Genomic DNA, 60948 nt, shown 5'->3' with positions numbered 1-60948 from the left:
AGCCTCAAGCAATGACAAAAGCACTGGTTTGAACCATCGATCCTGGTGCTTTAATTCCCCACGCTGTACCGACACACTATGCTGGAATGCTAGCTTGGCTTGTCGCTCTGTGACTACGTCACACTAAATAGCCGGCTGAGCAATGACGCGCTCTGAGGTGGTGTCTACTGGGTCCTAATGTCCTACCTCTTACACATGGATCCTCAAGACTTGAATGCGAGCATAAAAAGGGAGCACTACCAGATTCCCAAACGTGAGGAGATCACGAGTGAAATGACTGGTGCACAGTATTTCAGCAAGTTGGACGCTTCACAGGGATTCTGGCAATTGAAGCTTCATGAAGACAGTACCAAGTACTGCACGCTCAATACTACATTTGGACGGTATTCATTTCTTCGTCTACCCTTCGGCATAATTTCAGCCTCAGAAATCTTTCATCGTGCCATGGAGCATATCATAGAAGGACTGGAGGGAGTTTGTTCATATGTCGATGACATAGTCGTTTGGGGATCCTCTTTGCAGGAACACAATCAGAGACTTTTCCAGCTACTTCAGAGAGTTCGGAAATATGGCCTCAAGTTAAACAGAGCTAAATGTCTGTTCGGTGTCACTGAAATGACCTTTCTAGGTGACAAGTTGTCTGGATGTGGTGTTGAACCTGACAAAAACAAAATTCAGGCAATTCTGGACATGCCGAGTCCTGTGGACAAAAAAGGTGTGCTAAGGATAATGGGAATGGTAAATGTCATTGGCAAATTCATACCAAACCTCTCCGCAAAAACTGCGAACCTCAGGGAACTGTTGAATCATAAAACTGATTTCAAGTGGACAAGTAAGCATGAGCAAGAATGGAAAATGCTCAAGTCAACCTTGACAAAAGCACCGGTTCTCACGTACTTTGATTCCTCTAAGAGTATCAAAATCTCCACGGACGCATCAAAGGATGGTCTAGGTGCAGTCTTGCTCCAAGCAGATGTTGATGGCTGGAAACCGATAGCCTATGCCTCTAGGACAATGACACAATCTGAGTGCAGATATGCTCAGATCGAAAAAGAATGTCTCGGACTCGTCTTTGGATTTGAGAAATTTCATGACTATGTCTATGGCTTATCGTCATTCACAGCAGAGACGGACCACAAGCCTTTAATTGCAATCATCAGAAAAAATCTGAATCAGATGTCTCCACGCATTCAGCGTCTAATGATGAGACTGCAACGGTATGATTTCGAATTAGTCTACACACCAGGGAAATACATAATCCTATCTGATGCGCTGTCCCGTGCACCATTAACATGCACATCCTCAGATGCGAGTTCCACCAAAGATGATGTGAACACACATGTGAATCTTGTTGTTGAATCTCTTCCCGTGTCTGATCAGAAACTCAAGCAAATAGCCGAGGAGACAGCAAAAGATCCAGTTCTCCTGTCACATGCCTGTCCTGTCTTGTTATGCACATGGGTGTTTTGTTATTTTGGGCCATGTGCTCGTGTCTATTGTCTAGCCCTTCCCATCTTGTTATCTGATTATTGGTTAATTTGTCCCACCTGTGTATCTCGTTACCCTCCTTTGTTTGTTCCCCTATTTAGTCTCCTTGTGTTTGTAGTCTTGTGCTGGTTCGTTGTCCTTGTTGCGTGTTCCTGGAGCTCTGTGTTTTTTGAGTTTGTTACCCTGTCTGCATTTCATCAATAAATTCCTCTGCATTTGAATCCTCGTCTCATATTCATCCGTTACGTGACAGAAGGACTCCGTCACATCTTGATCCACCGGTATGTATTCAACGTGACATAACGAACCAGCACAAGACTACAAACACAAGGAGACTAAATAGGGGAACAAACAAAGGAGGGTAACGAGATACACAGGTGGGACAAATTAACCAATAATCAGATAACAAGATGGGAAGGGCTAGACAATAGACACGAGCACATGGCCCAAAATAACAAAACACCCATGTGCATAACAAGACAGGACAGGCATGTGACATCTCCAGGCTGTAATTGAAAATCTGAACAATGTCTAGGTCAAAAGTTCCTGCTTGCAATTCTACAATGTTAGAGCTGAGCTCAGTGTGGCAGATGGCATTCTTCTGAGACGGGACAGAATAGTTGTTCCACAAGCGCTGAGAAAAGAGATGCTTTCCAGGATACACGAGGGACATCTTGGAATGGAAAAATGCAAAAGGAGATCCAGGGATTCAGTCTATTGGCCTGGAATAAATTCTGACATTGAAAAAATGGTCAGTACTTGTGAAGTTTGTCTGAAGCATCAAAACAAGCAAGCAAGAGAACCAATGATCACAACAGACTTACCTCAGCATCCTTGGCAGAAAGTAGGTACTGATCTGTTTCATTTCCATGGTAAAGAGTATTTGCTGGTAGTGGATTATTTTTCAAATTTTCCAGAAATAGCCCTGCTGTCTAACTCCTCAAGTGCATGTGTGATACAGCAGATGAAGTCGATTTTTGCCAGGCATGGCATTCCTCTGGTTGTAGTGAGTGACAACGGCCCATGTTACAATTCAAAGTAATTTCAGGACTTTGCTGCTCACTATGATTTCAGACACGTGACCTCAACTCCCCATCATGCTCAGTCTAATGGGAAGGCAGAAAAAGGAGTACATATTGTAAAGCAATTGTTGAAGAAAGCATCTGAAGGAAGGTCAGATCCATATCTAGCTCTTCTGAGTTATCGAGCAACCCCTCTGGAACATGGTGCATCTCCTGCAGAGCTCTTAATGAATCGCAAGATAAGAACAACACTTCCCTGCCGGATTGACACAAAACGAGACATGATGAATAGTGCAGCAATAAAGCAGAAACAGAAAACTAACTATGACAAGCAAACCAAAATGCTGAAAGTGTTATCAAAGAATGACATTGTGAGAGTGGAAGATACCAACTGCTGGGACAAGAAAGCTGTTGTTTTGGAAGAGGTGAATCCGAGATCATATGTTGTCAGAACAGAGAATGGACAGGTGCTTCGGAGAAATCGCAGAAGTCTTCTTAAGACGCAAGAAACGAGCCAGACACTGACTGACATTAAAGGAGAAGAAGTTCTGGTCTCACCTGAAGATGTAACACCACCCAGCATGCAGTCTTCTTCATCTTCTTCCATTCCCCTGACAATGGTCATTCTGCAGAAACAAATGACTCTCCTATAAATAAGAAGATCATCACGCATAATAAAGAAACATGATCGACTTAATTTGTAAATAACTCTGCTCAGTTACATTTGAAATGTGATAAACAAATGTGTTGTTTTGAAATTTCTGTTTAGTGTCAAATTGATAATTGTGTTATATTATTTCTATTGTTTTATGCATTTCAGTTTATATTTTTCTTCTAAAGGAAAGTGGATGTGGTGATTAGGTTTCCTATGATGGTCCTCTAGATGGCAGTAATACCTAAGAGAGGGGACAAATACCTAAAGGGTCATAAAAAGAAGTGACAGAGAGCTAAGCTCATGTTAGAATTGTATGTTCTGAGAATAAAGAGGCTACACGCCAGTTCAAACAATTTATTTGTTCATAGTGTTTGATCAATAAACACTACATCATGTAGTTAGTGTTAGTTAGGAAGCAAATTATTTTGTTCCTGGATTGGTATTTCTGACTCTTGTCAGACTGACTCAGTGTCCTCTGTCTTATAAGTAAAAAGGGAAAGACATGACAACAAGAGTTTAAGAAATAAGAAGCACTATTGATAAAATACTATATCGTAATGAAGCTGAATGAAGCTGTTTTCAGACTCACATCGGCTCCTCCTGTCTGTCGGCTGTGGGGTTGTGTGTTTGTTTGGTTTGTTATCCTGACTGGAAGTACCAAACATGCATTAAAAAGTTAGTCAGGATGCTAAAAGTTCTCAGGAATGACCTAACTGAGACTCAGATGATAATCAGGATGGAAATGACGTCTCTCAAGGTTCATTATTGTGTGATCTAGGCTGAAATCTTCCTTCCTTCATCTGTCTCTTCCTGACTTTCTGAGAAAAAAAGGCTGTTGTGTCTGTGCAGATTATTTCAGTGTAAATGTCTGTAGAACAGTGTGTGTGTGTGTGTCCAGTGTTTGATCAATAGGTTAGATGTTAATGTTGCACAATCCACACACCTGACCAGGGGCGGAGTGGCAATCGGGAGAGTCGGGACTTTTCCCGGTGGGCCGGTAGTGTTTTGAGGCCGCGGAGGGCCGGTCTGATAATAGTTATACATTGCGAGTTATTTTAGCAACACCGTCTGGCGGCCTGATGTGCGGCCGCTTCTCGCTGGTCAAACTGTGCAGCCTCTCTGCTCAACACAGTAGCCTATATAAAGTGCTCAACCCGTTCGGCAGGTCCAACCATGTCTATAGGATTTTCAAAAACATAGGGGGATCAGTGAGCGGCCCCTCCCAAAATCGGGTCGGCCTTTGATGTAAAAAGCCGCCGAACACCTCTTTTTCCTCGTCACGTCTTGGAAGTCTAACGTCCGTGAGAGTGAGTTAAATGATGGAAAGGCAAAAAAGAAAACTGAAAGGTGGCGCTGAGCATGGGCGGCTCTAGGGAGGGGCTAGCAGGTGCTTCAGCACCCCCAAGAAAGACCAAAGCACCCCCAAAAATAATTTCTGGAAGCAATTAGGCTATATTCAGGCTGTAGGCTATTCTATGGAAGCCCTGAACCGCATTTTGAAGCAAAAAGAAAAGAAAACTTATCTTGTTATTTCGAAGACGTTATTTCAACATAATATCTCGTTATTTCGACATAATAAGTCGTTATTTCGACATAATAAGGGGGCATTCTAATCTGCATTAAGCTACATTAAGCGTTCTTAGGCCTAATGGTTTTCTATGGGAGGAAATTGCTTAACGTGTAATTAAACGTTGCGTTCATATTCTGGGCTCATCTGATTTTTAGTAGCCTACATAGCATTTTTATGATTTTAGTATCATGATGATTAATAAATGCACGCACAATTATCCGTGAACTTGATTTGAACAAACGCCTTTCCACTTGTGCAAAATTCAGAATTAAATGAATGTGCAGCAATTTGCACAAATAGAGAGTCTGTAGGCCTATTGTAGCCATTAAATAAGCGCATTTAGTTTCATATTTGTTAAAATATTATAATGTCATTTCTTTTCCATTTATGTTTATTTATGAAAAGTGAACAGCACAAGTAAGATATGATGCGCTATATATCGAGAGACTTGGAGTGGGTGGGTCAGACAGACATGATTTTGACCATTTCATTCAGTTTTGTTTTGTAGAAAACCTTTCATTAAAGTGAATTTCGTTTTGTATAAATTGTATCTTAATTTTAATCATTTTTTTATCAACCAATTGCCTGGATTTAATAATAAGCAAATATAACAAACAGACAATATAGCCTAATCATGGAGGCGCTCGCGCGGTCAATTGCATTGCACGTTAACTGAGCGCATCTCATCCGAACTAAGTTAACGAAACTCAGTGTATGCCTCACACAGACATGAGAAACACATCAAATACACAAAGCTTGAAATATCTTTAAACGAAATAATTCAAAACGAAAAGAAAAAGGCTACTCTCTGATTACGTAATCATGCATTTCTCTCTATAGGCGCGTTCACTATATATGGCGATCGTCAACTTCATCTTTGCAGCCGACACCCGACACTGTCAGAAAACACTAATTTATTACTAAAAATCAATGCACGCGTTACCGGATTTACAAATGCACATCTTGCTTGTTGCACGCACATAAATGTCGAAATAACGAAATATTATGTTGAAATAACCTTATTAGTAGGCTAATAATAGCCTACATCTTTTAGAATATTTGATTGAATGCTGAATGTTGCGCTTGTTCAATTTAATAAAATTAAAACTTTAATTGTGATCATTAAAATAATTGAATATTAAATATTTAGTGGCCAAGTTTTGCTCAATTATTATTTGTATAACTGCGCAGCTCCCCCGTCAATGATCTAGCACCCCTCAGCACAAGCGTTAAAAAATCTGGCGCTGAGAAGTTCAGACTCAAAAGGAAAAAAATTATGGAGGAGGAGGCAGTGAAATGCTCCAAAATAACAGACATGTTCCGGGCATCAACAAGCAAAGATACTACAGGTGAAATAAACTGAAGCACATGTTGTCAAAGCTAGGCACAGATGGGAAATAGCACCAGCTATGCAGCCAGCCAGCCAAAAGCTTGTGTAATTTGAAAGTAGCTGTGGTAAATATGAGACAAATAAAAAGTTTACTATTGAGTGACTATCTACTAGTGGCAGATTTCCTAGTTTTAAAACGAGTAACTTCCCTTGGCTGCGGCTGCTATATTAAGTGTATACAGATTATGTTAACACTAGCATAAGCTAACTAGCAAGGTGTCGTGTCACCGTGAAAATGCCATGGACCCTTTTCAACAGGGTGATGATGACACGTTTTAACGGTCATCATCCGCATAAATCCTGGAAAGTTTTTTTAATATTTTCTATTTAAAAAAATATGTATTTACATTTATAACACTATTTTATATTATATTAAAATTACAAAAAACGAGTTAATGCTGCTGTGAGGGTTTCTAATGCTGCGTCTGTGGGAGTGATGACAAATTGACATATATTTCTCTCTTCTGAGTTCTTCTGACTGCCGTTATCCATCTCTCGCAATTTTTTTACTCTTTTAGAAAGTTGTGAAAAAACTATAGAGGAACAAAAAAAATCTATTTAATATTCTCTCATTCACCGCTATATTTTTTAGCAAACGTTTTTTTGTTGTTGTTGTTGTTTTTGTTGTTGTTGTTTTTTACCACCGAGGGCCGGTGGTCTACGAAATTTCCCGGTAGATTTTTTGGTCCCACTCCGCCCCTGCACCTGACTGTTTCCTCTTGAGCAGGACGGACTCGCCGGGTCTGTCGTAACGAGGCTGTTAATGCTTCACATCAGCACATGCTTTAATGTTCACTGAATCGCACTTCACACAGTGAATAATGAGGGGGAGTTAGACCAGATGCTGCTAAACAAGAATGATTACTATTTAATGGTGTGGTTTGGACAAAACAAGTTAGGAATGGTCACTAATCAGTGTGTGTGTGTGTGTGTGTGTGTGTGTGTGTGTGTGTGTGTACATAAAGTAAGCTTTTGTAGAAAATAGAGAATCTAATTTCGCATTACACACATCTGGCCCTAACCACCTTTCCCGCCTTTTTTCCCTTTAAACATACCAGCAACCCAACTGCTCGCCACACACCATTTAAAGGTTTATTTATATTTTTTTAAATTGTCTTTTTTTTTTTGTTGTTGACATTTTCATTTACTTTTTTTTTTTTTTTTTTTTTTACATTGTTATGTGATTAAAACATAATTATGTCATTAAAAAGATTATTATAACATTATTGTAACTTCCTTATGTGTAATTTAAATGTGAAGGCTATACAAATCAGTTAATTTGAACCTTTAATATTATAATGATTTACCAACTGTCTTTGTATAGTTTAGAAATGCCAGAGAGAGTCAAGTGGTCAAAAAAACACAGGACTAAATTTTTTAGATGAATAATAAGAATGATATAGAGCAGAATAATAAAATAAGAAAAGAAAAAAAAAGCATTGTTAGTTCATGTTAGTAAACACATTAACTAATGTTAACTGATTAACCTTAATGTAACCTTGTATCATTCTAATACACTGATTTGGTGCTCAGTTATTATGTTATTATTTAAGCTTTAAATATAAATATTTTGTAACACTGTCTTTACTCTCACATTTGATTATTAATGCCTCCTTACTGAATAAAATATAAATCCAAACTTTTGAATGTAGCATCACAATTTCCACATGGAAAACTGTACAGATATAATTTTTGGCCAAACTGTCATACAAGTTACACTGAAGACTGGGGTAACGATGCTGAAAATTCAGCTTTCATCACAGGAATAAATAAATTACAGCTTACAATATATTACAATAGAAAACCATTATTTATAATGTAAGAATATTTACTGTTTTTGCAGCTTTTTTAATATATAAATGCAGCCTCCTGAGTATACAAATCTTTTTTTTAAGATAGTGTATGTGTTGTTCCTACATTGTCATCAGTCACTCATTTAGTCATATGTGACTGCACTTATGTAGAATACAATTATTTCTATAAAACTAAAGTGTCTATAGAGTTATTCCATGTGATGAACTGTTTTAATGTAAGTATCACTTGGTGCATCTTAAACAAAGCGGGTTTGTCTGATTGGCTCAAATCAAGCTGACAGTAGAAGCGCGCGCCTGTGAGCAGATTGTGCACTTCCGGGTGTCACGCGCCAGCGGAGCAACGGCCATTGATGAATGAGCTCAGACTCTCCAGATAGGCTATTATTATTATAGACTGCGAGAGGAAAGTGGGAGTAACGGTAACTGTGTATGATTTACAGTAGTTTAAACACTCTGCTATAGGCTACTAATGATCCGACAGTAACGTTAGTTATGACAGCTCTGGTAAAGCCAGTGAGTGCTATCTGATTCTCGTGGTTTCTCCGCTAAAATATCTGTTTATGGCGGCAGTATATGTGCTGAATATAGGCTACTAACGTTATATAGAAAGTGCCAAATACTGAACCGTGCTGTCTGATATCAGAATGGTTATTTTCAGCATAAATAAAGTCACGAGAATACAATACTGAGTTTAGAAATAAGATTTCGGGCGATTCGATCATTTAAAATTCATTCAGTCATTGTATTTGTTCTTTAAAGGTAATATATAGATCTTTGTTATTATTAATTCCAAGGACAAATTTGTGTAACGCTGACAATAATGGAAATCAAGAGAGAAACATGACATTGCAGTGATAGTAGATGATTTTTTATAGGATATGTTTGTATAACTTAGAGATGAATCATAAAAAACGCGAGAAGAGTTTTATCATTCATATACAAAACTAAAAATACTGAATATGTAACCACATGTTATAATAGAAACACTGCAAGTCTTATGGCATCAGTGCTTTGAACAGCTTTCTAAAGGTTTTCACAGAAACACATAAGAGAAAAGGTTCAGTGTTATTTCACACAGTCAGCTGTGAGTTTATGGTTCATATCCTCTCACGTCACACACCTTTTTAATGTTCATGAGGGACATGTGACCATCGTATGATGAGTTCAGCGCTAAATACTAATAATGATGTTCTGCTCCAACAGTTTCCAGGTGTAAAAGAAGAACGAGTGACAGGATTGTAAAGATGGAGATTATTAAAGAGGAGAGTGAAGACACGAGCGATGCAGAAACATGCCGAGAGAAAGATGAAGAAACTGAGGAACAGAGAGGTCGGTGATCATTCTTCACTCTTCATTAATGACTGTTTCATGAAAATCACTGGAGCATTTTTCTTTCAATTACTAATAATCACATTTGTGTTTGTCTTTAAAAACCCTCACAATGAATACAATGTTTTTTAGCATCTCGTGTCGCTCTTTCAGAATTATCTCTTTGCATCTTGTTGTTTTCTGGTGCTTAAACAAACGGCATATCTTTATTTAAAGCAGATGATCATTATAAAATGAGCCCAGAAATGATGTATCACGCGCACATTTGATTTTTATGTTGCACACAAGAAGTGTACTTTGGAAAACTTAAAGAAATTGTTAAAAAGTCAATAAAATCTAATTCAAAATATTAACAAAAACTGTAATAGTAGGGGTGTGACGATACACTTAGCTCATGAGATGAGGCAATAGTTTTCACTATTTTTATGGTGAGTATGACTGGAAAAATAGTGTTTTATTTAACTTTATTCGACTAAATCACAATGCAAAACAATGCATTTTAAAATGTTTTAAATGGTACCTATTATGCCCCTCTTTACAAGATCTGAAATCTTAAACCTCAAGTTTGGAGAGATTGTTAATGATTTATGGGGGTTATAAAAAAAGTATTTGGTGGATTTTTACCATTATAGGCTGGTTGTTTACACACTCTGCCGACACACATCTGTGTTCAAACATCTTGTAAAACTCAATTTTGCATAATAGGTCCCCTTTAACTCTAATCCTAACCCTGTCACTAATGATTGATTTGTTAACAAGTAATCGGTTGATTATTTTGACAATTAATCATGTAATCTTAACTTGGATAATATTTAGTGGTAATAAAAATAGACATAAGTGAACAATAGCCTTCAAAATGACTTAAAATACATATATAATAACAACGAGGCAATACTAATTGGTTCAAATAAAGTGTAAAAAGCAAGTAATCATATGGATTTATAGAACAACACTGTTAAAATACATAATGTAATATACATAATATAAACAATCATCTTATGTCCATCTTGTATAATAACAAATGCCTGCAGAGGACGCCAGCGGTCTGAGGATTAATGTTGTTTAGCTTTACAGCAGATCAAATCCTTGTCTCATATCAGCCAAACAACATGTCCACTTAATCTTTAATATTTGGTCTCTTCTGTACGATAGAAACGCTACAGCCGCTGTGATTTCCTGAACATGAACATGTGGAAATCAAAACATGCAAACTCAAAGCGAGGGTTTTGAAATCACGATGTTTGCATATTTAGAAAGATCTTGATGTATTGATGTATGTTGGCGTAGGTTTATAAATGATTTACGTTACAAATCTGGTGAAATGGCACGTTACATTCCCAGATGAACGTTATAAACCACACAAACTCACAGCATATGCAGAGAATGAATGATTGCTATAGCATTAGGAGTTGCTAGGGTGTCCTGTGCGGTTGCTAGGGGGTTGATGAGGTGTTTTGTGTAGATAAGGCTAGACAATACAGGTGAATAGGGTAAAATTTTAAAATAATAGATATCACCATGAAACTTCCTCAGTTGATTACTTACACAAGTATATTAAAAAAAAAATTACAAGTTTTAGAAATTTGTATGTTTAATTATGCAAATTAGGCATTATCTCATTAAATATGCACAATTTTGCATATATTTTCGGTAGATAGATCTGAACATATGATAAAGACAGGTGCAAAATTCTTTTTTCATTTTGTTTACACACAAGATGAAAAAACATTTCAGAGGGATTTCAGGATATATGCTTTCATTACCTAGAAAATCAAAATATACTGTCCATAGCCTTAAAAAATCGTTTTTCGCCATATTTTTTTTATTAAAATGTCACATAAATCAGGCCAGGAATGATTTATTAACAAATCCCTCTGATCATATCTTCAGAATACTGCTAAGTGTATAGCTGGAGAGTTTGGTGTACACAGGCTGAGATGTCTGTACTGGAGAATGACAAAAAACTCATTTTGAGAAAACGGCAGTTAAAGAGTTAAACAGCTCTAAATGAGATTTCGTCGTTAGATTTAAATCCTCCTTTGGACATTCACGATTGGTTACTGATAGAAAGGAAATGGACATATTTGGGTTACATGTGCAGGAGACTCGGAGCTTTACAGCGACACCGGTCATGACAGACTTCTGTGAACAGACGGAGCTCGGCGGGTCGCGCTGGAACTTCCTGTTACATTCGGGAGAAACTCACTGCCGCAAGTAAACAAAATGTAATAAAATAAACATCTTAATGTACATTTTCAACGTTTTCTTTATAGCAGCTTGAAAGAACACATATTGAAGGAGTAAACTAGCCCAAAATCTCAAAACTGACCACTGCATGAAGAATCGCTAGTTACGTATGTAACTGTGGTTCTGTGAATTCTGGATGACCGCCAGAGGCAGTGTAAACACTATGGATAATCGCTGCGCCAGCTAAGATAGGTCGAGTAAATATACCAACAAAGTCACGTTGCGTGACGTATGCTGAGCCCTGGAGGATTATAGGCTACAGTAGCTCAGCAATCTACCTCGGTACGCCTTTCTCGCGCATTCCGAGTGACTGAGAACTCTGGCGGTCATCCAGAATTCACAGAACCACAGTTACATACGTAACTAGCGTTCTGTTTCATTCTTACTGACCGCCAGAGGCAGTGTAAACACTATGGATGACACATACCAACATAGTCATGAGGAATGCCACCCACCTGATGATTTAAGGCCGCTCCAGAAGAACCGCAGAACTAACGGCATGATGAGCAGCAACGTTGACCTTATAAAACCGGGCAAACGTGCATGGAGAAGCCCAGGTTGCAGCAGTGCAGATATCCACCAGGGGAACTCCTCTAAAAACAGCCCATGAAGATGAGATGGCCCTAGTGGAATGGCAAGTTAGTCCACAGGGCAAAGGTCTTCCTGCTGCCTTGTAGGCCAACGTAATTGTCTCCACTATCCAGTTCGACAACCTTTGCTTCGACACTGGAGCACCTTTCTTCACACCACCATAGCAGACAAATAGCTGGTCTGACTGTCTAATCTGAGCAGTAGAGTTCACATAATATTTCAAGGCACGGACAGGGCACAAAAGTTGGGCACTTGGATCAGACTCTGAAGAAGTCTGAAAAGAGGCCAGTTCGATATGCTGATTTATGAACTGAGGAAGAAGAACCTTCGGAAGAAAAGAAGGATTTGGTCGTAGAACCACCCCGGAGTCATCCGGTAACCAACGCAAACATAGTTTGTCAACAGACAGTGCGTGCAACTCACTAACTCGTTTTGCAGTAGCAATAGCTAACAAAAAAGAAGTCTTCAAAGACAGCCATTTAATGTCAATGCTTTGCAAGGGCTCAAACTGGGGTGAGCCCAGGAAATCAAGCACGAGTGACAAATCCCACACAGGAAAATGAGGATTCCGAGCAGGGTTCAGACGGCGTGCACCCTTCAGAAAACTGCAGACAAGACTGTGAGAGCCAAGAGAAGATCCACCAACTGGAACATGATATGCAGAAATAGCAGCAACGTACACTTTCAGCGTGGAAGCTGCTTTTCCTTCTTCCAGTAAACGTTGAATAAATCTTAAAATACTCGGAATGCCACACGTTGCAGGAACGAGTCCTTGTTCCTCACACCATGCAGAAAAAAGCTTCCAACGAGAAGCATAAATCTGCCGTGTGGAAGAAGCCCTAGCATTAGAGATGGTGTGAATAACAGCAGGATCACAATGCTCCAGGGAAGGGTTTAGCCCAATGGCCAGACCCAAAGCTGCAGACGAGCCGGGTTCGGGTGCCAAACACTGGCCTCCAGTTGGGAGAGGAGGTCCTTTCTGGGGGGAAGCTTCCAAGGGTTTCCCGTCAGAAGTCTCAGCAACAAAGGAAACCATGGTCTGGCTGGCCACCGAGGTGCCACAAGTAACACTCTGTGTTTGCGCAGGGAGATCCTGTGCAATGTCTCCCACAACAGAGGGATAGGAGGAAACGCATACAGCAGGCAGTTCGGCCATTCGTGAGACAGTGCATCCTGGCCCAGAGGACTGGACACTTCTGTCCTTGCAAACCATAATCGGCAGTGGGTGTTCGTCTCTGAAGCAAAGAGATCCACCTCTGCTCTTCCAAATCTTAGCCAGATCTCCTGGACTACAACTGGATGAAGCCTCCATTCTCCTGGATGTACTTGATCCCTGGAAAGAGCATCTGCTGTCTGGTTGCATACTCCTGGAATATGAGCTGCTCTCAGTGAAGCGAGTCGTGGCTGACACCATGTCAGAATCTCGTGAGTCAACCGTAGAGACCTGCGGGATCTTGTGCCGCCCTGGTGGTTCAGATGGAACACTGTTGAGGTATTGTCGGACCGAACGAGAACATGGCGGCCTGCCAGAACCGGCATGAAGTACTTTAGGGCCAAAAACACCGCCCTCAGCTCTAGCAGGTTTATATGTTCTATGGCCTGGATCGGTGTCCAACGCCCGCAAATACCTCTCCGATTCCACGTTGCCCCCCATCCTGTGAGGGAAGCATCTGTTGTGACCAACTCCCGACGAGAGGAAACAACACCCAGTGTCACCCCCGCCTTCAGAAACTCTAACTGTCTCCACCGCTTCAACGCACATATGCAACGGTGAGAAATGATAACCAGTCGATGGCGGTGCCTGGTGGGATCTAGCCGCAGACTGTTGTTCCATAACTGGAGTGGTCTGAGGTGGAGTAGACCCAGGGGGATCACCACAGTAGCCGCTGTTAACATGCCTATCAGTCGTAGGACCACCTCGTACTGTAAAGACACTCCCGGGCGAAAGCGAGCCAAAAGTTGCAGAATGTTTGTCACACGTTCCTGAGACAGGGTGGCAGACATTAGACAGGAATTCAGGGTCATTCCTATGAACGTGATTCCTATGGTCTGTGATGGAATCAGACGGCTCTTTTTCTCGTTCACAGAAAACCCTAGCTTCTGCACATGACTCAAAAGCATTCTGGAGTCTTGTACTGCCTGCCGCTCTGTTGGGGCACAGACTAGCCAGTCGTCCAAATAAGGAAGGATGCGCATACCTCTCATCCAAAGAGGAGACAGAGCTGCGCTCACACACCTTGTAAAGACGCGAGGAGCAAGGGAAAGGCCGAAGGGTAGTACTTTGAATTGGTAAGCTTGATTCCGAAAACTGAAACGTAGAAACTTCCTGTGATGTACAGCAATTGGGACGTGAAAGTATGCGTCTTTCAGGTCGACACTTACAAACCAATCGTCTGCAGTCACAGACCGAAGAACGTCGGCTGTGCGCAGCATTCGAAAAGGAAGGACCTTCAGGAACAAATTCGGAAACCTCAGGTCGAGAATTGGACGGAAACCACCGTCCTTCTTTGGAACAAGAAAATATGTTGAATAGAACCCGTCTCCCTGAACGAGGGGATGGACCTTTTCTATGGCTCCTTTCTCTAACAGTGAACGAATTTCCAGAGAGAGAGCCTTTGCGCGAACCGCATCTCTGACAATTGTAGGAACAATTTTTGAGAATCCGGGAGGCCGGCGTCGAAACTGTAGAGTATATCCCCTGCTCAGAGTCTCCAGCACCCAGGGGTCTGCTGTGTTTGATCTCCAGTACTCCAACTGATCTATAGAAAAACGATCGACCGCCGGCCTGACTGTCTCAGGCTTTATGTGTGCGATTTTTTGTGTTTGCGGGGGGGCGCTGACGGGGTCCCCCTGGAAATGGTCGATGAGGTGGGCGAAAAACTCTTGCATCTCCAGGAACACGAGGTCTTTGAGGGGGCTGTGACTGAGGTGTAGCGTGTCGTCGGAAACGTTGCTCCATTGGGGCATAGTGCTGTCGGGTCTGAACCGCTGGCATCCTAAACGTAGGGTTGCGCTGCACCTGTGTTAGTTGGCGAGTGGCTTCAGACAATTTAACTCTTTTTTCTAACAGTTCCGGAACATTTGGACCGAAAAGATGCCCGGGAACAAAAGGAAGGTCTCTCAATGTCTTTTTACAGTCCTCCGGCAGTCGTGCTTGGGCAAGCCACACCTGACGGCGGGCAGCCAGAAGCGTGGCTGTTAGATTACCCAGTTCGCGGGTCACATGGCCTGTAGTCAACAGAGCAGTTTGCAGAAATTGTGAAACCGAGGGATCCGCATTTGCCGGTTCAAGCATACTGGTGGTAGCAAGGAGTAACTGGCAGATTGTATTTTCTGCTCGGGCAATGTAGGCAACTGACTCATATGCCTTTTTAAGCAAGGAATCCGTACGACCGCATTGCGCACTGGGACATCGTACGTTCCCACGTAGAGCCTCATCAGGAGACACCACCAAAGCTGCCACAGGCTGCTCAATTTCCGGAGCGCGACCCACCCCGATAGAATCTGCTCCAGCCATGGATGCTAGCAATCGAGCAGTCTTTGGGCGCCGCTTAGGCGGACCAGAACCGGTGAGAGCATCTGAGAATTCAGCCACAAAATCCTTACATGGTGGCATGGCAAAAGAGGTTGAAGCTGTGGTCTGTCTGAAAAACACATTTGTTTGGGCAGATTGTGCAGGTGACTCATCAAGTCCCAAACGAGCAACTGCCATTCGAAGCACAGCCAAAGTATCATCGGAGGAGGGCTGGGCCTGTCCAGACGACTGAACAGACCCCCCACTAGACCCCTCTGCTGCTGGGTAACCAGTGAGAACAGCCTGAGGTGAAGGTTGTGCAGCAACCTTCAAAGTATCCCCATGATCGTGAAAAAATGAATCTGAAGCACTTGTAGAAAGCACATCGAACTCAGAATGATGGGAAAAACAAGGGGAGACAAGAGACTCTTCCCGACTTTGAACATTTTCATCCTCCTGTGTCATCTTTACAGGCGGAGCACATGTGACAGGCTGAAGCGAGTGAAGCAGGCGTTTCAGCTCCGCCATCTCAGAAGAAAGTGCCGATACCGTCATAGAAAGTGAGCCTTTTTCAACATGTGAATGTACATCGTCTCGCGATTTGGCCTTTTTAGATGGGAGGGGAGCACCAGCTGCCGCCGAGGCACGGCGTTTTCGAGTGCGCGAAGGGGCTACATCTACCTGCCCAAGTTTCACCGTTGAATTAGGGTCTAACTCGGCAAGACGGAGCTGTCGTTCCGACATAGGCAAAAGGCTACAGTGCATGCACTGGTCCGTGAGAGCCTCTCGCAGATGTTGAACGCCCAAACACGACGGGCAGATGTCATGACCGTCGTCAGGGAGAAGATGATTAGGGCACAGCTTACAAGCCATTGGGAAACCAGTGGCGATCGAGCTGTTAGCCATCATTACTCGCTAACACCCTCGGTGAACCGTAAGGTTAAGTTAAGCGGAATGAAAATAATAATAAATAAATAAAATAATTACCTCGGTGAACCGACAGGTAATATTCAACAAGTAAAAGAAAATATTAAGCGTTTAAAATGGTCGGCGGATAGAACCGAGGAACCATAAAGGTAAAATGCATTCGAGGAAAGAAAACAACACTCCGAGAAAACGTTACGTTAGATCAACGGGAGACCGTTAATATAGGTGCAGTAAACACACGCCACCGGATTGCACCGAGAGGCACAAAGTGTTACCGATAAAGTGATATAACTCACCAAGTGTTGTAAAGTAATCCAAAATCTTGTAGATGCGCGCTGTCACAGCTTGTGAGGACGAATCTCGCTGCTCTAATAAGCTGCACTTGACAGCGCGAAAATATCCAATCCAATACAATGAATAGAACCTATCTCAAAGAGGCGAGAAAGCGAAAGAGGTAGATTGCTGAGCTACTGTAGCCTATAATCCTCCAGGGCTCAGCATACGTCACGCAACGTGACTTTGTTGGTATATTTACTCGACCTATCTTAGCTGGTGCAGCGATTATCCATAGTGTTTACACTGCCTCTGGCGGTCAGTAAGAATGAAACAGAACTGTGTTTTTGCCTGCCGTGTCTCGCCTTAACAAGCAGATGCCAGAGAAGAAAAATGAGACATAATTAAAGTGTCTCGCTTCACTCTGAAACCCACAGCGCATACAATTATTTAATTGAATTGCAGTCTTTGTGAACGCTCTTATTATGGGAAAATTTGTCCAGGATGCCAGGGTTACACTCCTACTCTTTTTCGAAGGACATCCTGGGATTTTTAATGATAACAGAGAGTCAGGACCTCGGTTTAACGTCTCATCTGAAGGACGGTGCTCTTTGACAGTATAGTGTCCCCGTCACTACACTGGGGCGTTAGGACCCACACAGACCACAGGGTGAGCGCCCCCTGCTGGCCTCACTAACACCTGCTCCAGCAGCAACCTGGTTTTTCAGTTTTACATTTTTTCAGGATTTTTTTGATGAATAGAAAGTTCAAAACAACAGCATTTATCTGAAATAGAAATCTATTGTAACATTATTCACTACCGTTCACTAAGTTTGGGTTCCGTAAGAGTTTAGTTTTTTTTGCTGTTTTTTTTATTTTTATTTTTTAAAGAAATTAATACTTTTATTCAACAAAGATGCCTTATATTGATCAATAGTGACAGTAAAGAAGACATTTATAATGTTACAAAATTCAAAATTTCAGATAAATGTTGTTCTTTTGAACTTTTAGTTCATCAAAGAATCCTGAATTTTTTTTTTTACACAACTGTTTTCAACACTGATGATAAGTAGAAATGTTTCTTGAGCATCAAATCATCATATTAGAATGATTTCTGAAGGATTATTTTCGCTTGCACATTGCTGTTCACAGGCTTGCAATGCTTTTGGCCGTATTTGTGCGCAAAAACCGTGCCAAAAGTGTAAGCGTGGAAAAAAGGAAGACAGAAGAATACAGAGCCTATCATTAGCATGAAGCTGCAGTTTCACAATACATGAATTACACTTACGAATAACAGTAAAATACAGCAAATATTTTTTTCATGAAAGGCGAATGAAATACGCCAATGAAAGGCGATTTACACCTTTACAAATCTTCTGTTGCGCATGAAAATTTAATTTACACTTGCAATCTTATGAACACTTTCACAAGTCACGCATGCGATTCTTTATGGCATCATATTACCTTCATACAAGTCTCTACTGCTCACCAAGGCTGCATTTATTTGATCCAAATTACAGCAAAAACAGTGATATTGTGAAATATTTTTACAATTTAAAATAAATGTGTAACGCATTATGTAATAGGTCATTGCGTGCGTGCATATACATGCAATGTATCATCTCTACCGATATTAACAATTAACTTTTTTAGGGTTTTTCCTGGCTCAAAATGAGGTGGAGGTGGTAAAATCCTGCTTGAAAAATGGGCATCTGAGCTAGGGCTGTCACGATCATTAAACTTAGTAGACAAGGAGTTTTACCATACTGATGCGCTGTTTGAATGCTGAATGGAGAATGATTGACAGCTATATATATATATTTCTGATTATTTAATTATTGCGACAAGCCTAATCTGAGCATGCGAGTCGTGACTGCATGTCTGAATTTTGAGGACAGCCGGATTGGGCACGACATTTGACGGTGACGGCCGCCTCGTAATTCTCGATGCATGAAAAACCCAAATAAATCATGTAATTAAAAGTCTACAAATTATCTATTACTAAAGTATTTATTAATGTCTATCCATCGTTTACTTAGGCCTATAGCTACACTTAAAATATCCATTGACTCTTTAAAATAAAACAAATATTCAACTAAACACATGCATTAATTCATTGAATTCTACTTTAATATCATATTTAATATCAAGTCTATATCAACAGAGGTAAAACTTAATGAAAACGTATTTGTAGGATTACTCACCAATACTGTGGAAATTTCATATCTGTAATGCGGCATTCATGCAGCAAAACAAGATGACGTCAGTAGTCACATGGTTTGAACATGGACATAAAATTGTAATTTAATTTAAAGCAATTAGTTGAATTTACACCCAAAAAAATTAGTTTTACTTTAGATTAGACTACATTAGACCAATGACAAGGCAGAGTATAGTATAAAAAGTTCTTTACATATAGACAAGAATATATAACATGTACAACATAATGACAAGCCATATGCAATTTTTTCAGTGTAATGAGGCTTCTGAGGAATACGCGGAAGGGGCGTATCCCATAGTGAGACACCTAACTTAATGCCATCAGAGAACTGGGGTTACACAAATCACCTATTGTTTTCTGTGTTTTGGGCTGCAGAGATTAAGTCACGATGCTGACTGGTCATCTCCTCAGAAGTGGACGTGCCTATATGTACGTTTCATACAGATTACATAATCTGAGAATATTTATTTTCCATTTCAATTTGTCACTTCAAGCTTTCTATGGATATATTTGTTATGTGTGTGAGGCAAGTATGCGCTGAGCTTAGGTTAACTTTTGTGACGTGCTCAAGTTCACTGAGACCGAGACGGAAGAAAGAGCATCCTGATTGTTTTCATTATTTTACAAAAGCACAACCTTTTGTTGTTATTGTGAATGCACAAAACTAAAAGTAGACACTTTACAGTTTGCATTACTCTTATCTGAATGACCAAGAATAACGGAGTATTTTAAGTTAAATGCAGGGATGCACTGGCGTCTGGGTGTTACCAATCTTCTTATAGCCTAGGCCATCTTTGTGGAGAGCAACAATACTAATTCTCAAATCCTTAGAGAATTATTTGCCATGAGGAGCCATGTTGAACATCCAGTGGTCAGTATGAGAGAATTTGTACAAAAGCACAAATTTTACCTGCTCTAATACAAGATACACAAATTTGTATGGTCCTGTCAAGCAGACAAAAACATGAACATGATGAATAGGATAGGTGGCTTTGCATGGTTTAACGACGTACAGCTATTATCACTGAGGGTGTACTCACTTTTGTTGCCAGCTATTTTGACAATAATGACTGTATGTTGAGTTATTTTCAGAGGACAGTAAAGTTTCATTTCTATAGTATTGTCCCTTGAGTAGATATACTAAAATGTTTGCTAAAATGTGAGGGGTGTACTCACTTTCGTGAGATACTGTATGTATATTGTTATTTACAGAATTTAATACATTTTAATATTTAAATATTTACATTTTTTTTATGAAAAAGCACTAAAACAGACAATAAACAGCAATAAATCAGCATAATTGTCAAACCGCTCAAGCCATTAATAAAGCTGCCAAGTCATTGCGTGGGCACTATGAAATATAATGCTTTCGTTGCGTGGAAACGTCACCGTTATTTTCTTTAAGATAAAATGCTGAAGTTTTACGGAAATGGGTCATGCCATTGACATTACCCGTCCTGAACAGTTGAAGTAAAACCCCACTTATTCAAGGGAGTGCATTTAAAGCATGGAAAGAGCAGACAAATAATAGGTGTCTAAAATGCATGTATACGCACAGTTCAGATAAATCATGAATGATAAACTTAATGACGTTAAACTGAATGTACGAAGGAAACTGCTGAAATAACAACAACAACAACATTCATAACACTGAAATAAGAGCGTGTGGTTTATCTATCAATCAGATGCACATTAATGTAAAATAAATCTAACATGAACTAACATTAACTATGGACAAAATGTTTATTTTTTTGTCCCCACTCTCTGACCCCCCTGAAGGCCGCTGTGTAATTCACACCCTAAATAATCCTATAATAAAGACATTTTCCTGTGTTGCCCAGGAAGCAAAATGTAAATAGACACCATTAATGATCCGATTTTTTTCAAAATTATATTCAGGCTTACCATGTGCTGTGTCTGCTCTTCTTTCATGACCTTGAGAAAAATTCTTTAGCCAAGCTCAGCAGGAATCCCCAGAAATTAGGTGTAGCTACAGAGCCTTGCTGTTTTTGTGAAGCAAGAAGCAGGTTAAATCAAATGATTACAACACAATCTGAGGAAGACAAGGATGGTGTGTGTGTGTTTGTTTGTTTGTTTGAGGGTGCCTGAGGGAAAACAGCAAGAAGATGACAAACACATTCTGAAAGGTTGCTAGATTTATTTAGAGGCATGAGGGGGGTGTCAAAACCTGGCAACCGGACAGCAGCTAAGGGTGCTCACAAAGAACAGAAATTCAGACGGTAATATTCATATTAATTAGAACCATTTTTTAACATTAACAGTAGCACTAAATCCTTAAAAGTGCAAACAGCAGCATTTGTAGGCTACATTCTCCTAAGACACAAAACATGTACCCAGAAGCTTTATGAGGAGGAACAGTGTTATAAAATTAAGTAAAACCCTGTGCATGAATCACCATCCTTTGACCTGTACACATGAAAATAATCAAAAAAAAAAAAAAAAAAATCCAGGTGGCTGCACATTCAAGGCACTAATTTCAACATCAAATGAGCAAAGCTTCTTTCAATCAACTTTTGGCAGTACATCATCATCTCTTCTCTCATCAATATCAGACTGCTCATACTCCTGACTAACTCCAGGAAATATCCAGCAAAAGAAGGCATATAAGTTCAAAAAACACTAACACCCTCAGAGAACAGAGGTCATCCTATCCCATCCTATCACAGAAACAAAAGAACACGTGTGTGTGTGTGTGTGTGTGTGTGTGTGTGTGTGTGTTGTGAGCTTCTCCCTCATGCAAGGTCAATCAAGTCCGCTCTAGAAAATACCATACTTGAGATTCATTATTTTAGAGCTGGCTTTTTGTCCATCGAGCTCAAGGCAGAGCTTCTGGAATGCCTCAAAGGTAAATTTCAACTGCTTGGGATAGCTAAGGTTAAGAGCATAGATTACCCCCATCAGAAAAGCACAGGATCTGGCGACATCAATCCCCTGCAGGATCTTGGTTCCCTCGACTACAATGGTTGCACGCCCATCACCGATGATGGCAATCTTCATCACTTGCATCGCAAGGTCTGCGTCGAGCTCCTCCACATCCTTGCAGAAGAAATTAAAAGATGTTAGGATGTATAAAATACATGGCTCAAGCTCTTCAGGGTGACGTGCATAAGGGAATGCAGGGTGACCATTGTACTTCAACGCCTAGCCCACAGGAGGCTGGTGCACAGGATTGAAACGGCCATATCTCAACGTGGGAAGGCTACAGAGACATGCAGTTCAAACAAAAGTAAAAATGCAAAGTATACTCAATTACTTACGCGGTACTGTTTGAAAAAGTCTTCCTCCTTCTCTCCAAGATAGACTATGAGGCAGCGAATGGCAATTTCTCTCCGCCTTTCAACTGTGTTGTCCTGGAAAAAATAGATCAGGTGTTCAATAAAAATCAGATGCAAGTATAACCCAAATCATGACAAATTGAAAAAAAAAAAGTGTTAGTTAGGGACCGAGCCGAAAGGCAAGAGGGCGAGGACTCCAGCCCTTGCCTGGAGGCAAGGACCCTAATGTTATTGTTTCGTTTCTTATTGTTTCTTTTTATTATTATTATACCAAATTTCAGGCTTTTCAAAATATGTAATTATTATTTCTGCATACTTTTAGCTACAGACTCCATTAAAACGTCAAAATGTAGCCACAAGTCTCATTCGTCTCAGATTGTGTGTAATTTGGTCGGGCTATGTTTAAAAGTTTTGATCTGCACACACACGTGCACACTATTCCTCTTCCATTCAATCCTGAATCTGCCTGTAATTGTGCAAATTCTGCAAATATGCAATTAACCTTGTTCATAGCAGCCATTTTGACAATTGACATGAAACAGTGTGGCAGAAACATAAATGTAAAATAAAGGTCTATTCATAATAAAGTTAGTCGTTATACCTCAAGAAGCATGTCCTTAATGTGCCTTATCTTCAGGCCTGCAGCTCCTCCTTTTGACTGGGTCAAGGCCATCAATTTCGGGGTGCATTGGTCAAGCTTGGCCAGAAAGGTTGATTCAAGGCTAACTGTTGTTATCCGCTTGAATTCTTCACTTATCTACAGAGCACACCAGTATGAAGGACCAAACATGACATAAGTATAAATAAACAAATAAATAAATGCAGACATAAATATTTAAATGTGAAAAAAACAAGTACATTTTGGAAATGAAAAAAGCTATTTCTTTATTTTTACATTTATTTATTTTATTTTAATTTGTGGACATGTATCCACATTGTATCAATCCACAGTACAAAAATATTGGTTAAATAAACATTTTATAATCTCACCTGTGCTTCAGTAAAAAGTGCATGCCAGCGCTTCATGCAGTCACTGATGGCAGGGACCTCTTTCACTATTTCCTCCCGACGAAGGCTGAACGTCTTGGACATTTTCTGAGCTATCACCTTGGAGTTGTCCCTTTTCATCATTTCACTTAGGAGCTCCACTCTCTCTTTTTCCAAACTTGCAGTAGTTTCACCTTGAGCATGAGGGGGTAGGTAGTTCACCTCAGCCTTCTTTGTTTTTTTCAGATTCTTTGCCGGATACTGGTCATGCGTTTGTTTTCTCTTGAGTGAGTTCACCTTAACTTCAGGGCAGCCAAGACCTCGAAGTTTGCTTCTGAAATTGTTCATCTTATATTTTAGGCGTTGTGCCCATCCATAGGACCCATTAAAGGAACCTGGTTCTTTGAGGCAGGGATGCTTTTGAGTGAGGGCCTCTGCAACCTCACCGATCTGCAGACTAGATGGATAAGCAGTGTACTCATAAATAGCCTCCGCTAGTTTTCCAAGGATGACTGGGAGTAGTGGAATTAAATCTTTTGTACTGAGAAGAGTCCCATATTGTTTGAAGCGCTCATTGGCTGACTGAATTTGGATCTCTGTGAGGCCAGAAAAGCTGGGAATTGAAAACTGAGTGGGCCAGCGCTGGGAACGGTGGCCTGGACTATCTTCAGATGAGAGAATCAGTGTGTCATCGGTTGACACAGATGTGGTGTCGTCAACATAGTGCTCCTCACAAGGCTGATCAGTCATGTTGGTCACATCAGTGTTGGTCACATCAGTTAAGGTTAAAGTTATTGTAGGCTCCTTGTCCTGGATAAACACAACCTTGATTGTGTCCTTATCCTTGAGGTCAGTTGTAGAAGAAAGGGTGAAAAACGCACCAAAATCAACATCTTTATAGTGAAGACTGAAGTCTCTGGCAATGTAAAATGCATCACGAATGACTGAGTGAAGGTCATCCACTGTCTCAGGGATTCCAGACGGTAGTACAACTTTACGGACATCATGATCTGCAAGGATCACTCGGAGTTGAGCCGGTTGTGACATTATTAATCCTGTACACAAAATGTTTTACATGTTTCATTAATCTTTAGTACCAGGTCAATGGTGAATAATGTTAAGAGCAAATTATATTTGACCTCTAGGCATGGAAATCAGGAACACATGTACTGTATATGCCAAGTCTGTACACAGTAGAAAGACTGCGATATGCAGATTTGTATCATTTCATTTAAAAAACTCCAAAAAGTATGGGCACCATCTATGGAACATAAATGCTGCGCTTAAGAGTCATAATGCTTGTTCCACCACAGATGTAAGATATTAAGGGGAACATGTCTAATAGCTCAGCTGGCTCTATGACTTTCACAGGACCATTTTTCTCAAGCACATAGCTCCTCAGATGCTCAACTGACCAAGCAGTCAGTCCTTTCACAATGAATCCAAGGCTGCCCTTCACAACCACAATTTGGATCAACTCCCCAAAATCTGGCAGACCACCAGTGGAACCATTAGCCAAGATCATTCCACTGGTGTACTTGGTGCTCCTGTAACACACACTTTTGGGTATCTGGACACATGTCTCACCAGGAAACTTAGCCTGCAGTGCTTCTTGGATATCCTCTCTCAGCACACTAAAATCCACTGTAGACAGTGTTGTAGCCTGTAGTAGAGGTCTGACAGCTCTGGAATCATGTTGGTTATAAGCAAGCAACAACTGATGCTTCATGGCGAGTGACAGTAGAATATTTCTAAAGCTACGAGTATGTCTGACAACACGCTTAAAAAAGCTGTGCTTTGCCTCAAACCGCATTGTCCACAGTGACACCAGAGGACCATAAGCCCTGATCAGTTCTGGATAATGTTCCAGGAAATGGTGTTTTGGGATGAGGTGTTGCTCTGGGAAAACCATGAGAAACCTGTGTTTATGCTCAGATATCTTACTGTCCAGGAAGCAAATGGTCTTCTCTGTGAAGACTTGGCTAACAACAAGCTCAACAATGTCTCTGAGCACAAGAAGCACTTCCCATGCTGGGTCACCTTCAGGGATTTTCGATCCAACCATGAGTGGTAGGAGTCGCAGCAAAGTCCAGTTCTCGTGGGCATTGCCGCCCACATTTTTCCGTGTGGCAAAGTTCACAGAGACAGGCTGTGGTGCATCGGTTTTGTCTGACCATTTATAGGGGAACTCTTTGATGCATTTGTTCAGCTCTTCAAGAGTGAAGTATTTATTCTGAATGAACACTCTGAGGCACAGTGCTATTTCTAGGGGCACTATACCTTCAAAGAGATCATGCAACACATCAGGCGGATACCCAGACAAAACATTAAAATATTTCAGTTTTGCTGTCAGTGCACACTGTCTCTTCACGCCATACAAATGCACCAAACTATCATTCTTCTGTACAGCCTGAATATGCAGTGCGTGTTGTTCTTTCGTTCTGGGAGGGAATGCTCCTGTTCTCACTTCTCCATCTTGAAACTGTGACTTTTCACCTAGACAAAATCTGCAGACGTATGAACCGGAAAAGCTCTCAACAAATCCCCCCAAAGAATGGGCACCTAGATTGTCTGCGACCACACTAAACACTGTGCTTTTGACTCTTCTGCCCAATGCTGGAACATACAGTCCTTCCTCCTCCAAGTACACAAGATCTTTGAGCAGTGGCTCCAACACAGCACTGTAACCAAATCTCTTCACATCCTCTGCCTTGCACAGGATTGCTAAGAAGATTGAATTAAGTTCAGATCTAAGCAATGAGGGGACATCAGCTAACACCCAATACACAGCTCTGATTTTGTGTTTTTTCCTGGATGTACCAAGAGGATTGCATATCTCAAAGTCATCCACATAGAGATTGAGAGCAATGGTAAGGTCACTTCCTGAGAACAGCTCATTGGTTTTGTAAAAGGTGCCATCATGAAATGACTTGTATACAGTTCTCTGAGCTTCTGCCTCACTCAAGATCAGGTCCTGTATATCTTTCTTGCTAAAAACCTTAAGTAATGACTTTAGAATGGGGACATACTGGAAGCTGCTCTCTCTACTAAGAACATACTCAATTGGTTCAACGACAGAAAAGTGTTCGTTAAAATACTTTCTTCTTTTAAATGCAGAGGAAAGAGGACCATCATCACAGAGGGCAGAACTAATAGGGTTAGCACCACAAATGTCATTCACCATTTCAGATACAATGGCTTCATCAATTTCACAGTTGTGCCTCTTCAAGCAAGACTGTAAAATGTCTTTCATGATGGGAGCAGAGGCTGAATGAGAAATAAAATGCAACTCCTCTACAAGCTCATCAATGCATTGGTTGGGTACATGAAAGGAACTCTCTAATTTCAACATTAAATGAGCCAAGCTTCTTTCTATCAACTTAGGCAGTACTCTTACATCATCATCTCTAATCTCATCAATATCAGACTGCTCACCTTCCTGATTAACTCCATCACTGCACTGATCTGCTTGTGAAGGGTTTTCATACCTCTTTATCACCTCATCTTTGAACTCATCTAATGAGTGGGGAGTATGCTTGCGATTTCTATGCGAAGCAAAAGTTCCATAGATATTAGTTTTGAAATTGCAATTTTTGAAAACACAGGTGACAGTTTCTTGCTTTTTCAAGTGTTGACGAAGATGTTCAAAATACTCTTTTTCGGTGGAGAATGTGCCTTCATTACAGAACTGGCAACAGAAACTGATTATTTCAGAGGTTCTCACTCTTGTTGTGTGAGTTGAGTGTTTCCTTGATATATGTGATTTCAAGCTACCCCATGATTTAAATGAACAAAAACAATCCAGGTAAGGACATGGCAGAGGTTGCCCACCGCGGATATGACGTAACCTATAATGTTTCAACAACTCGTCTTTAGTAGGGTTCGCAAATTTACAGATTTTACAAGGCCAATCCATATGTCATGTTTCTGTCTCACTTCATGCTTCTTCACACTGACCACGTCTCAACTTGAACCCCTTGGTCCACGACACCAGGAGAAGATGAAGGCAAGTTTTTTGTCCTTGCAAGGCACACGGCAAAGTGACTGAAGACCTAGGGAGATAAATTAAATGAGTAAAATGATTCAAGGAGGTGTGTGTGAACACAACTGATTTATTTAGTGTGGATCTGAATTACAAAAGTTAAGTGTTAATGTTTCTGTCTCACCCAGTACTTCTTCACGGCTTTATTTAGGAGGCTGATCACGTCTCAACTTGAACCCCTTGATCCACGACACCAGGATACTTGATCACGGCAGAAAGCCATGCCTGCACAGACAGACACACACACACACACACACACACACACACACACACAAAGTATTTTCAATTTCACTTGTGAGTCTTCAATACAGTGACTAAATAAGTTTCATTTGTGTCATCGTCACTTATTGTAGATGGACTCTGACCACTCCTCACCTCAGGGAAAGGAGAAGGTGATGTCTAGTTTGTCCTGAGAGGCTGACCAATTCTCAACTTGAACCACAATTCACAATCTGTATTGTAAATAACACAAAATAAATTAGTGACTTTTAAAGGAATTATGTATATTTTTAAACAGCTTTCCAATCACAATTGATCTTTTTAGCACCATTTTTAAAGTGTAATATATTTATATTTTAAACATACATGTAACATTCATCTTTTAATATATTTCGCTTTCAAAACATTTAAATGAACTGTATTACCATTACTGTCCTTTCTAATACAACGTAAAGCAAACATTTTCTGGGAAATTAATCTGTGTACTTATCACTTCAAAATCAATAATTTAATTGAAATGTACGGTCACAACACTGTCATTGGTCAGGCGCGTACACGCTGTTAACGATACCATTGGCTGTAGAGTGTGACAATCTGTCAATAAAAATCAGCCAACACTTTTTTGTTCTCCTCCGATCTACATTGATCTCATAAATTACCTCTATTAAGTTTGAATGACGGAAATCCGTGGTAGCGACGGAGAACTTTAATCTAGGGCTGGGCGATATGGCTGAAAACTGTATCACGATATAAGTGTTTAGTACAATTCACACCCAGCGGTAATTCAGGATAAAAAAAACTCTGAATGCTTCAAGTGAAACTTCGGTCTTCCGACCTATTACCATCGTGTCAATTCTCAATTGATTTTGATGGTAATATCAATTTTGATTAATATGCGCGAGGGAGGGAGAGCAAGACAGAAGACTGTGAGAGTGCGCGCGCGCGGCCGGAGGAGGGTCTCTCTCTGCTCGTTCTCTAAGTAACATGCACGGGCGCCTGTCACAACAAGCAGCCAGTCATTTACATCACTCACCGAACAAATAAGGCTTTCCACTTATTACTCCACGCCGGTTCTGTTCGGTTCTGTTACTGAAGAATCCAACACGAGACAACGACATGGCGCAACCAAACTGTTACATGATTGGCTGTTAGCGTGTCACTCCCTACGTTGCTAGGTTACTAGAGAGAGAGTGCCTTTGTTCATGCAACCAAACTTGCTTCGCAACCTCTGTTTCTTCCATAGACAGTATAGAAGGTTTCTTCCGACGAAGGAAGAAAAAAATATATATCCAACGTTTTATCGAACGCATTTTTTATTAATATTGATTACATATCTATCGCGAGACATATCGTTTCATCGCCCAGCCCTACTTTAATCCGTGTGTTTAACTAATTATTTATTACATTACCTGTCTTAACATAAATATTAACCCTTATAAATGAAATATGGTTCTCAAAAATAAATTCTCAACAGACAATGAGAGCAGGCTGTCAGTGTTTCTGTTGAAAACAAGCGCTGATACCTGGGGAGAGAGCAGTTGCTCGCTAACAGCAGAGAACAGGAGACAGATGCTGCTCATTTGTGTAACGTTAACTTACATTTTATTCATAAACATTAAAAACACACTATTTTGTGGTAAAATACAAGCAAATGGTAAAAAAGTGGAATTCCAAAAAATTTAAACGGGAAAAAAAAAACGAAATTTGGAAAAATAAATAAAACGGAATTTAGGAAAAAATAAAACGGAATTAATAGGGAATTAATAACTCCGACTGGTTTTGAAAAAAGTATCTGAACAAATAACTTAGTGTTGCTACTCAATCAGTGACAGGCTAACGTTACAGCTACTAGCTAACTTTTCCTCGACACACAGACTAATGTTAACGTTATACTATCAACACTGCTCAAATTTCAGAGTAAGGACTTGCAGATTTCGGTATTCGGTTACAGTAGGCTAATACCAACTGAATCCTGAGCGAATGCGAATATGTGTAATTAAGCATAAAATTACTTACCATTCACCACATGCTTCAACGACTTTCAGCTCCACTCGTCTAGTCGTCTGGCCTTGAACATGCGCGCGGAAACTGTGGGCCGTTTACACGTCATCAAATTGTTTTTTACATTAACAGAACTTAAAATTAAATCATTTTTTGATTAACTGAAAATGTTCAACTCTGACAAGTCATGATAGTATATTTAATCAATAGGCATAATTTGTGTGTCATCCCAGCTCAATAAAATAACAATTACAAGTAAAAAGTCTAACAGCATCTCAGAACTTGATTTTTTATTTCACAACAATATATATATTTAAGTAATGACTAAAGGTCCTCTGAATTAGTTTTTAGAGTGTGCCTACTCTCCGTCAGTGAAGTCAATTCTGAAACGCGTCCGAAAATGAACTGTAACTCAGCGAATACTCAGTCAAACAGGCATACAGACACACAGGCATGAAGCTTGAATTATCTTCTTTTAAATGAAGTAATTTTTATAAAAAACAAATATTCACAGTTTATATAATATGTATGTAAAGAGAGAGATGTCAGTCGTTCTCATCTCAGCTAATTAAGTTTTAATGTGACTCCGCCTACGGAGACCGCGCTATTCAAACGCAAATGTGAGGCGATCCATACAAACCTGTGAAACGCCCACATCCGCTGGATAAGGCCGGTGAAACACTGGATGCGTGGCGTAAGCGTCTCAGCTGCGTGGCGTGTCCGTTTTTTATTTCGGCTCCCATGTTAACAGTTTAGAGTTTGCACACTGCCTGTGTGAGACGCACGTCTCAGGCGCGGCATGAGCCGCGTGGAAAACGCGTGCATTCTAGAAAAAGAACCGACGTCTATTTTTCACGCGACACGCAAGCGTCTTGGAAGCGTTTCCATGCAAAATTGAATAGGAAAATCTGTTTATTTGTCATTTTGACACGAATACATATTAATAAATGTCCTTTTGATGTTTAAAAGTGTCTAGGTTTTGACATAAATGCAAATATAAATGTAATTTTACAAAATATGATCGATTTTCAAATACTGCTGTATTGAATGAACAGCTTTTAGCAAACTCTATTTCTATACTGAGATGAGGAATATATACTGTATGTGTTTTGTCAAAAATAAAGTCATCAACTAACTAATGAATCCTTTGCTTTGAAATACGTATGATAAAATGTATACTTTAGTTTTGAAAGATGTTGACTAGTTTTGAAAAGATTATAAAGTATGTATGTGCATGCATATACAGTGAGGAAAATAAGTATTTGAACACCCTGCTATTTTGCAAGTTCTCCCACTTAGAAATCATGGAGGGGTCTGAAATTGTCATGGTAGGTGCATGTCCACTGTGAGAGACATAATCAAAAAAAAAAAAAAATCCAGAAATCACAATGTATGATTTTTTAACTATTTATTTGTATGATACAGCTGCAAATAAGTATTTGAACACCTGAGAAAATCAATGTTAATATTTGGTACAGTAGCCTTTGTTTGCAATTACAGAGGTCAAACGTTTCCTGTAGTTTTTCACCAGGTTTGCACACACTGCAGGAGGGATTTTGGCCTACTCCTCCACACAGATCTTCTCTAGATCAGTCAGGTTTCTGGGCTGTCGCTGAGAAACACGGAGTTTGAGCTCCCTCCAAAGATTCTCTATTGGGTTTAGGTCTGGAGACTGGCTAGGCCACGCCAGAACCTTGATATGCTTCTTTCAGAGCCACTCCTTGGTTATCCTGGCTGTGTGCTTCGGGTCATTGTCATGTTGGAAGACCCAGCCTCGACCCATCTTCAATGCTCTAACTGAGGGAAGGAGGTTGTTCCCCAAAATCTCGCAATACATGGCCCCGGTCATCCTCTCCTTAATACAGTGCAGTCGCCCTGTCCCATGTGCAGAAAAACACCCCCAAAGCATGATGCTACCACCCCCATGCTTCACAGTAGGGATGGTGTTCTTGGGATGGTACTCATCATTCTTCTTCCTCCAAACACGTTTAGTGGAATTATGACCAAAATGTTCTATTTTGGTCTCATCTGACCACATGACTTTCTCCCATGACTCCTCTGGATCATCCAAATGGTCATTGGCAAACTTAAGACGGGCCTTGACATGTGCTGGTTTAAGCAGGGGAACCTTCCGTGCCATGCATGATTTCAAACCATGACGTCTTAGTGTATTACCAACAGTAACCTTGGAAACGGTGGTCCCAGCTCTTTTCAGGTCATTGACCAGCTCCTCCCGTGTAGTTCTGGGCTGATTTCTCACCTTTCTTAGGATCATTGAGACCCCACGAGGTGAGATCTTGCATGGAGCCCCAGTCCGAGGGAGATTGACAGTCATGTTTAGCTTCTTCCATTTTCTAATGATTGCTCCAACAGTGGACCTTTTTTCACCAAGCTGCTTGGCAATTTCCCCGTAGCCCTTTCCAGCCTTGTGGAGGTGTACAATTTTGTCTCTAGTGTCTTTGGACAGCTCTTTGGTCTTGGCCATGTTAGTAGTTGGATTCTTACTGATTGTATGGGGTGGACAGGTGTCTTTATGCAGCTAACGACCTCAAACAGGTGCATCTAATTTAGGATAATAAATGGAGTGGAGGTGGACATTTTAAAGGCAGACTAACAGGTCTTTGAGGGTCAGAATTCTAGCTGATAGACAGGTGTTCAAATACTTATTTGCAGCTGTATCATACAAATAAATAGTTAAAAAATCATATATTGTGATTTCTGGATTTTTTTTTTAGATTATGTCTCTCACAGTGGACATGCACCTACGATGACAATTTCAGACCCCTCCATGATTTCCAAGTGGGAGAACTTGCAAAATAGCAGGGTGTTCAAATACTTATTTTCCTTACTGTATATATGTGTGTGTGTATATATGAAGAGTTCAGATGCAAAAGCCTCTAAATGCCATCTGAAATTTTCTCCTAGAATGATCATTTTTATGAAGCTTGTATATTTAAGTTAGCTATAGGTGACACACCTGAATGAATGGCTCATTAAGTATGCAGGGACGTAGTCTCACCAGGTGTGAACTACTAAATATGCATGATGCTGTTGGAGCGTTTACGCCCCATCCGCATATTGGCTTTCCAAGCTAAAAGTGTTTCACAAAACTAAAATCAATGTATCGTTTTATGTGAATGATTAGGCAGGATGATTTTCATATCATTTTGAAGAAAAAACACTAGGCGATGACATCCATTAGTCAAAAGTCTTATTGCCATATATTTAGTATGTGTTTTGTGGCCTTATTTCAGAAACTTTAATTTTTAGTTTTTTTGATAACCATGCATAAACATTATTCTCTCAAAAATGAAAACATGTACATACATGTGGCTCACATATTATGGAAGTCCTGTTTGTGCTATATAGAGTAGAGCTGAAGATCTTTGCCCGAACCCGACGGGACCCGACGGGACCCGATGGGTTTGGTCGGGTTCGGTCTTAATTTCTATTATTTTACACGGGCTCGGGCCGGGCTCGGGCTCGCGCTTCGGGTTGCGTGGTAAATGAGCGGTCAGGTGATGTGTTTAGATTAGCGTGAAAATGGATCTTGAGGAGGTGAAACGGAGGCTGGTCTCTGGAGGACTTATTTTATTTCTTTGTTCCAACTTCCAAGTGGCCTCTAGCCTCCGTTAGTCATGAATAAATGATGTTAAAAAATGTATAAATTACTCCTTTTTTCACGAAAGACAAAGGTGCTCACGTGTGCGTGCGGCGCAGTCTCTTTTTTTCTTTCTCTCCCTTTTCCGCCGAGTGGTGCGTGTGCCGGCTCGCGGTGTGAAGCGCGTGTCCGCGCTATTCTCCGACACTCTTATCACTGCTGATAGACAGCCTTTTGGACAGTCGGGCTGTAAACGGGTTCGGGCTTTTAAAAAGCTGTCAATCAAAATGTACTTGTCGGGCTCGGGCCAAACTCTGTCGGGCTCGGGCCTTTTCGGGCCGAACTTTTAAGGCCCGATTACAGCTCTAATATAGAGTGAATTTACACCTTTGCCATTAATATGTTTATAAGCAACTGAAAAAAGCACAAATGTCAGGGCATGTCAGAACATCTCAAGGACCCCAAAAACACCCCAGACCCCATAGGGTTAAGCTTTAGCTAATCAGCATGTCAATGTCAGCCTATGAGGATTTTTTCAAGATCTCATCATCATGTTGTGTGTGGCTCGTTTGAACAGAGACAACCTGCTCTAAATAAAGATGTGTGATTTACTATGTAGTTACTTCTAATGCTTTGTGAAGTTACAAATCTTGTGTTTTTTATTTGTCTGAACTGATTTTAGACCTGACGGAAGTGAAGGTGGAGTGTGAAGAACTGAATGAAGTGGAGGAGGATCATCAGTATCAGAGACCTCAGAAGATCATAACAGGAGAAAAATCATTGAGTCGCTCACAGACCAAAAGCGATTTCTCCCAGAAAAGAACAGGAGCCAATAAACCACCATTCATCTGCCCTCAGTGTGGGAAGTGTTTTACACTCAAAGTGAACCTTAAAAGCCACATCAAAATCCACACCGGAGAGCGTGATTTCAGATGCCCACAGTGCGGCAGGAGCTTCTTCAAAAACGCAGATCTGAAGAGGCACCTGCAAACACACAGCGGGGAGAAGCCGTTCGGCTGCCCTCACTGCGGGAAGAGCTTCACACGCAAAGAGAGCCTGGAGAATCACATCCGAATCCACACCGGAGAGAAGCCTTTCACCTGCCTGCTGTGTGCCAAGAGCTTCATACGCAAAGGACACTTCAAGAACCACATGCGCGTTCACTCCGGAGAGAGGCCGTTCACGTGCCACGAGTGTGGGAAGAGCTTCACGCAGGCCACCATCCTCAAAAACCACCAGCACTCGCACTCGGGAGAGAGACCGTTCGGCTGCGGCCAGTGCGGGAAGAGTTTCATTTCAGCCAAGCACCTGAAGATACACCAGAAAATTCACCAGAAGGTTTTCTTGTGCTCTTTCTGTGGAAAGATGTTCTCGCAGCTGGGCTACCTGAAAGAGCACCAGAAAATACACACCGGCGAGAAAGCTCACATGTGCTCGGTGTGCGGGAATAGCTTCTCTAGAGCCAAATATCTGAAAGAGCATCGAAAGGTCCATACGGGAGAGAAACCCTACAAGTGCTCACATTGTGCCAAGAGCTTCAGTCAGTCAGGGAACCTGAAAATACACGAGCGAGTTCATACCGGAGAGAAGCCGCACCGCTGCCCGCCGTGTGGAAGGAGTTTCGTCACATCCAGCGCTCTGCTGTCTCATCGAAGGAAATGTCGCCAAAAGTTGTCGTAGTAAGCAGAAGTCAGTAGTGGGAAATTCTGTGAACTGAAGTGTCATTTGCTTCTACATATTTGTGGACAGATACAGTTAACATGTTAAGTGCTAATTATGTGCAAATTTTGGGATATTGCATAAAAAAAAAACGCTGGATGGAAATGTGCATACATTTAAATTAAAAAAAAAATGCACATAAAAAAACATGCGCTCAATTTAGGCAAACAATTGTTTTATCTGATAAGAAGATATGTGACTAAAACTGCAATGGAAAGACATTTACCGAATAAATCCCTCGATGTGCAACAATAAACTCGGGCCAGTTGTTCAAAAAGTTTCATCTGGATCAGAATGATCTGGATTTGGAAATCCCATGTTCAGCTTTCCATGATCAGGTCATCCATCTTATTTTTGATTGGATCACCATGATCCAGATACACACTTTTTCAGATTACCAAATCTGAATCTCTACATAGGGACATGGTGATGTAAAAAATATGGTTGGATGGTTTTGCATTCTCTTTTAGAAAAGAACAACCCATTTTTAAGATTTGATCCAATCCGATCTGGTCAGATTACTTTTGAACAGCTGGCCCCTGGTGACTTTGGTTCAGCAGAGACTGTGATTGGATAACTGCTCTAACCAGCAGACCAATGGCATTGCAGCATCACAAATGTTGGTTTGGTGGACCTCTGAAACGTCTGAGTCACCAGTCTGTCTGTCACAAGTCTGTCACCAGAATGATTTGGTTTAATTCCCTCCAGAAGCGTCTCACACGGTTGCGTTTATAAGAGAATATGACAGCGTTTATTGGGTTTCATCTGACACTCTGAGACGCAACTCATTTATGATAGAGGGAAAAAGAGCTGATTGAAGAAACTTAAATTTTTTGTACTAATATTTTGTGCCAATATCCCAGGAAGTGACGATTTTGTTCTCTTGAACACATGGGATGGAAACGCTGCTTTCCCTTTTAGTTGGTCATGTTCAACATACGTCTACGTGCTGATGTATTGCAGGGTTTCTGCAGGTATCTTCAAATTAAATTTAATGCCTTTTTAATGCCTTTTTAATGCCATTTTTTTAAATTTTAATGCCATACACGACCCGTGACTAACCACGGATATTATATATATATATATATATATATATATATATATATATATATATATATATAAAATCTTTTTTTCTTTTTTTTTTTTAATAGACATGTCCCAAATTATGAATTGCAACCATTCAGTTTGACGATGATGCAATGATGAAACTATATAACTCTGAACTGAATTAGAAATGGCTCAGGAAGCAGCTTAATTAATTGTCAATTTATTTGGAGATATTTCAAAATTAGCAAAAAGAGAATTATTGTATTTTATAATTATTTTATCATCACAAAAACAGCTCTTCAAAAAGCTCAACTTTTAAAACGCTGGAACTTAATGTATTCAAAGTACATACATGTAAGCAAGAGCTATAGAAATTGCACAGTCATTTACTGTGTAAATAAGTTCATTAAGGCATGTGCCTTAATTCAGTCGATTTTAGTTCCAACTCTGACTCAACATTTTTCAATTCACAGCACTTTTCCTTGAATCTCCTCCTCAGAGTATTAGATTTTGTTATCATTTCAGCCATGAGCGTTTTCGATTTGTTTTCGGCCTGCTCAGCTAGTTGATCAGCGTCCTTCTGAAGGCTGGCGCACACCACCGTCAACACCCCCTTTTTCTTTTTCAGTTCTTCCAACTCATCTTCCAAAGCTTTTCTCTTTAGTCCACGCATGGCACCTTCTCTCTTCCTCCTCTCCTCATCAAGGTAGATCCTGTATCTGGTCCTGGCTGAGGCTACAGAAGCCAGTAGTTCCTTTGTAAGGGGCACTTTGAGAACCCCCCCCCTAAAGCATGTACTTGGTCACAGACAAGTCTCTGGGCCTCAACAGTTTCTTCTTTTATGTTGCATGTCTCTACTTCCTTGTTCACGGAGAAGCCTCTCTCTACCGTAGCTTGCCCATGAGATAACAGCAGGAGGCGTTGAATGAAACTCCGAAGCTCAGGATAAGACGCGTTGAGAGTTTGGTGAAGGAAAGTATCAAGTCGTTGCTCCATGGGTTTGAAAGAGAGGAACTCCTCACTTTTGCCATGCAGAGAGAGAAAGCTGTCAAACTGTTGCACAACAGCATCACCTGCAATGGACAAACACAAAAAAGACATCACATCAATTTAAATGGATGGTTATTTATATATCTGGTAAAGGATATTGATGTAAATGTATTTGTTTAATCTGAGTTTGAACATGAAAGGAAGACTAATCCATATAAAATATGTAACATCTAATTATTTACTGTATAAGCCCATATTATACTCCCATATCATACTATTTTTAAGAAAGCACATTTAAAAACAAACTTAAACTAATCTTCAAAATGTTCTTATGATCAAAGTACTGAGAACACAGCTTATGCATACTGTGCTGTGTGTAACCTTTATTTTCCTATAATATTCCTACCAGCTGAAACTCCTCCTGTCAACTGCTTGTCCTACAGAAATCTTTGAACTAGAGACTTCATCTTTCCCTTGCACCATTCTGGGTCTCTGCTCATGACGGAGGGGTCTAAGCATCCTATCTGCCTGACAGTGGGGTATTTCAAAGGGCTCTTTTCTTGCATTTTCTTAACGATTCTGGAGAGGCACATTATGCAGTCCCTTCTAAATTCGAGGACAGTGAGGTCACCTACTCTGTTGCTTGATTTGCTCTGAAGAGCCTTTCAAAGAGGGATAGCACACATCATGTTAGTTATATAGTAATATATCAGGCATGTTTAAAGTTTATGTATACATCATAGGCGTAATTTGCGGGTGGGACGAGTGGGACATATCCCCACCACTTTTTGCCAGGGTCGATATTGTCCCCACCACTTTTTAAAACATCTCGCGGCACAAATGTACCAATTCTACAAATAAATAAAACATCTCAGTTAACTGGCAGAGCATTCATTTAGTCGTTTTTTAAATAAGAGATGATCTAGCGCTGAAATGTGTTTTTTAAATCAAGTGATCTAAGTGCTCGTTGCCGCTGCGATCAGAGGCATGGATACAGTGTTTTCTCGTGTGGCTCGCACACACTCCGCACTGATCTATGTATTTATTCACACGAAAATTCTCGCACTGACAACATATATTAGGCTACATCTCATTAAACGACAAATTTAAACGCCATGTAGCCTACTATTTAAATCGATTGCTGGACATCGTAATGTTATTGTACATATGATATATCTGATTTGTATAAGCAACCCCCACCCCACCCACTTTTTAAAACAAAGTTACGCCACTGGTATACATAAACAGTAACAATGCATTACCTTAAGGACAGATTCAGCACCCAATCCAATGTCAGTGTGGCTTGCATTGACCCAGTTCTTCTGGTCATCAGTGTCAAGTTTGGTCAGTTTAAAGGGAGTGATGTCTTGGAGTAGCTCCCTTTTGATGAAACATCTCACCAGACTCTACAAAAAGGAAAAACAAATTTGTCTAATTATTTAGCATACTGTTAACGAGCTTTGTTATTCCATCCTACACAGGTTATTCAATGTGGTATGCCCACTTCAAAAGTCATCATAAAACAAAAGATTAAGCCATTAAAACGAAGCAGAAATGAGATTATTACCATCATTAACTCTGTCAAGTCTCTGCACAGAAATGGTAAGACTGGCTCATCAGTCTGGTATTTCTTCAAGAATGGACAAAATGTTCTGGACAGTGCCATGAAAAACTGAAGTTTGGCTAAGATCAGGGGATCTTTATTTGCTGCTTCAATTGTATCAAAAGAAGAGGTTCCAGGGTTTGGTAGTTCTTTTCTACGGACTGCTTCGACGTATTCTTTCAGCTTTGGCCATACCTCAATGGCTCTCTCTGCAACAGGCAGATTTTCTACCCATCTGTGCCCACAGAAGGGGAGTGGAAAAAGAGATGTGCCAGTAAGTTTTGTATAATCTTCCCTTCTTGCAGGAACATTGTGAAAAACATAGTGCATTGCTCTCAGAAGTTTCTCGATATTCCACGTGGAGAAGCCAGTCTTGAATGAATTGTGTACCGTGTGCAGTCCACAGCTCCCAAACGAAATTAGCTGCCGACCTCCATGTAGTTCACCATGTTCTTGCTGGAGATTATTGAGGAACTTAAAGTTCACGTTGGGGCCATCCATACTAATCGAAATGAGATGTTTCAGGTCTAGTAGGTGCACACATTTCTGAGAACAGAAATAAATAAATGATGAGACACCAACAAAAAATGCTGAAAAGATGATACAGACATGTTTGGTAATTGAAAATGTTCTTTAATTAAAAAAAAAAAAAAAAAAAAAATATATATATATATATATATATATATATATAAAAAGAATTAAAAAATAACCACTATCAACAAGAAATAGGAATCACTGAAGAATTGGTGCAATGGATCACAAGACTCACAGTTCAGATAATACAGTTTGTGAGTCACGGATCAGATCATTCTTTTGGATCAGCGCAAAAACAACAACTTAGCTTTCCATTTATTACTTGGACAACACTTTCAAAAATTAATATAAATTTCAAACATTATTAAAGACAATAAATAGTAAGTAATAATATAAGCACAAATAAAAACAACAGAGAAAAAAAAAGTGTTTCAAGGTATAATAAGGTTTGGAATTAGGGTGAGTAATTAACGACTCATTTTGGGTGAACTAACCCTGTAGAGTGCATTGTCCAAACTCCTATTTTTTTTCTTTTTTCTGAAGTTATTCTGAGGAAACATGCTTAATTTAATGAATTTATGATGCTCGGTGGCCTAACAGCAAATTATAAACCATTATAATGACAAAATGATTGATAAACAAATGAATGATAAACAATTATATGACAAAATGAAGGCTGCAACTAAGGTTGTCCACTAGACGGAGACATAGCATAAAAAGTCTAATCTTTTTCTTTCAGTTTCTAATCAGTTAGAATGACATAAATGCAAGAACAAAAGAACAATTAGGCTATATTACTTTGAAATGGTGCAGTAGATCCTCACTCTTTGAATGTCCCATGAACTGTGATCCCAGATAACGGGACTGGACACAACCAGCCTCCCAAAATCGAACATGGACATCTAGTTGTTTATTTTTTGTTGAGTGGTTTAAACTCTCATCAAACATCAAGACAAATGGTCCTGCATTGTTAACTGCAGTAATCAGTTGATTTTTGAAGTATGGGGCAAGTCCAAATTTTAAAATGTAGCTGGTTTTGTCCTTGCCACAAGAGAAAGATTTGACGATTTCAGAATCAGGAAACATTGCCTGAAACAACTCAGAAACACCTTCATTGGACGCGTAAGAGTGGTGATGGACAGCTGTGTTCAGACACCAGAGCACCTCCGCCTGCAGAGTCGCATTCGAGCCAAACGTTTATCGAATGTCGCTCGATTTTGCTGTGGTAATGTTAGCTGCTCCACAAACGTTGGTGACAGCATCAGTTGTCGTCGTAACGTTACTACTTGTAGATTTGTCGGTCACGCCAAAGTAACTAGACATAGTAGTTTGCTGTCTTACTCTTACCGCCGATTTGTGGCCGTCACACTGCATGTGGGATTTTCCCATTGTCCCATTGCTAATTCCCATTGTCCCCAACTTAAATGCTTTTCTGCAAACACCGCAAAATCCCACACTGCATGTGGGATTTTACGGCGCTAATTCCCATTGTCCCCAACTTAAATGCTTTTCTGCAAACACCGCAAAATCCGTCATAATTTTTACCACTAACAGGCTGCAACCATGTCTTAAAATTGTCATTTTCCAGCCACTTCAGTTGGAATTTGCACTTTCCCATTTTTCCTCAGACCTGTCGTCCACCGCTGTACAAAATGCCCGCCGCCCGCGTCACCTCCGTATCACGGCAATTTTGCTCCGGCCGAAACCAATTAACGTTACCAAACTGGTTCCGTGTGTTTATCACACTAACGTACATTTTGCGACAGCAAATAAAATTATTAATTTTGAAGGCTATATTCAAAGAAATTTATATAAAATTCTCTTCAAAACTATAAAAAAATGTAATGCCTGTAGGAATAAAATTTAATGCTTTTTAATGCCTTTTAAGGCCTTAATTTTTGCAAAATCCATTTTTAATGCCCCGCGGAAACCCTGTATTGGGATCGCGTCAGAGAGCCCCAAACATCTTCGAGTGTAAACAGAACGAGCCAATGCATATTGGCAGGCAAGATTTGCATCTCGCGCTCCACCTCGAAGCGTGGGTATAAATAGGAAGCAGATGCAAGCACCAGTTGTCTTTCACTTCGGAGTCGAACAGATCATTCTGTATGCTGTCTCTGAGAGTGGTATAAATACAGTCAACCAGTGTGTCGAGTGTTCTTGAGGAAGAAGCCTCTACAGCACTCGAAGATGATTGGGGCTCTCTGATGCGATCCCAATATATAAGTAAATTAAGTTCAATTTTCTGCTTTTGATTGAAGCATAGGTAATGTTTAACACATGTCTATTATTTCTCCATGCATAGCCTTAACAAATCAAGTGTATAAAAGTCATATATTTGTTTTGTGAGAAACAGAAAATGATTTATAAAAGTAGACTTTACCTCACACTAGAAACAGCATTTTTTATTGTTTTTCCCCCCTTTCCTAAATTGTAGACCAATGGATGAAGAAATTAACAACACAACTGTGTTTTCATGGTTCATGGCAGTTAAATTGTTTCTTCTTCTCTTGCAAAAGAGGGTGATGTGCCTGTTTGTTGACATTCTGTTTTAATTTGTTAATGTGGAGCTCTTTTGATTTTACATTATTTAGGAATAAATGTAATTTTATTCACCAGATTGGAAGACCCATCCGGATCCAACCAATGGGGACACAACAATTTCCTTGTACAGAAAGGAAATTCTCTGACTGCATGAGACACGGAAACCTCTTTTAATGTGTATGAACTTGAGATCATGTGCTGAAGAACAGGAGAGGCAACTGATCAACTTCTACAACAAAAAAAATGTAGACTGGGCCTCCCCCATTAAATGGGTACAGCCTAGAGAAGATGAAACTGTGAATGCATTAAAATATGCAGCTCATATAGTGTATTTCTGATGTAAAGTCCTGGAACTGTGTTTGTCTTGGGATCTTCCTGGTCCAACAGAACAAAATAGAAGGTGGTTTTAAAAGCGTTTGCTATCATATGCACAAGTTCACACTTACAAATAATTAGGCTCTGATCTCTGTATTTTGGCCCAGAATACTCCCCCCTTATCTCTGGTTAGGATAGTAACCAGGTGAGTGAGGAGACGGGGTGGTGGAGGGATGCTGAAAACTGTCGAGGAACATTATAGGTGAGTCAGCTATATATATATATGTATATATATATACTATATACAGAAGTAAGTAAGTAGTAATAACTTCTCTGCGAGATCTAGTGAGAAGCATTCAAATTTCTCCGTTATTAACTGTAGATCTCTAAGCCTACCCTTTTGAAAAAAAGTGCTCTAAAATGTACTTATGTAACGGATTTCACCCAGCACCACAAATAAACCACCGACACCAGGCTCTTCGGGGGACTACGTCTGCAGTCTGCAGTTTATTAAAGACAGGACAGGAATTAATCAACACACTCTCAGTTCTGTGGTCTCTGTCTCGCTCAAATCCAAAGCTGTTCTAAACAACATTTACTAATTAAACTTGTCTCTTTTCATTCGTTTCCTTTCACAAAATGCATCACAAATTACATTTGATATAATAATTTATAATACATTTAATGTTAATAATTTTAGCAATAATAGGGATCACAAAAATGTGCATGTGCAGTACTGCCCTGATGAAGCAGTTTATTCTGCAAGGTGTACGTAAACTTTTGACAGCTACTGCGTCACCCCAAAGTGATGAATTACCTTAGTCATCAGGGCCAAATCATAGTAGAATGCTGGGAAAGGTTCCTTCACATTTTCCTCAAACACCAGGATTCCTTTTCACTGACACTGGTCTTTAAAAAAAGAGAACATTTGTATTTCTACTTTATAGGGAATTAAACGTAACTTTATCTATTACAGAAATATAGATAAATAACCCAAGACCCATGCAAATTGAGAAAGGTAATCTTCAATTGTTCTCATTTTGCCTTGTAAAATTCAGCTTACTGTACACATCTTTCATGAAGAATGTTCCTTTATTTACCACGGTTGACACAGCAATGCTGCTCCCCTCTTCCTTTGGTTTGTTACCTGGATCTGTAAATGCACAGGTGGGAATTTATTACTTGCAAATGGAAAAGATTCAAAGCATTTAAACACTTTTGGGAAAGTTAGTGATTTGATAGCAGTGTTTTAGCTTGATGAGTGTGCTGCCTGTCAGGGTTCTGTCACCTCGGTCTAGTGTGTTTCTTGGTTTTGTGACAGAGCCCTGACACTCCCGTTTTCTCCTGTCTTTGTCTGTGTCTTGTTGTGTTCTGTTCTGCACGTGGTCCGTGTTTCCATGGCCATGTTGTGTGTCTGTCTTGTGAAGCGTCGCACGCAGCTAGTGTTTCTCACTGGCTGTGTGCTTTCATGTTATCTTGTTCTGTGTGAACACTTGGCTTATGAGTATCCCTCATAGCTGAACAGGGAACTTGAGTGTGTCTGTCAAAACAGGGAACTCGAGTGGGACCATCTGAATAGGCAGATCAGACTCAAGCAGAACAATGGGAGTTTGGCTGCCAGTATAGTGGGCATAGGTCTGGCCAGCCTACAGGTAGGGAACAAGGGTCATGGTGAAACAGTTCCAGGGCTTAAGAGCGGGCTCAAGATAGGCTTCCGGGCAGACAGTGGGCTCTTGGAAGGTCTCTGGGCAAGCAACAGGTTCTGGGACAGTCTCTGGCAAGCAGCGGGCTCTGGGAAAGCCTCCGGACAAGCAGCAGGCTCAGGGAAAGTCTCTGGGCAAGCAGCGGGCTGTGGGACAGTCTCCAGGCAAGCAGCAACCTCAGGGACAACCTCCAGGCAGACAGCAGGCTCTGGGAAGGTCTCAGGAGTACAGACAGGACAGGAGACTAGCTGAGAGATGTGTGCTGCCCAGGCACTAGGGTTGGGCATCGAGAACCGGTTCCAAACGGGAACCGTTTAAAAAATAACAATGCCATTGGACTCGTTTAGAAAATTTGTTTTTGATTCCGATCATCGGTTCCAAACGCGCAAGTTTTGGTTTCCATAGTGGCCACTGGATTTCCGGAAGTGCTTGCCCCGCCCGCTTGTTCTGTTGCAGCCATGGAGCACGGTAAGCGGCACTCAAAAGTGTGGCTTTATTTCACCTTAAAAAAGCCTGGGTCGGCAGAGTGCAACACATGTGACAAACGTATTTCTTGGATGGGCGGAGGCACTACAAATATGACTAAACACCTACGCCTGCATGGTGTACAAAATTAACAAGGAGTGTAGCGTGTTCGACATGTGTCCACTGTCCACTGTCTCTGAGCGCTGGTCCACTGTCTCGTCCTCCTCGGGCAACCCTGCGCGACCAAGGTTAGTAACGTTGCCAGGAGTGCAAAATAATTAATCTGTAATGTTTGTTATTTTGAATAGAAATCATCACTCATAAAGCAGTCATTCACGTCTTCTCCGGTTTATTTGTGTTCACATACATGCAATAAACAACATCCGCCAGGGCTCTTAATCCAATGGTGCGCATATTTGGAGAAATAATGATTTACCATCACGTTTGTAAAATATTTCGTCATGCAGAATAACATTACTATTCATTTTCCACGGCATTATGCGATCTGAAGAGCTCAAACAGCGAACACATCGAGTTCTGTCTCTGCTCTTCCTGATTCGCGTCAGTTTATGATATCAGCGCTCTCTCATTCGCTGTACAGCTGTCAATCATCTCACGTGGACCAACGCGATTTGAGCTATTTTCATATGAATAGTATGTTTATAGTATACCTGCTAAGCAAGGTAGCTATTAGCTGCATATAAAATGCTAAATATAACATATTTCAACATCTTTTTTTGACTTAAAACCATTTTAAACCGCGACCGGAATATGATACAAATACTCAATGGTGTTTTTAAGTGCGCTTTTATACACTGAGTTAGTTTATACATGTCCAGAGAGTCCAGACCAAGTTCTGCATATATAAATATGTTTTTTGGTCTGGTGCCGAGGCATTCCTAATTTTCTCCCACATGGGCTGCAGCTCCCAAAACTAAAGCTAAATCAAAATAAAATTTTCCTCTGTGAAATGAGCCTGTGACAGGTTTTGACTCCACCCCTCAAAGAATCGGAATCGAGAATCGAAAAGAACCGAAATCGAAATGAAGAATCGGAATCCGAATCGTTCAAATCATAACGATGCCCAACCCTACCAGGCACGCAGGGTAATCATGACATAAAAGGTGAGGTTTGCCCTCTGGGCCTTGGCAGGACTGACAGGGGAAACGGGTGGCTCAGGAATAGTCTCTGGGTAGGTAGTGGGCTCCAGGACAGCCTCTGGGCTGGGAGCTGATGATGTGTGAGTGGCCCAGACACACACAAGGGCAGTGACATAGAGAGAAAGGGCAACCTCTTCAGACATGACAGGGAATTCAGGAACCGATAGGCTTGACGTTATAGAGGAAGCCTTCCTTCTCTTTCTCAGTCTATGTTGGCAGGGCATTGGCATGGAGATAGCTGCTTCTAGGGGAACAGTAACATTCACGGCCGTCACTGGGAAAGCAACAGCATAAATTAAGCATCTGTTGTTTAACAGAGCTCAAATAGGCAGGAGACGGGAAGAGGAAGGTGCCCATTGTCCGCTAAGTCCTCTTGTGGCCAGATCGCTATGTTATGGGTTGAGGTAATGGTTGAAGTTTGGGAGTTTGCCCAACCAATCCACATGTGCTTTGTGGATTTGGAGAAGGCATTCGACTGTGTCCCTCGCGGCATCTTGTGGAGGGTGCTCTGGGAGTATGGGGTTCGGGGGCCCTTTGCTAATGGCTATCCGGTCCCTGTACGACCGGAGCAGGAGCTTGGTCCGCATTGCCGGCAGTAAGTCAGACTTGTTCCCCGTGCATGTTGGACTCCGGCAGGGCTGCCCTTTGTCGCCGGTTCTGTTCATAATTTTTATGGACAGAATTTCTAGGCGCAGCCAGGGGCCGGAGGGGGTCAGGTTTGGGGACCACACGATTTCATCTCTGCTCTTTGCGGATGATGTTGTCGTGCTGGCCCCATCAGACCAGGACCTTCAGCATGCACTAGGAAGGTTTGCAGCCGAGTGTGAAGCGGCTGGGATGAGAATCAGCACCTCCAAATCCGAGGCCATGGTTCTCAGTCGGAAAAGGGTGGTTTGCCCGCTTCAGGTTGGTGGAGAGTTCCTGCTTCAAGTGGAGGAGTTCAAGTATCTTGGGGTCTTGTTCACGAGTGAGGGAAGGATGGAACGGGAGATTGACAGACGGATCGGTGCAGCTTCTGCAGTAATGCGGTCGCTGTACCGGTCTGTCGTGGTGAAGAAGGAGCTGAGCCGCAAGGCGAAGCTCTCGATTTACCGGTCAATCTACGTTCCTACTCTCACCTATGGTCATGAGCTGTGGGTCATGACCGAAAGGACAAGATCCCGGATACAGGCGGCCGAAATGAGCTTTCTCCGCAGGGTGGCTGGGCGATCCCTTAGAGATAGGGTGAGAAGCTCGGTCACTCGGGAGGAGCTCAGAGTAGAGCCGCTGCTCCTCCACATCGAGAGGGGCCAGCTGAGGTGGCCCGGGCATCTTTTCCGGATGCCTCCTGGACGCCTTCCCGGGAAGGTGTTCTGAGCATGTCCCACCGGGAGGAGACCCCAGGGAAGACCTAGGACACGCTGGAGGGACTATGTCTCCCGGCTGGCCTGGGAACGCCTCGGTGTCCCCCCGGAAGAGCTAGAGGAAGTGTCTAGGGAGAGGGAAGTCTGGGCATCCCTGCTTAGACTGCTGCCCCCGGATGGATGGATGGTAATGGTTGAAGTGAGGACTCAAGGATGCAGACGAATATGGGCTTTATTCATATAAAAGTAAAACACAAACAGAAACTACCCCATGGGGGAAAACACTACAGGCTAGAGTTGACTAGGCAGGAAACATACATGACAGGAATCATCAGACAGGCAGGGTAACAACAGCATGCAACAATGTGCTAGAACGATCTGGCACAGGACAGCAAGGGGAATAAATAGGACAGCAAACAAGGCAGGTTACCAGCCCACTCAAGTTCCCACTCAGGCTGCCGCCTCCAGTCAAGCATCCTGACCCCCCCTGGCCTTCAGCCAGGATTCCAGACCTACCTGATTCACCCTGGCCTGCCTGATCCTCCCTGGTCCTTTGCCAGGACTTCTGACCTGCCTGAGCCTTCCTGGCTTCACCCACCCGCCCCTCTCCGGTCCCTTCTAGAGACTTCTAGAGACAATGCGTAAATTGCCTTGCCTGCCTCCGTGCCTTTTTCCCGGATGTGCGTGACGAACTTTGGCAGTATGGAAACATGTTGGTGCCAATATGTCAAGCCAAATATTCCTAATTCTGCAGAAAACTTTTTTTCTCTCTCACTACCCTCTGTGGTGGGGTGGCAGTGGTCACGCAGGCCACCTCTACCCTGCATGTGATGGCCACCCTGAAACTATGGAAAGCCAAAACATTCATAATGCAGGAGGGCAGTTCTGAGCCGGGGTTGAGCTGCGCATGTTGACCAAGATTAAGTCAAAGCTTTGGCCCTCGGCCAGACGATGTCCACCCTGGTGGTCCAGAAGCGCCCCCTGGCTAAACCTTGCCGAGGTGCGAGATATCACCAAGTGTGCCTTCTCGATGCTCTCATCTCACAAGGTGGCCTTTTCGGCAACACTGTCAAGGACTGGGCCCAGCAGTTCTCCGCAGTTTAGAAGCAGACTGAGGCAATCAAGAGCTTGCCCATTTGTGCTTCAAGAGCACCTGTGGGCTGCCCCTCAGGCTGCTTGTCGCCAAGAGCGTCGTTCCCCTGCAAAAAAAAAAAAAAGAAGGGGACTCCGCCACAGCCATCTCTACTATGACGTTGAGCCTCACAGGAAAACGACGCCACTCGTCTCAGCCGCCAAGCGGCCAGTGAAAAATCGCCTCTGAGACGGGCGACCCAGAACGGGATGAAGCTGCTCTTTCCCCGGAGGAGGGCCGGGTGCAGAGTTTAACAAATTCTTTCTGCCTCTGGCGGCTCAGCCAGCAGTACCCGCACCTTCAATAAAGAGCAGTTTCTGAAATCTCTGGGTGCCACAAGGGTGGGGACGACAGTATGCGCCGACATGCCTCGTCACTCTCGTTCCCCTCTCCCCAAGAGGACCAGAATGGCAGCTTGCGACGCTATGCCTTGCAGCTCTCATTCCCCTCTTGGCAAGAGGGTGAGAATGACAGTGCACAATGCTATGCCTCGTCACTCTCGTTCCCCTCTTGGCAAGAGGGTGAGAATGACAGTGCACAACGCTATGCATCTTGCCACTCTCATCCCCTTCTGCAATCGCCAGCGGACAGCAGCATGCGGTTCGAGAATGCAGTCAAGCCTTCCCATGCATCCTCTGTCCACCCGTGGAGCCAGAAGAGAGTTGCACCACACACCCAGACCCCACTATGAGCCGCCCCAGTTCCTCTCGGGTCAGGACTCTGTCCTCCACCTCACTGCCCCTCCGCGGGTACATATGGTACTACCCGAGTCTGCGCAGTAGTGAACGCTGGACCCGAGTCTGCGCAGTAGTGAACGCTGGACCCGAGTCTGCGCAGTAGTGAACCCTGGACCCGAGTCTGCGCAGTAGTGAACGCGGGATCTGAGTCTCCGCAGTAGTGAACGCTGGACCCGAGTCTGCGCAGTAGTGAACGCGGGACCTGAGTCTGCGCAGTAGTGAACGCGGGACCTGAGTCTGCGCAGTAGTGAACGCAGGACCTGAGGTTGTGCAGTAGTGAACGCTGGACCCAAGTCTGCGCAGTAGTGAACACTGGACCCGAGTCTGCGCAGTAGTGAACGCGGGATCTGAGGTTGTGCAATAGGGAACGCTGGACCCGAGACTGCGCAGTAGTGAACACTGGACCCGAGTCTGCGCAGTAGTGAACGCGGGATCTGAGTCTGCACAGTAGTGAATGCTGGACCCGAGTCTGCACAGTAGTGAACACTGGACCCGAGTCTGCTCAGTAGTGAACGCTGGACCCGAGTCTGCGCAGTAGTGAACGCTGGACCCGAGTCTGCGCAGTAGTGAACACGGGATCTGAGTCAGCGCAGTAGTGAATGCAGGACCCGAGTCTGCGCAGTAGTGAACGCGGGATCTGAGTCTGCGCAGTAGTGAACGCAGGACCTGAGATTGTGCAGTAGTGAACACGGGATCTGAGTCAGCGCAGTAGTGAATGCAGGACCCGAGTCTGTGCAGTAGTGAACGCGGGATCTGAGTCTGCGCAGTAGTGAATGCAGGGCCTGAGGTTGTGCAGTAGTGAACGCTGGACCCGAGTCTGCGCAGTAGTGAACACTGGACCCGAGTCTGCGCAGTAGTGAACACTGGACCCGAGTCTGCGCAGTAGTGAACGCGGGATCTGAGGTTGTGCATTAGTGAATGCTGGACCCAAGTCTGCGCAGTAGTGAATGCTGGACCCGAGTCTGCGCAGTAGTGAACACTGGACCCGAGTCTGTGCAGTAGTGAACGTGGGATCTGAGCCTGCACAGTAGTGAATGCTGGACCCAAGTCTGTGCAGTAGCGAACGCGGGATCTGAGTCTGCGCATTAGTGAACTCTGGACCCAAGTCTGCGCAGTAGTGAATGCGGGATCTGAGTCTGCGCAGTAGTGAACGCAGGACCTGAGGTTGTGCAGTAGTGAACACTGGACCCAAGTCTGCGCAGTAGTGAACGTTGAACCCGAGTCTGCGCAGAAGTGAACGCTGGACCCGAGTCTGCGCAGTTGTGAACTGAGCCTGCACAGTAGTGAACGCTGGACTCGAGTCTGTGCAGTAGTGAACGCGAGATCTGAGTCTGCGCAGTAGTGAATGCTGGACCCAAGTCTGCGCAGTAGTGAACGCGGGATCTGAGTCTGCGCAGTAGTGAACGCAGGACCTGAGGTTGTGCAGTAATGAACACTGTACCCAAGTCTGCGCAGTAGTGAACACTGGACCCGAGTCTGCGCAGTAGTGAACACTGGACCTGAGTCTGCGCAGTAGTGAACGCGGGATCTGAGGTTGTGCATTAGTGAATGCTGGACCCAAGTCTGCGCAGTAGTGAATGCTGGACCCGAGTCTGCGCAGTAGTGAACACTGGACCCGAGTCTGTGCAGTAGTGAACGTGGGATCTGAGCCTGCACAGTAGTGAATGCTGGACCCAAGTCTGTGCAGTAGTGAACGCGGGATCTGAGTCTGCGCATTAGTGAACTCTGGACCCGAGTCTGCGCAGTAGTGAATGCGGGATCTGAGTCTGCGCAGTAGTGAACGCAGGACCTGAGGTTGTGCAGTAGTGAACACTGGACCCAAGTCTGCGCAGTAGTGAACGTTGGACCCGAGTCTGCGCAGTAGTGAACGTTGGACCCGAGTCTGCGCAGAAGTGAACGCTGGACCCGAGTCTGCGCAGTTGTGAACTGAGCCTGCACAGTAGTGAACGCTGGACTCGAGTCTGTGCAGTAGTGAACGCGAGATCTGACTCTGCGCAGTAGTGAATGCTGGACCCAAGTCTGTGCAGTAGTGAACGTGGGATCTGAGTCTGCGCAGTAGTGAATGCAGGACCTGAGGTTGTGCAGTAATGAACACTGTACCCAAGTCTGCGCAGTAGTGAACGTTGGACCCGAGTCTGTGCAGTAGTGAACGCTGGACCCGAGTCTGCGCAGTAGTGAACGCTGGACCCGAGTCTGCGCAGTAGTGGATTCTGTAACGTTGAGGCAAGGCCGAAGCGGAGAGAGAATCCACATGCAAGCACTACTTTAATAAAACAAACAGGTAATCCAGCAGGTAAAACAGCTACAAGCTTCAACGACCGACAAACAACAACTGAAGCACAGAGGTTTAAATACACAGGCAAACAAGCTAAACAAGATAACAAGGGGGTGTGGTTAATCAGAAACACCTGGGGAGACTAATAAACAAGAAAAACTACAAAGGACTACAAAACATGGCACAGGACAGGAAATAACAAAAGTGCACACAAGACAAGGGGAACACAAGACAGGAATCATGACACTAACGGTCAAAAGTTTTAGATCGGTAAGATTTTTTAATTTTTTAAAAGAAGTATCTTCTGCTCACTAAGGCTGCATTTATTTGATTAAAAATACAAACAAAAACAGTCATATTGTGAAATATTATTACAATTTAAAACAGCTGTTTTCTATGTGAATATATAGTTAAGTGTAATTTATTCCTGTGATCAAAGCTGAATTACAGCATCATTACTCCAGTCTTCAGTGTCACATGATCCTTCAGAAATCATTCTAATATGATGATTTGATGATCAAGAAACATTTCTGATTATTATCAATGGTGAAAACCATTTTTACATTTTTTTCTTGATGCTATGATGAATAGAAATTTCAAAAGAACAGCATTTATCTGAAATGAAAGCTTTTGTAACATTAAACACGACCCTTCAAAAGTTTGGGGTCAGTAAGAATTTTAATTTTATTTTTGGGGGAAAGAAATAAAATAAATCAATACTTTTATTCATCAAGGATGAATTAAACTGATCAAAAGTTACAGTAAAGACATTTATGTTAGAAAATATTCTATTTTAAATAAATGCTGTTCTTTTGAACTTTCTATTCATTAAAGAATTTTGAAAAAAAATTGTACACAACTGTTTCAACATTGAAAATAATAATGAATGTTCTTTTAGCATAAAATCATCATATTAGAGTGATTTCTGAAGGATCATGTGACTCTAAAGACTGGAGTAATGATGTTGAAAATTCAGCTTTCATCTGAGGAATAAATTACATTTTAAAATATATTCAAATAGAAAACAGTCATTTTAAATTGTCATAATATTTCACAATATTACTGTTTTTTATTATTATTATTGTTTTTTATCCAATAAATGCAGCCTTGGTGAGCAGAAGAGACTTCTTTTAAAAACCTAAAAAATCATACCAATCTAAAACTTTTGACCAGTAGTGTGTAATATATATATATATATATATAGAATCAATGCATTGCAAAAAATACAATAATGCCAGTGTCTCCACAACTTGGACATTATGAAACGACTTGAATGCCATGCACTGATGCTGATAATCATCATATTATCTTTATTGCAGACTCAAAGTCCAAACAGACAATAGATAAAAACAAACTTGTGTCTCCACAACTTGGACTGTGTTGAAAAGGCACAGTATTTCCCATAATATTTTCTGTTTTGATGACGACAGTCATTTGTATTTCTATACAGCTCTGTCAACTGCTCGCTATAGAGTTTAATTTATTGTGTGTGCGTTCAAGAGAAGTAAGTGTGTTTGTTTATATCTTATGCTTATATGATTCTAACATCTCGTTTCTTGTCTTTAGTGTGAGAATTTGAGTTTTAAGCTGTTACTGGTCCATTTCATTATAACTGCGTCATCTTCAGAAGTGCGCACATCCGGAGCGAATCCAGCCAAGTTTGTGTATTGTATTATGTTTAGATTATATTACTTGTTTAATCAGCATATTGTTGTTGCACGTGAATAACCTTTTGAGGCAGTTTTCTTTGGTATGTTTTTGCTTAAATGCACAGTAAGGCATCTTTAGATATGGTGCTCAGTCTAATTGTCTTATTTAAATAGTTACTGCTGCTGATCATATGAAATCTGTATTTCAGTTGTAATTTATTATGTGTATGTCTTTATTTGTTTTAGACACCGCACTCGTGCCATATGAATGTGAGAGCGTGTATAATAAACGCTGTGGAGCAGCAGTCAAGTACTGATCTCTGGCTTTGTGAGTATATAACAAACTCTGTACTTTGTTCCATTGCACAACTTGTTCTTAATGCAGAACGTAGCTTGTAGGTCATAAGCTAAGGTGAGCAGATTTCTGAAAAGGAAACCGTGGACTTTTCCTATTTGAGTGGTCAAAATATTATTGAAATTTCATTTGTTATTATCTATTAATTAAAAAAACAATTCAATTTTTGAATTGTTGTTGTGGGTTCCCAATATTTTTATTAACATCTATGATGATTATGATTAAGTTTTATTATTAGGATTTTTGTTCTGGTTTCAAAACAATATACAATGAAAACAGTTAAGAGTAACCATTGTAAATAGCAAGCAGTTCAAAACAATATTATAACAAAATTATAACTTTGCAAAAACACATTACAAAAATAAAACATAAATATTGTAACGTCAACGGGTTGAAGAAGAAGACGAAGGTCAAGCGAAGATACAAAATACTAAATATTTATTCCATAGGCAAAATCCAAACAAACACAAAACAGTGTGGAAGTGCACAAACAATAACCGACCATGAAAAGGTGTGAGAGGGGAACCTAAATACACAGATAATGACAAAGACAACAGGTGACAGTGATGATGATGATGAGGGTGATGAGGAGCAGGTGCAGGTGATGATGACAGAGGATTCTGGGAAGTGTAGTGAAGACACAGACGATGAAGAAGGTGGTGAATGTGACAAATATATGATAAATAAAACCATTTAACAAATATTTGTAAATTTTATAATTTTATTTATAAAACTTTGAACGGTGAGCACTGAAGTCACTGCCATTTTATGATATGCTGAGGTAATACCTAGATAATAATACCTAGAATATCAAAATCGACTAGATCATTTTCCTATTTAGCACCAAACTTTGTTGTATTCTTTTCATGTTATCACTGTGAAGCTGCTTTGATACAATCTGTATTGTAAAAAGCGCTATATATAAATAAAGGTGACTTGGCTTGACTTGTGGTGCATCACATATCCAAGTTAGCCGTAACGCTTTCTCCAATGGTAAGAGATACAGACCGTCTCATATATATATATATATTTTTAAAACCTAATAAATGATAAAATGTATAGCTTTCAAAAATACTGCAATGCTGCATGGCTATAATTAATGGCTGGAATTGAGAAAAAAAATCTATTTCATAGAGACATCAGTGGCAGTATTGGTATTGGTGTTGGTGATACTGGCCTTCTTTCATGGCCTTCTTTCATAAAAAGATGACATTAAACAAATATTTAAAATATAGGCTACTGTGTTTATGTTGTTTCTACATTCTACATTATTTTGGAGATTAAATGTGGAAATTGTTACAATTTAAAATATATATAAAAAACTTTAATGTTAGGTGCAATTAATCACAATCTATTGCAGTAAAATATGTGATTAATTAGTTAATTTTTTAGCTAAATTAGATTACAGTATGTGATAGAATATCCCGCTCCAGTACAGTAGCTGTTCCAAACCCTCCTGTAAAACACATGAAGAAGAGGAAAACGAAAGTAACAACACCTGTAGACACCTAAACCTGTTACTCAGTGGATTTGACTTATAAATTCTCTTCTTAGTGGACAAGACTGCAAGTAAGTTTACTACATTCTCCATTAAAGTCATTTGTAATTATTAGAAACTTCATATTGTATATTAAGCGTGATTTAAATGTGAAGTTACAGAAAGCTGTTCTTCTGCTACTCCGAGCACACAAATAATCTGACAGAAATTACAATTTCTTACAATTACTTTTGAAGTTAAAACATGCAGTTTATTGAGAAAGTATTATTGAAAACAAATATGTTTCTGAAAGCTTTCTCCCTTTTCCTCTTACGTTTTAGGGTGCTATTTTTGTGATGTGAAATCTGAGTATTTTTTTACCTGACATTTACAGTAGAGAGGCGCACATTAAGCCTAACGTCAATGAACAACAATCTGCTATTATTAAATATTTCAGTTCATATATATATAGCAATTATGCTACCAACCATAATCAACCATCATTGTGAACTTGAAGTAATGATTAAATGACAAATGAGTAAACAACTAATAAAGAAAGGGTAAATATGATTGTAAAATGATATTAAACTAATATAGAATATAACAAATTGGGTTCAGTTTTTCCAGCACAGTGTACATTTCTGTTCCACAATGAATTAATATTTAGAGTCAGTTAAACTCATTAAACAATCAGAATTGATTAAGACCATTTGGTTATTTTACATGGCAATATATATGTCTGTAACTCACTTTATTTTATAGATTGTTTTTGCTGTTGCTGTTGTTGATGATAACTCAGCATTCTTCATTATTGTCTTAAATAAGATGTTCTTCATCTGTGTAAAATGGTGTCATTTCCAGGTGATGCTGAAGGATTGAGTGTTTTCAGAAAGCAGTGCTGATCAGTTTTCAGTGTCAGTTTAGCTGCAGTATGTCAGAGGAAAGAGGAAAGGACTCTCTCTCTCAGATGAGTCTCTCAGAGAAACACAGGTAAGACTGCGTCTGTTTTCATCAGTTTAAACTCTACTGGACTTTGTGTTTCCCTGTCAATAACAAAACGTTAAGCATTGTTCTATATTTGCACAACTTCAATTTTGAACTTCTTAAAAATAAATATAAAGCCGTTTCCTTTATAGACAATATCACAGTTAATAATTTGTCAAATACCCTCTGACGCTAAATTAACCCAAATTCATGACTTTGGTTTTTAGATCATAAAATTATTGACAGACATTAGGAAAAAAATAAGAGTCAACACTATAATCTCTCTCATGTATATTAAAGAAATTGTTAAACTAATGTGAGCCAGTAAAATACAATTATTAACTATAAAACAGTAAATTGTGTGAGTGTGTGTATTTCTGTGGAGGATTAGATAAAGACAATGATGTGTTTCACACACAGTTGATCCTCCTTTACTAAAGTGTTTTCTCTCTCTCTCTGTTCTTTGTGTCATCAGTGTAAGATCAGGCTCACATGTGTCCAGCTCTGTGTCTCTGAAGAGTGACCAGTCTAAAGGTGATATACCAGACTTCAGTGAGAAAACACCATCATCTAATAAAAGGTATTTTATGAGTTTCTAATTTTTGGTCACACGTTGACTCTGTTAAAAATCAGTGAATACCATTCATGAAACATTTTCAGATAAAATAATTATCAAAGTCATCATCATCATCATCATCTTCTTCCGCTTATCCGGGCCCGGGTCGCAGGGGCAGCAGTCTAAGCAGAGATGCCTAGACTTCCCTCTCCCTAGACACTTCCTCTAGCTCTTCCGGGGGGACACCGAGGCGTTCCCAGGCCAGCTGGGAGACATCGTCCCTCCAGCGTGTCCTAGGTCTTCCCCAGGGGCCTCCTCCCGGTGGGACGCGCCCGGAACACCTTCCCGGGAAGGCATCCAGGAGGCATCCGGAACAGATGCCTGAGCCACCTCAGCTGACCCCTCTCGATATGGAGGAGCAGCAGCTCTACTCTGAGCTCCTCCCGAGTGACCGAGCTTCTCACCCTATCTCTAAGGGATCGCCCAGCCACCCTGCGGAGAAAGCTCATTTCGGCCGCCTGTATCCGGGATCTTGTCCTTTCGGTCATGACCCACAGCTCATGACCATAGGTGAGAGTAGGAACGTAGATTGACCGGTAAATCGAGAGCTTCGCCTTGCGGCTCAGCTCTTTCTTCATCACGACAGACCGGTACATGGACCGCATTACTGCAGAAGCTGCACTAATCCGTCTGTCAATCTCCCGTTCCATCCTTCCCTCACTCGTGAACAAGACCCCAAGATACTTGAACTCCTCCACTTGGGACAGGAACTCTCCACCAACCTGAAGTGGTCAAGCCACCCTTTTCCGACTGAGAACCATGGCCTCGGATTTGGAGGTGCTGATTCTCATCCCAGCCACTTCACATTCGGCTGCAAACCGCCCCAGTGAACGTTGAAGGTCCCGGTCTGATGGGGCCAGCACGACAACATCGTCCGCAAAAAGCAGAGACGAAATCGTGTGGTCCCCAAACCTGACACTCTCCGGCCCCTGGCTGCGCCTAGAAATTCTGTCCATAAAAATTATGAACAGAACCGGCGACAAAGGGCAGCCCTGCCGGAGTCCAACATGCACCGGGAAACAGTCTGACTTATTGCCAGCAATGCGAACCAAGCTCCTGCTCCGGTCGTACAGGGACCTTAGCAAAGGGCCCCTGACCCCATACTCCCAGAGCACCCTCCACAGGACGCCGCGAGGGACACAGTCGAATGCCTTCTCCAAATCCACAAAGCACATGTGGACTGGTTGGGCAAACTCCCACGGACCCTCCAGCACCCTGAAAAGGGTGTAGAGCTGGTCCAGTGTTCCATGACCGGGACGAAAACTGCACTGTTCCTCCTGAATCCGGGGTTCTACTATCGGCCGTATTCTCCTCTCCAGTACCCTGGCATAGACTTTCCCGGGGAGGCTGAGAAGTGTGATTCCCCCTGTAGTTGGAACACACCCTCCGGTCCCCCTTCTTCCACCACCACCCCGGTCTGCCAGCCCAAAGGTACTGTCCCCGACCGCCACGCGATGTTGCAGAGGTGTGTCAGCCAAGACAGCCCCACAACATCCAGAGACTTGAGGTACTCAGGGCGGATCTCATCCACCCCCGGTGCCTTGCCACCGAGGAGCTTCTTAACTACCTCGGAGACTTCAGCTTGGGTGATGGACGAGTCCACCTCCGAGCCCCCAGCCTCTGCTTCCTCAATGGAAGACGTGTCGGTGGGATTGAGGAGATCCTCAAAGTATTCCTTCCACCGTCCAACGACATCCCCAGTTGAGGTCAACAGCTGCCCATCTCCACTGTAAACAGTGTTGGTAGGGCACTGTTTCCCTTTCCTGAGGCTCCGGATGGTTTGCCAGAATCTCTTCAAGGCCAACCGATAGTCCTTCTCCATGGCCTCACAGAACTCTTCCCAAGCCCGATTTTTTGCCTCCATAACCACCCAGGCTGCAGTCCACTTGGCCTGCCGGTACCCGTCAGTTGCCTCAGGAGTCCCACAAGCCAGCCAGACTCGATAGGACTCCTTCTTCAGCTTGACGGCATCCCTTACTTCCGGTGTCCACCACCGGGTTCAGGCACCGGAGACCTTACGGCCACAGCTCCGAGTGGCCGCGTCGACAATGGAGGTGGAGAACATGGTCCACTCAGACTCAATATCTCCAGACTCCCTCGGGATTCGGTCGAAGCTCCGCCGGAGGTGGAAGTTGAAGATTTCTCTGACAGGGGACTCCGCCAAACGTTCCCAACAGTACGTTTGGGCCTGCCGAGTCTGTCCAGCCTCCTCCCCGGCCATCGAATCCAACGCACCACCAGTGGTGATCAGTTGACAGCTCCGCCCCTCTCTTCACCCGAGTGTCCAAGACATACGGCCGGAGGCCAGATGAAACGACCACAAATTCGATCATCGACCTCCGGCCTAGGGCATCCTGGTGCCACGTGCACTGATGGACACTCTTATGCTTGAACGTGGTGTTCATTATGGACAAGCTGTAACTAGCACAGAAGTCAAATAAAAGAACACCACTCGGGTTCAGGTCAGGGGGGCCGTTCCTCCCGACCCGAAGGTGCAGGGAAGCGACCATCTCATTCACCGGGGTGAACTCCAACACATGATGGCTGAGCTGGGGGGCTATAAGCAAACCCACCCCAGCCTGCCGCCCAAGCCGTGCGTGGAGGTGATTCCGATTATCTCTAGTCGGTACCTCTCAACCTCACGCACAACCTCAGGCTCCTTCCCCACCGGTGAGGTACCCTTTGGGTACTCAAACTCCTCCACCACGGTAAGGTGGCAGTTCAAGGAGGGGATTATCAAAGTATTCACAGCTAATGCTTTTTTTCTTTTTCTGCAATATTTTGCCTGGAAATTCAGTATTTATTTTATTTATTTGATAACAGGCTTCAAAATGAGACATTGGACTCAGACGTTCAGACTAACAGGAACCACGAGAATTTCAAAGACAATCTTCTAGGAATCTTCCAGGTAGGAAAACACATTTTCATAAATGTTTCATATTTATAACAAACAAATATGTTATTGAAAGAAGAAATGTAATTTAATTATTCTTGATTACTATTTTTAGTTGTTATTTTTCCTTTTGAACATACATGTTTTTATTTTTCTATTTGTAAAAAAAAAAAAAAAAAAAAAAAAAATATATATATATATATATATATATATATATATATATATTACAGATATTGTAATTTTTGAATAAATAGTGTTGACCTAACGTTGATGTACAATTTGGTTTAAATTGTGTTATTCTGTATTTTCTCTTACTTTTGTTTGTAGGATCTTGAGAGCAAAATAATCACATTTCTGAAGAATGAGCTGGAGAAGTTTAAGAAAATATTACAAAATGAGAACACAAAACACTTTGTGAAGGACTTTATTGAGAACAGATCCAGTATCAAAGAATCAGCTCTTGATCTCACACTACATTACCTGAGAGAGATGAAGCAAGATGAAGCTGCTGATGCTCTAGAAGGTAAGAGACTCATGATCATCTGTCTGATTGTCTCTTATAAATGTTGGAGAGAAAATTAGGACTAAAACTATCTATTTTCTGTTCCTGTGTTTAGATGAGCTGTTCTTCATTCCTCAGCTAAAATGTGGCCTAAAGAAGAAGTATCAGTGTGTGTTTGAAGGAATTGCGAAACAAGGTGACTCCACACTTCTGGAGAACATCTACACAGATCTCTATATCACTCAGGGTGGCAGTGAACAGGTCAATACTGAACATGAGGTGAGACAGATTGAAGTTGCTTCCAGGCGTCATGAAGCACAAGAGATACAGGTTGAATGCAAAAATTTGTTTGAAGCACCTGAACAAGACAAGAAGATACGAACTGTACTGACAAAAGGAGTCGCTGGCATCGGAAAATCAGTCTCTGTGCAAAAGTTTGTTCTGGACTGGGCTGAAGGAAAAGAAAATCAAGATATCAGCTTCATATTTCCTCTTCCATTCAGAGAGATGAACTTAATGGTGAAAGAAAAACTCAGTTTGATGGAACTTATAACTAAATTTTTCCCAGAGACAAAAGGACTGAACCTTACAAGAAGGAATCAATTCAAAGTGCTGTTCATCCTTGATGGACTGGACGAATGTCGCCTTCCTCTGAAGTTTGATTGTAATGAGACGTGGCGTGATGTGTTGTCACCAGCCTCTCTGGATGTTCTCCTAACGAACCTCATGAAGGGAAATCTGCTTCCTTCTGCTCTCGTCTGGATCACCACCAGACCAGCAGCTGCCAGTAAGATTCCTCCTGACTGTATCGACCGGCTGACAGAGATACGAGGATTCAGTGACGCACAAAAGCAAGAGTACTTCAAAAAAAGATTCACTGATCAGAATCAGGCCAACACAATCATAGATCACATTAAACAATCAAAGAGTCTCTTTATCATGTGCCACATCCCAGTCTTCTGCTGGATTTCAGCCACGGTTCTCCAGAACATTCTGGAGGAGAAAAGAAATAATGATGTGAAAGACACTCAGGCTGATGAGATCTCTAAAACACTGCAGGAATCAAACACTGAAGACACTCCCAAGACTCTGACACACATGTACACACACTTTCTCCGCTTTCAGATCCAGCAGAGCTGCCGAAAGTATGATGGAGAATACACACCAGATGTGTCCTGGGATAAAGACGCCATCCTTTCACTGGGGAAACTGGCGTTTCATCAGCTTGAAAGAAACAACCTGATCTTCTATGACACAGACCTGGAAGCCTGTGGTATTGACGTCTATAAGGCATCAGTGTACTCAGGCATGTGTACCCAGATCTTTATGGAGGAAACAGGGATCGTTCTTGGTACCATGTACTGCTTTGTTCACTTGAGCATTCAAGAGTTTATTGCAGCCCTTTATGCACATCTGTTTCTAGACATCAACAAGACAAGTGTGTTTGATCATGAGTCTACAGAACAGGAAAACAGAAATGAAACCATGATTGATTTTCTCAAGACTGCAGTGGACAAGGCGCTCGAGAGTGACAATGGACACCTGGACCTTTTCCTTCGCTTCCTCCTGGGTCTGTCACTCCAGTCCAATCGACGACTCTTACGAGGTCTGTTGACACAGCAAGATGACAATGACCAGAGCAACAAGGAAATAGTTCAGTACATCAAGCAGAAATTAGAAGATAATCTTCCTGCAGAGAGATCCATCAGTCTGTTCTA

General features: G+C 41.7%; 3 protein-coding genes across 4 annotated transcripts in view; 2 read left to right on the top strand and 1 right to left on the bottom strand.

Annotated features, from left to right (window-relative positions):
- Window positions 1–8250: 8250 nt before the first annotated feature.
- Window positions 8251–35910, top strand: LOC307161569 (uncharacterized protein). Its single transcript, XM_079876407.1, has 3 exons — window positions 8251–8358; window positions 9143–9268; window positions 33870–35910. The coding sequence occupies exons 2-3, from the start codon at window positions 9184–9186 to the stop codon at window positions 34865–34867; spliced, it is 1083 nt and encodes a 360-aa protein (XP_079732533.1). The 5' UTR covers window positions 8251–8358; window positions 9143–9183; the 3' UTR covers window positions 34868–35910.
- Window positions 35911–36779: 869 nt separating this feature from the next.
- Window positions 36780–40440, bottom strand: LOC307161568 (uncharacterized protein). 2 transcript variants are annotated; one of them, XM_079876405.1, is made up of 4 exons: window positions 39879–40440; window positions 38511–39092; window positions 38206–38349; window positions 36780–37026 (listed from the first exon to the last, which is right to left on the bottom strand). In XM_079876405.1, exons 1-4 carry the CDS (start codon window positions 40164–40166, stop codon window positions 36838–36840), a joined length of 1203 nt encoding a protein of 400 aa, XP_079732531.1. In that variant the 5' UTR covers window positions 40167–40440; the 3' UTR covers window positions 36780–36837. The 2 variants fall into 2 exon arrangements, with proteins under 2 accessions (XP_079732531.1, XP_079732532.1); XM_079876406.1 differs by lacking the exon at window positions 39879–40440 and having other exon boundaries at window positions 38511–39138.
- Window positions 40441–52241: 11801 nt separating this feature from the next.
- The window catches only part of LOC307161633 (protein NLRC3-like), a 262998-nt gene continuing 254291 nt past the window's right edge, over window positions 52242–60948 (top strand). The window contains exons 1-4 of the mRNA XM_079876492.1: window positions 52242–52258; window positions 58659–58743; window positions 59056–59251; window positions 59346–60948. The exon at window positions 59346–60948 is cut by the window's right edge and continues 228 nt beyond it. Of these exons, the coding sequence (XP_079732618.1) occupies window positions 59218–59251; window positions 59346–60948 (1637 nt within the window). The 5' untranslated portion in view covers window positions 52242–52258; window positions 58659–58743; window positions 59056–59217. The remainder of the gene's footprint in view (window positions 52259–58658; window positions 58744–59055; window positions 59252–59345) is intronic.

This window comes from Squalius cephalus, assembly GCF_949319135.1.
Source record: "Squalius cephalus genome assembly, chromosome: 7".
Classification (NCBI taxonomy): domain Eukaryota; kingdom Metazoa; phylum Chordata; class Actinopteri; order Cypriniformes; family Leuciscidae; genus Squalius; species Squalius cephalus.
Note: the sequence above shows the minus strand (reverse complement) of the source record. Positions and strands in the feature narration are given on the sequence as shown.

Coding starts and splice junctions, on each gene's coding strand:
- LOC307161569 (XM_079876407.1), top strand. CDS start 9,184: ATGGAGATTATTAAAGAGGAGAGTGAAGACACGAGCGATGCAGAAACA. Junction 9,269..33,869: donor AGAAACTGAGGAACAGAGAG/GTCGGTGATCAT, acceptor AACTGATTTTAG/ACCTGACGGAAGTGAAGGTG.
- LOC307161568 (XM_079876405.1), bottom strand. CDS start 40,166: ATGTTTCCTGATTCTGAAATCGTCAAATCTTTCTCTTGTGGCAAGGAC. Junction 39,093..39,878: donor ATCTACTGCACCATTTCAAA/GTAATATAGCCT, acceptor TTCTGTTCTCAG/AAATGTGTGCACCTACTAGA. Junction 37,027..38,205: donor GTGCTGAATCTGTCCTTAAG/GTAATGCATTGT, acceptor TGTCCATTGCAG/GTGATGCTGTTGTGCAACAG.